Here is a 64609-nt window from a genome sequence, read left to right as displayed (position 1 = left end):
AATTTAATAAATTCTGGATTTATACTTTCATGAAATCGAATCTGAAACCTCTTTATGGAGTGAATGCACTATCAATTGCGCTACTCGATGCCTGCTAGCTTCTCTCTTTAATTGAAATGGGTTGCTATACAACGACATTTCCTAAAAAAAAAGAAAAAAAATAGTTGAATATTTGGACCTATCCTAAGGTAGATTGGTGAAACCAAGGAGGCATTAAATTAGTAGGGTCAGCATTGCGATATAGTCCAATGCATTTTTCTGAAAACGATGAGGGACCGGAGATTGAATGGGTCTGGAGAGAGAAACTGAAACTTAGCTCTATCTCTATCTCTCATATAGATAGACTCACATGGCATAGATGCCTAGATGGTGGACTGGAACCATATGACCAAAATAACGTTTTCTCTTCTTCTTTTTGAGGTCAAAAAAATAAAAAACGTAACGTTACTTCTACTCTATTCATTATAAAAATAAAATTTAATGGGCCTTAAAAGTAATAAAAAGATGGTGATCCCACAGTCATGAAGTCCCCATTATCAATTTATTTAGTCAAACAATACATACATATTCTGTCCTTTTCTTATGACTAAATTACCCTTACTAATCTATTTTGAAATCTTTTGACTAATCTTTACCTAATTGTACTTTGTACCACTAGTCCCACTACCATTTGATCATCTCCAGACCCATAATCATTTATGAATCCAAACTTTTAATCTCATGTTCTTTCATGTGGGGTGTTTGATTCTTGTATAGAGTTGGTCGTACAAAAGTTCTTTATTTGTATGTGATTGTATAATTTTTTACCTTACGCTCGTCAATTAAATTTAACTAATCATTCTTATTCTGAAGATTCGTTGATTTGTTGGGGGCTTCTAGAGAGTGGGAAGGGTTTTAGACTTTCACAAATTCTTGTATAGAGTTCATCAGAATACCAACGAACTTTAACTAACATTTGTACATGACTGTATAAATTTTCACAAAACGTACGTTAATTAAGTTTAACTACCTATTCTTTTCATCGATTGATCCGTTGGACATTTGGAAAGTTATATGGGTTTTAGATGTCCACAGACTTGTCGAACTCTTACCAATGATTCAGATGTCTTGCATTACAATTTTGTATGGAATAATAGCCAATTTACTTTCAGTAAATAACAAATACGAATCTTTTTATGACTGACAATTTATCTGTCTAAGCAACAATGTAGGGCTCAAAATGGCATATTCAGTGTTCCCATTAGTTTAAGAGAGAGAGGGTCACATGATCCCACACAATATGCTACATAGAACTAACAGAAATTATTTTAAAAAATTCATGCTTAATTAAACTAATCATGAGCAAAGTTTAAGAAATATTCTTTGATTAATTAATTGAATTCTACTTTACTTTTAATTACCCGAGGTAAAAAAGAAGATGTCATCATCCAAAGAAATTTCAAATGTCGATGAATTTTTAAATAAAGAAGATTGTCGTTCACTTAAGGATCACGCCTGTAATAGTCTCCTTCTTAGGTCGTTATCCGGGTTTTCGGATATCTGTCTCGAAATAATTTACCCGAACAATCTAAACCGACTCTTTATCCTTCCTTCTCTTACTTTCATACTATAAATTCCGTGCAAAAAGATATCCAATTTAAAATGAATATCGAAAAAGTTTTATTATTAAATGGTAAAGGGTATACAATTAACGGTAAACTTAAGCTAATATATTCTTTTAAGAAACGTCAAATACAAACTAGCGATGTGTTTGTACATACAATTTTGTTATGTGAGGAGACTAAATTTGGACCTCAACAAGTTTAATGATCGAATTCATTGTGAGAGATCTGTAAATATAGATAGGACATATAGACTCTGGTTCAGTAGTTAACTTATCATATTTGTATTACAAATCAAAGTACAATCGTCGTTTCATGACAAGCTATGATTTAGCTGTAAGTATGATTAACTTATCATATTTGTATAGTACCACCATGTACTTGACTATTAACCCATCCATAACTTCATCCTCACTAACCAAAGTAACTTACCAAGTTCAATATAAAATAAAGTTACATGCATAAAGATAAAATGAAAATAAAATAAAATAAAGATTTAAGCTCGAAATTGCAAAAAAGATTAGCTATTGAATTTTAGCCAAAAACTTGAAAATAAACAAAACATCACAGTCTGATTACTACCATTAAACCTACAAATTTAACCAAAAAGAAGAAAAATAAAAAGGAATACAACTAGATGAAATTAAAGAGTAAAATTGAATGAAATTATCTATAAAGAAATTTCATTAACTAATACCTAAAGGTTCAAACTAATTTCACCTAATTCATGATTAATTATAACTTGGCTCCTTAATTAATTACCAAAAATCATTAGATTAGCTGCCTAAAATCTGGTCCAACTTGATGATGAATTAAATATTCATCACAATTCGAATCATCAAACATCGGAGTTTGATGAATATATTGTTGCTGGTGATGGTGATGAAGATGATGAAGATGAACCGAACTCTGCATTTCTTTCTGTCTTCGAAGTTCTAGAACTTTCCTATGAGAATTAGAATGTTGGGCAAGAACAAAAGTTGGACTAGCAGCGGGTCGATATTCGGGTACTAACCGGCCCGATTTATACCTTACACCACAAGCATTACACAATGTTTTTGGGCCCATGGGCCCAGTTCTCCATTGTGGTGTTTTATCAGTTGCACAATGAAGACATTTCCGACCATCACTCTGGTGATCGGAAATTACTAATTCTTTCTTCTTCGGCAGAGTTTTGCCGGCAAATTTCGAATGTGTCTCGGATTCCGATGACGATGATGTCGTCGTAGTTGTTGTTGTAGTCGGAGATAAAACGACAAGACGAGATGACCAATTACATGGAGCTGCTCTGTTTCTTTTGCTTCTAGCTTTACCGGGAACAGAAATTTCCGGTAGAAATGTTGAATTCTTTTCCGATTGTTGAAATTGAAATTCTCTGTTTTCTGGGTCTTGATCTTTGTTTGTTCTTGCTTGCATTCCTGAAATCAATTGAAGTTTTTGCAAATCTTCGGTTGAAAATGATTCTTCCACGATATTCGATAGCCATTCTAATTCAGCTATATCCTCATTCTGTTCATCGAAGAAAAAAAAACAATCAAATTAGAGTAAAATACCAAAATTGAAATCAAATTTGACATAATTTTGATTCAATTAGTGAACTTACCGGAACAAAAAGGTCATTAGAGAATTGGGTTTCGGGGAATTTGCGTAAATCGTTCGAAAAATTATTAGGATCGTAGTTGGAAAATGAAGAGTTACAACTATCGTGAATAATGGAAGAATCGGTGGAATTTCCGGTGAGATCATCTAAATTTCCATCACAGGTGGTGAGTACTGGATCGTCGTTAGCGAAATTGAAGAAATCTTCAACAATGAAATCGTTGGTGTGTCTATTTTCCGGTGTGCATTGTTGAATTCCGGTGGGGTAGTAAGTTCCATGGAAGTATTCTGGTGCTTCCATTTGAATTTTGTGTTAAATTGAAACAGAGAGATAAAACAGAGCAAGGGAGAGAGTTACAAAGAGAAAGTGGAGAGTTTAGAGAGAGGGAGAGAGAGAAAAGGGTTTATGTGTTCTTGAAGGTGATAGGTGGATAGCTCCTAAAATGGATGATTTTTGTAAGTAAATAAATAAATAAATAAATAAATAAATAAATAATAATAATAAAAAGTGAAAAAAAGAAAGAAAAAAAAAGGAGAGAGAGATAGCATCTTATCTGCCATGAAAAATTAATAAATTACTGTGTTAAAGTAATTAAAAATAGCAATTATTTATGATATAATACTTTATAGCCCTTTTCTTCTTGATAATTTGTGTTCTTGCCATTACTCTAAACTAAGACAAAATAACCAAAATACCCTTTAAAAAAGTTGTTTAGCACCACAAAAAAGTCAAAAGTCCATAAACATTACTAGGAACCCACTCTCTTTTATGAGAATTTGATGGTTTCCAAGTTACCATGAATTGACATGCTCCACAATGTGATGTCTAGGGTTCACAATAATGTGTTTGTTTTCTATATTTCCAAGGAGACTCCACACCAAAATACTCCAATACTTGCTAATTGCTAGGTTTAAATTTACTATATAATCTAGGTTTTGTATGTTTCAAATACGATTATAAAAGATAAGGGCAGTCTAGTCATTTTCATTAGATTTAAATGTGTCCAAACCCACTTTCCAAAAGTCAAATTTATTTGACCATTGAACAGACAAACGTTACGTTAAGGGCAAATGTAGTTAATAACTTAAAAACCTTGGACTTGACAGTCTTTCTCACAATAGGAGAAGGCTAGAATAGAGTTAAAAGATAGAAGGGTATAAAAGTAATTGGACACAATTATATTTATTAAAAAATGAAAAAAAGGAGAGAGAAATAATAGTTCAAAATTATAAATTCAACTCCATGGGAAGCGATCTAGCAGATTTGTCGCTGTGATTCCTTCATTACTGTCCAAGTTTACAACCCGGATTCCTCTGCTTTTTTCTTCCTCGAGAATTGTGCTTTTTTTTATTTCTATTTTTTTATTTTAATTTCCGATTCTACCCCTGTAATTTAGTTAATTAATTCTGTAACCACGTTTAATAACGAATATTACAGCTCTAACTAGTTAAATCCAATGGGTAATCGTTTGTTCGGTCAGAAGTCTCGTTAATTATGTTTCTACGTTGGATCATTCGTGTTTTCTCTTGTCCAATCATCGCCATTGGCTAGAGCACTCAGACACTTCTGTGACTGACCTCCAAGACATGTTGTCTAATACTGATATCATAAATGTATATGACTGTTGTTACTAAGATTAAGAATAACGATTACATAACTTGTAAAGAAGAAAGTACAAACGTCTGTTTTTATCTAATTTGATATCCGACTCCACATAATCTGTTACATTATGTTTTTGTTTTAACTTTTTTAGTCAATTAGTATGGGACAGGCATATGATGAACTTATATCAAGCTAATTCCTCTCATTTCTACATATCACATAGAGCAAGGTTGTGAAAACGAAGTTTCAAAACCGAAATGTAAGAGTACGATTTGAAATTCCTTTATATTGAATTACTGTCAAATATGTTTGTCAAACATTTGGATTTGTGAGATAATCTCACAAAGATTAATGAAAGATCAAGAGATGAATTTATAAGGGTTGAGAGTGCAACTGTCGTCGAAGTTTATCTTAAATTGTCATGCTAAATGTCAACACTACTAAACAAAACAAAATGCTGTTAATTTTCTCTATGTTATTCAAAGTTGTGAACTAATTATTTACTGTTAAATGGTCTCTAACTCATGCAAAATTTTGAAGTTCTCATAACTCTAAGAAAACAATTAAAAAAATTTACTTCTGAAAAGTAGGATTTTGTTCCACCACTGTTTTGGCCCATTTTTGACTATGGAGATATGTGATCGAACAAAATAAAAAAAAAATGTTATTTCTCATCTAAATTTTGTGTAATCACATAATCTAACTAAGAATTTATCTTCTTCATAAAAAAAAAACTAAGAATTTATCTAATAGTGTCAGGCCTCAATGACCCTTTTAGAATGGAGTAGTTGGAACTCGAAAGGAAGAAGGGTAAAAACTGGATAAAGAGAGGATAAGAGAAAGGTGAAAAAGAGAGAGAGAGATGGTACTAGGGTTTGTTTGTTGCTTGTCATGGAGGGTTTTGTTTTTTCTTTTTCTTTTTTTACTTATTATTCTTTTTAAATATTTAATAATATAAAATAAGGTGTAGAAATTAAAAAGAAGGTGGGACAGGGGGAGAGGGGAAGTGGGGTCCAATAAAAACACGTGATGGGAGGTGGTGGGAGGATGTCAGCAACCATGTGAGAGAGTGGCTTCGCCTTCTTCCCTCTCGTGTTAAAGCCAAAACCCACGGTTGTCATGCCACGTGCTCATTATGAATCCCACACACCCTCTCTCTCTCTCCCTCCCTTTCTTAGGTTGCTTCCTCCGCACGTGCTTCTCCTTAAACGTGTCTGCACGTGCTCCCCGACTAGGAAACGTCATATCGCACACGTATACTTGTCACGTGACAAGTCACTTGATTGTATTTCTTATAAGATTGTGGGATACGACACGAGTGTGTATGGGTCGCATAACTTAAGTTTTAAGGCTACCAAACCAAAATCCCTGAGTGGGGATTGGATATTAAATTTTAGACGGAAAGTTTTAAGGACGCCTCCCTCTGTTATAAGCGACTCCTTTCGAAGAAAATTCGGAGTGCTGAGTGAAAGAGGCGTCTTTAACATTTATGGGAGACGCCTTTAAAGATACTTACTTCCCTTGTTATAATGGCGCTAAATTGTTCATGATTGGTCTAATTGGCCCAAACAATTAAAAATGAAGAGAAGTCCAACACTTATTAGGCATGAGTTGGATGATTCAACAAAACACACAGACACTCTGTTGGAGGGTCAAGTCAAGGATTGCCGAACTAATCGAGCTTGAAAACAAAGAAGAGAGGTATAAAAACATTGTAAGGACAAATTGAGTTTCCAATTTGACTTATTCTATTTGTCGAATTTATAATTTAAATTCAATACGAATAGATTAACCTCCATCAGGAAAAATATAACTTTTTGTTCATCGTCCGACCAACAGAGCTATTTAATATTCACTCCATGTATGAGAGTGTTGGATGTTTTAAGGCATTATAACATAGAGTCTTTGGTGTTGGTTTGGGCTTTGCTCCGATGTAAATTCAACAAAGGAAGTTATAAGGGGGCCTATTTTTTGTTAAATGCACCCCAAACACCATCGACCTCGATCTAGTTAGGTTGAGCCCAACACCCATTTGCGAATCGGCTCAAGCACATTTCACGTGGTCCCTTTGGACGAAGCTCTTGCTCATACCTAAGTTGCATCTGATGGTGCTGACGACAATCGTTGTTTGATGGTGGTGGAAGATGAGAGTGGCAGAAACAGGATCGTGGCAAGGGCAACCATTCACCTTATCTTCGACTTTTTATCACGGTCTTTACTAGTAATGCATGTGAGCTTAGTAATGTATGTGGCCCGGGATTCACCTGAGAGACGGGCCGGGCATAGCGTGATTCTTCAAATATAAATTTGGGTTTATATCTGTATGGGCTTTGTATTAGTGCACCGGGTACATAATGGGCCAGCCCAAAGCCGGCCCGTAATATCCCCTGTTGAATCTAAAAGTCTGAAGAATAGGGCGGAAGCAACACTGAAAAATTACTGAAGAAGAAGATCAAAATGGGGAAGAAGAACGAACCTCAATCTTGGCTACAATGGCTGAATCTAATAATTTCAGAACCCTATTATCTCTATCACATCCTCATTTTCTTTTCTTACTTGATCATTCGAAGCTCTGCAACCCAAATCTTCTCCCCTGATTTCTCTTTTCTCCTTCTCCGCCGGGTAAATTTCTCTCCTCTATTATCAATTCACTGAAATTTCATACATTTTTGAAGTTTTTGATCTTACCCATTTTCTGATTTTCATTTATTAAGTTGATTTCATTAATGGGTAGGTAATATTTTGCAGGAAATTCAATCAATTTGTGCTCTTTCAGTGTTGCTAACTGTTAAGGTATTAAGAAATTTTTGTCTTTTTAAATAATATCAATGAATCAAGTCTACCAAGTTTACAGTAGTAATTCTCAAATTATATGTTGATTGATTGTTGTTTTAACAGCTAGTAAAAGAGGAAAGTTGGGAAGGATTTTTTGCTGATGCTTTGTTTTTCTCAAAGGTTTGATGGTTTTAGACATTTTATATATATCTTGTATATGTGAGAATAGACCACATGGAAAAAAGATAATCTTTTTAACCAAAATGATATAATATGTTGGGTTGATGTAGTTAATGCACTGAAACTATATGTGGTATCAGAGCTAGGTCTACACGTGATGGTCCGAGGGTCAAACGAGGTCACACGTACTCCAAGTTTCCATAAAAAGACACGTTTAGGCTCATAGAATGCCAATCTGAATGGGCGTGTGAGAATAGTCCCACATGGTGAAAGGATCTCGATACCGATAGTATTAGGGTCTCTCAGCTCATCGCCAAGTGGTTGTTGAGTTGGATGCCCACAACCTACAAACTTAATACAATTTCACCCCAACTCAAGACACTTCTCATCTTAAGTGGGTTCTTTTGGCAGGGTTTCCTTATTGTAGTTGCTTTAATCATAGACCGTCAGGTGGCTGTTTGCTATATGGTGGTTTTCTTTGGTAAGCATTTATCTTCATATGTTTTGGTTTCAAATTCCAATTACTAATTAAGAAAAAGCAATTTTCCTTTAGCCTATGTTATCTAATGGCTCAAAACTGGTGTATTTGATATTTTTGCCGCAGTGCCCTACCTTTCTGATTGAGTCTAGTGTTTGGTCATTTAGATTGATGTGTTCTCTAATATACTATAATATTGTTTATTATTTGATTCTGTTTGGCTCAATATCTGTTATGAATGACTCGTTATTAATGTGGGAGCTCTATCTTTTCCCCTTGACAACCTTTAGGTTAGCTTCAAACAGTCGATCTTCACTACATAGTTTATAGGTTGTCTTAGTTTCCAATCATAGGAGAAACCATTACAAATCTATGGGTAGAATCAAGTACCTATATTGGAGAAGGCTAAAGTGGAAGTAGGTGTATATATCAACTTCTGAGAATGATTTACCGAGGTCTCATGCCGCCCTAGTTAGTCTAAATTTGGGTCTACCATTTTCTTCTGTTTTGAGCCTCCGGCAAGATTATCTCACATGCAAGAAATCTAGATTGTTGTTCGACACAACAAATTTTTAGAATATTGAGATTGGTAAATTGATTTTTTAACATTTGATAGTTTTTCTACTTTTCATTGATATAGCTCTTATTTCAATTACCGTTTGTTTTTCTTCTTGCAGTTGTGTACATTTTGACTCAGCAACCACCTTACAATGAACAAGGTATTATTCGATAAAATATGCTCTTTTATATATCTTTCATATTCATGTTTAAATTTCTTCACTTTTATATCCTCTCATGTTATTTTAATTATAATTAGCTGAAATTGGAGCTAACATCTTTGTGAAGGAGCAAAAGTAGAAAATTAAGAAAATAGATTATAACCAAACTGTATTTGACGGAATTTCTGGGTGTCTGATCCACAATTTTATTTATACATATTGTGTCTCATGGGGCGAACATCATTTCATTGATCGACATTTCAGGTAATTCAAGTAAATTGACACCATTGCAATTGGAAGTCTTATTGACCGAGGGAGGCACTTCAAGATTCTGGTTGGTTAGTCGCAATTACTTTACCATAATTTCACTTAGTTTCCCAAAACAATCTCGTAATCCGACTGTCTTTCCTTATTTAGTTCGGAATTTTTGAATCAAATCACACATTATAAACTCAATCAGACCCTATTGTCCTATTCAGTACCAGAAGTTGATTCAGTTCACAATTTTTGAATCAAATCACACATTATAAACTCAATCAGACCCTTATTTAGAACTGTGGTATTTTGAAATGACAGGTTGAATTCCGAGCTTTGCATTCATCCAATTGTATAAGGACAAGTAGTTTCCTTCCCGATCTCTCAATAACGTAAGTTTTTATTGCATTCTTTAGCATAAATTGAAGGTTAACCTTTGTGTCCAAAATTTGGTTAGAGTTCCAAGAGACTTCTATTTAGAAATGTTCCATAGATGGTCTCTAATAAGTGTAAAGGTTTAAAGTGGTGGTGGATGGATCTCTAAATTATTCTTTTGCCACCCAAACACCCTCCTCCTCCGTCGCTCTTCTTCCTAGAAGCTTCATCAATGGAACTTCAGCAAATGACAATGTCAGGGGACCTTCAAGAGTTCATTGATGGAGGTAAGTGGAATAGGAGTAAGGGATGGTTAAGGGGGAGGAGAAGATGCCCCAAAAGCTCTCTCTCCTTACTCAAAAGCCTCTTCACTTAGTAGCCCTCGTCCTCCATGCCTGCGTTTTTTATTTTATTTTAAGCATAATAATCTCAATTTCAACGCAGGTATTCGAACAAAAATCTATCTTTTGGAATAGTCGATCTCGGGCTCTTCCCTAATGCTGCAGATAAATTCGGAATATTGATGGGGGGTAATGATTTTGCTTGTAATTGTAGCTATTTCTTCTACGTTTTATGTTTCCTTTACCTGATTTTAAGATATAATTTATTTCAGGTAACATGGGCCAATTGCCAGCATACGTATTATATGAAAATGGAGTGGAGGTGAAACGTTTTCCTAAGATGGAACTCGAATTAAAAGTTTCTCGTCAACCTATCACAAAGGTATTCCTTATTGAGCACTCAAAATTTTAACTTGTTATTGCCATTTTTGTTCTTATCTTGATCAAATATAGGATTTCTGTGACCCGATTACTTAAAAACCAGAGGAAAACAATGGGTAATTGGTTCGGTCAGTATGACCTATACCCATGGTGAAAATCACGATGTGATAACTTCACGTCTTCACCATGAAAGAAGAATAACTTTTGCAACTCCCAAGAGCTTTCTCCTGAACCCTAACCCATTATTGCCTCTCCATCTAACTTGAAAGTTACACTTGCACACTTCCCCTACCACTGAAACCCTCTTTTACTACTATAAGCAACGAAGCTAAACAGAAGAGAAGTGGTTCTTGCAAACCCCGAATCAGTTACAATTTTGACGTGAAACGGAAGTTCAAATCGTTTCGAAGCCTTCAGACATGGTTATAACATAACACCTTGTTTATTATTGGTTATTTGGCTACTTGTCTTGGATGGCTTTGGTGCCAAAAACGGTCAGGTAGAGAAGCTTGGAGTGGTTTAAGGCAGGCCGATTGTAACGCCCCAAGCTTTAGCAGTTGCCGATATTGTCCCCGCTTTAACCACCCAGGCCCAAGCCCACACGGGTACGGGGTTTTGTCCTTGGCGAAGGCACCACAAGCCTACCCAAAAGGCCTCGGTACTTACTAAGCTTGAGCTTACACATATAGCCCAGTCTCTGGACACTCTTGTGAGCAATGTGGGACTATTACAATCTCCCACCCTCAGCGAAGAGTCGTCCTCGGCTCTGATACCACTTAGTAACGCCCCAAGCCTTAGCAGTTGCCGATATTGTCCCCGCTTTAACCACCCAGGCCCAAGCCCACACGGGTACGGGGTTTTGTCCTTGGCGAAGGCACCACAAGCCTACCCAAAAGGCCTCGGTACTTACTAAGCTTGAGCTTACACATATAGCCCAGTCTCTGGACACTCTTGTGAGCAATGTGGGACTATTACACCGATACCAAGAAAACAACCTTGTATAACGTGGAACTAGGCTAATCGGTGCGGGTGGTGCCTAAATGACAATATGGCTCGTATTGAGCTGCCATTACGCAAGTTTTCCGCTTTAGATATCTAGATCCAAGTCCTTGGTTACAAGGTTTTGTTTCTGGCAAAGCCTCCACGAGCCCCCCCAAAAGGCCTCAATACTTACCAAGCTTGAGCGTACACTTATAGCCTAGACTTTGGATTGTCTCCTAAGAGATGTGGGACTATTACTGAGCAACATCCTATATTCTGTGATATCAAGATGAAAGTCACGTAATTTAACAACGTTATATCCGCTTCTTAACAATGGGTATATTTGTGATTGCAGAAACTTCTTTGCCGATATTTTGAGCTTGATCGACATCTTATCGAATACGTACACAATTAAATAGATAAAATAGATTGTTTAGAGAGAGATGTTTCTTGTTGTAAACTTGAGTGTTCTCCTTGTGTTGTATCACAATTTTGAGATTTTCATAGATGGTGTGCCATCATTTTGTATTTACTTCTTGAGAATGGAGAAACCCTTTCAAGATTTTACCCCAAGTTGGATTGAAATGAGGAAAACAAGTAAACAACAATATAACAATCTTATTAATGATGTTATGAATATAAATGACACTCAGAAAAAGTGGGTGACCCTCACACTCAAATAGTAAACGACCTGATTTCGCCCAAGTATAGTAGAGAGAGGTGAAATCAGATAGTACTCGAATTTTGATTTGATTTCGGTCTACTTTTTCCAACAGACTATCACCAATGTATTGGACAATGAAGAAAAACCACTATAACAATTAAAAAAAATTAAAATATGACTTAAAATTATAAACCTCAAAAGTGGAAGCAAAAGGAGCATAGAGTGGTATAAACATCAATAATCAACTCCTTGGTGTACTTAATTCAATCTCAATCATCCCACTAATATTATATACATTTTTAACTTTCTTTTCCTTTTCTCCCTCTCTCTCTCTCTCTTCTTGATGGCCTTTAAATTGCTCCTCCCCTCTCATTCCCCTTGAGTCCAATCATATCTTTCATACTCTCTCTCTCTCTCTCTCTCTCTAAACTTGTATACAAACTCTCTCTTTCTACAAACATAACAAACGAATGGAGCCAAACAATACAAGGGTAGTAGTAGCCAAAAGACTATGGAACATAGTACGTATTTTCTTCTTCATGATAAGAAAGGGTATCTCTAAGAACAACAAATACATACTTCACATCCACCACTTGATGACTAAACGTGGCAAAATCGCAGGAAAAGCCATAGGAAACTTGATGTTCCATCACTACAACAACAATACTCACAACAACCATCACTCACGTGATCCTCACGTGTCATTCACCATTCCAAGAGAATATGAGTTCAGTTGTGGTAATAGTCCAGCTTACTTTCCCTCCTTCCAAGTCACCAACAAACGGAAAAGTAACTGTCACCAGCGTACCGACGAATTAGCGACGGTTAATGCCGTTACAAAACTGTTAGAAATGTTAAATAATGAAGTAACGGTGGAAAGTGTGACGAGTTCACCTATACTACCTGGATTTGGACGGAGTCCTATGGTTAGACAATTAAGGATAACGGATTCACCGTTTCCGTTAAAAGACGTAAGTGAAATTAGTCACGTCGATGAAGATGCTGAGGAATTTATTGAGAGGTTTTATGAGCAACTCCGATTGCAAAATAAAAGTTAGTAAATCTTTTACGGACTATGAGATGCCAGAATTAGTTAGTAATTCGTGTGTGAATTTTCATTGGAATTCCAAATGAGTTAAAAATGGGAAGATCACATTCTTGTTGTGTACAAATCATGTCAGATACGTATACACATAGCCCCATCGATAACAAAAAAATATGGTTGCTCGTAATGAAATGTGGGTCAGAATCCCCTAGTTATTTCCCGGCTAAAATGTATCGTGTTCCTACAAGATTGTTTTATGATCATTTTCAGAGGAAATTAAATATGCATATATGAGTTTACTTCCGTCTTTCATGTTAAATTTTTTATGCTTTTGCACTTAATTGTTGATATTTACAATAAATCGTAAAGTGTTAATCAACTAATATATTATTTGTTGATTAGCTTTTTAAGTTTGGTGATTATTTCCACGCATAATAAGTTCACTGAAGACAATATAAATAATCCTTTGTTGGATGGAAATTTGTGAGAGAATGTTGTAAGATCGAGAACAGAATTAAGTTATAATCCATAATCTTACATCACTTTTAATCTCGTTGTGCTATCTTGCGCTAAGTGATAATACTGTGGACTTGCCGAATGAAAAGAAATAAAAGTGAGAAAAACAAAATATTTGTAAAATAACCTCCAGAATTTACTTATTGTAATAAAATTCCTTCAATAGAATTTTGTTTGTGAAAATGATTTACGTAATATCAGAAGTACAGTATAACTATAGATACTACTATATACAACTCTAATTTTACTAAAGACAACTATTAGACAAAAATAACTAAATGAAACTAATTAAAATAGATTCCTAAATTGCTAACGAACACCTAAAACAAAAATCAACTACAACCGAACTTCTCTTTCATGCTATACACAACTCCATTTTACTCAAAAAAAATATTAGACAAAATTAACTAAATAAAACTAATTAAATGTTGTCCTAAATTGCTAAATCAACACCACAAGCAAAAAATTAAGTATAATAAAAATTTTTCTCTAAAAATCTTGGGGTTCAAAGTTCTATTACCATAATTAACAATACTACTGAATATTCTCTCTCTAACACATGTACTAAAATTCTATAACATATTTCTAACGTCTATCTTCACTGTTTAATTAATAGTTTATTCTTTGAGTTTACTTATGTATTTTTTTTCTTCACATATTAAGAGAATGTATGTTTTCTCAAAAGTAAAAGAGAGATACTCCCCTTTTCACATAGTTGTGTCTAATCCAACAAGTTTTTCAATGATTTTCTTATAATAGTTTTTGTGCAATGTTAAGATTTCATAGAAAAAAAGAAGTGCGTTAGAGTCAAATTAGTGAATCATTTAAAAAAAATTTATGAAATACCGTGTGTTAGAGTCATATTAGTAATCATTTTTAAAAAGAAATTATAAAATAGATTGTATTAGAGTTAAATTAGTAATCCTTTTTAAAAATGAATTATAAAATAGATTGTATTAGAGTCAAATTAGTAATCTTTTTTAAAAAGAAATTATATCTATTTTACATTTATTTTTCGGGATCAATTTGGAGTAATGTTTTTTTGGTTGAGATTCTCAATATAATATTTGCTAGTTAACACCAATAAAACAAATGTTATTCTTCTTTTAATAATTTAACAAAAGAAAAGATTGTGTCTAGTAAATAATTTTCTAAAGTTAAAACGTAGTTGTATTTAACAATTTAAGATTCAACAAAATATTCATTTAATAAAACCAATAAACTAATTATTGGTGTTGTTTAGCAATTTAATAAAAAAAAAGTTGTGTCTAGCAAATAATTTTGTAGAACAATTATGCAATTTCGTTTAACATTTGTCATAACTCTAATGTCTTTTGTTAAAGTAAGTTCTTATTAAACCCTAGTGAGAAGGATAAACATCAATCCTAAAACCATCTAGATTTCTTTTCCCCTTTTTTGTTAGTTGATTTGCTTTTACAATTTGACAATTCCATGTAAGATTTGGGTTTATTTGATTTTTCCATGATTCCATGACCAAATCCTTTTGTCTTCTTGTAAGTAATTAATTCCTTACAAGATCCTCTAAATTATCACTCTCTATCAAACTTTAATTTGACTTCAAAATATATTTGCAAACAAATTAAGATATAGTTTTTCAAGGTGCATGATTGATTGAATAGAGCTAGAAGTTGTTGATTTTTCTTATCACGAGTTCACGACCCATTATATAAATATATAGTGTTGGTTAGCTGGTCGTACAATTACCCTGAAAACGAATGAATGAATCATTTTACAATACATGACTAATAAATTCATCATATTCTATATCATTTACACGCCTCGGGTTGTTTATCTTAATTTATTCTTTTTGTGTGATTTTCTATTTAATCAACATACATACTATTAATAATCAAAACTTGCTAAATTTTATAAATAAGAATATCTAAAATTAATTAATTATTAAGAAATTAACTCATAGAAACTAGGGGTGAGCAGAAACCGAACCAATTGGCCGAACCAAACCAAGTCGAACCATACCGACCGATTTTTAAGCCGAACCGATCACCGTTCGACTCGGTTCGGCCGAAAAACCGAACAACCCTAATTCGGCTTGGTTTGGCCTCGACTTGAGTTTCTAGAAACCGCCCAAACCGAACCGACCGAACCCTAAGAAAAAATGAAATAATAATTTTGTAAAGTTAGAAAGTGCTAAACTAAAAAGTAAAAAAATTAGAAAACCCCTAATCGAATCTTCCATACTACTATCTGTCCTCCTCCCTAGTTGTTGTTGTCGGCTTCATCAACCACCTATTCAACTTGATTGAAAAGTTTTAAAGGTAAGTCTTCACTGATTTTCTATTTACCACAACCTATTCTTAGTTAATAACTTACAATTATAGATTTTCTATTCGTACTTCTATTTATTTATTTATTTTTGTAATCGTGAAAAAGTACGATGAATTTTTAATTTTTATTTTCAGCATATGTAATGGTGGAAAAGTATGATGAGTTCTTAATTTTTATTTTCGGTGTATGCAATGAAATGAATGACATTAGTTTATAATTTTCTCTAAATTGTGATCGGTTAAACCGATCAATCGAACTCAACCGAGCCGAACCAAACCGAGTCGAACCATGTCGGCCGGCCGAATGTTCGGCTCGACTTCGGCCGCCGATTTAGTCAAACCGTCACTTATTGGTTCGGCTTCGGCTCGAGCCAAAACCGAAAAAAACCGACCGTTGCTCACCCCTAATAGAAACTAGAGAAGAAATTACATTAGTTTGTATGCCCTTCATTTTTTTTTCTTTAAAAACACCAAATATAAGAAAATAAATAGATCAAGTATAACCTTTCTTTCTGTTGTTGCAAGATCAAGTATAACTTATCTTAACAAAAAAAAAAAGATCAAGTATAACTTAGGGTGAGACTTTTGGTCCTCCCCATTCTATTGTTTAAGTAAAAAAGGTGAGTAGAGACAAAAGGGTAAGTGAAATTTGATGTAAAATAAAGAATTGGAGATTTGTAAAGATTTCAAACTTGGCCAAATTAGCTTGTTGTCCTCCTTTGGACCTAATTTATTTTTAAATTAACTTTTTAAGATTTGGAAACACAAGTAACCTCATTAATAACTAGGGTTATGGTTACATTGTACTTAGTTAACTTAAAACTAAGGGTGCGACGATACCAATACTAATCCACCGAATCTCTTCTATAACTCAACCACGTGTTGTTTGAGAAGAAAATATATTAGACTCATAATATTTTAGTAGAATGAATAACTTCTAAGTCCAAAATAATTATAAGAAGAAAACAAAATCAAATATAAACAAAAAATTTAAACTAGAGCAGACCAAAATATCTACGAAAGATCGTTGTTGGATAACATGTCTCCCAACCGATCCCTTCCTAACGAGTTGATACGGATATGTCACTTCATAAATAGGTTAAAATGGGATATAAATATCATATACAATTTAACTTGATCGGTCCGGAAACAAGATGTGGTACTAAATTGTTCAGATATTTGAACCAACAAACATACATATTCTGATCAATGGACAACAGTATATCTCAAAATAGTCCACTTTAAAATAGCCATTTCTTGATGAAATGTGGGTTTTGTTTGCTTACCTCCATGCATGCCATGAAAATCCACCATAATATGTAATTTTACAATAGATATAGTCATATAGCATAAAAAAAGTAGTGTTAACCATTTATTTTATTATTATTATTATTATTATTACTATTATTATTATTATTGGATATTTTGTTTTCTTTTTGTTATTTATTTTGGACATGTGGGGTATTTCTTGGTATTGAAAATTGTTTATATTACTTTGTTTTGTGCCTCTAGTTTTTAAATTTCTTGATATTAAATTCTTTTGAAAACATAATTTGATTATTCTACACTAATGCACATTAAATAATAGCAACAAAAGAACAAATAATATACACAATTATGTTAATGATATATGTACATCGACATGACACCAATGTTCTCGACTTTCTCATATATATTATGTCTTTTATCTTGAATATGTTCAAATTTGGTCTAACCGAAAAGAACACATTCAGTATCTTAATGAAATCGGTCGTCCTTATTGATCGTATCTACATATTTTTTGACAACAATAAACAAACGGTTGTACCAATTTAAATTTACTATTATCTTTGGACTCGAGACAATACAAAATTGGTAAAATTGTTGTTTGTAATTTAATAAGTTCTCTTGACCACTATGTCCTCCAAAATATGAATCAACTAATGAGAAATCTTCCCATAAGACATCAATGTTACTAAAGCAGACATCAATGTTACTAAAGCTAAATTTTGACGCCTTAACACAACTTTTTGCTCGAATTTGTGATGAAAACAGATACTTTGAGGAGTGATATTGATGATTGAACATGATACATCAATAAATTGTGTGGCTTACCGTTTTAACACGTGGCAAAGAAGTGATTTGCTTTTATATCCACTAAGGATAAAGTCGATATAATGCTATTTCATGATTTAGACTAGCTTAAAACTATACAAATACTTTTATGTAATTAAATGTACTAAAGTTGTAAAACTAAACTAATAGTTTTGAGTATAAAATCTAACTTCTTGGTTTGTGCCACCAACTTTACATTAAACGTTAAAAATACTTTAGGGTTTATGGCAAACAACTTTGATTAAGGATGGTCCATTATTTGAATGCTCTTTCTTTGGGTCTTAAAAGTGAGGGTCCTTTCTTTGGTAGGTACGTATGATTACAAACCAGTACTTACACCCCCAATTATTACATATTGCACCCACCAATGCAAACTAAATAAATAATGTCTCTATAGTACATTATATAATTAAACCTCCAAATTTTACACTGTATTATCATCTTTTTAGTATCGGCGCAGCAGTAACAAGATGTTATGCAACAAATTATTTATCGGTAATTAGTCTGTCTGGGGAGATAAGGAGATACAACTCCTTAGATTTGCCTTTGGAGTTGAGAGAGATTGTTGATACAGATAGACTAAGAGTAATTAGGTTCTGAGGGAGTTTTCTGTAATTGTGTTTTGATGTTTTCTGAGAGTCGGGCCTTTTAGTCGTTGATCAATACAAAAAGAAAAACGTTATGCCACGCGATAATTATCCAATACTTATATTTGCATTATTCTACTATCTTATACTAATATTTTTCTTTTTTATTTTCATGAACTTTATGTAGAATTTTTGTTGTGATATATATTGTTGGAAATGAAGGGTAAGACTCACTTTGATTTAAAAATTTCTTTTTCTTAAATGTTTTCTTTTCCTAGCTTAAATTTTGTTTTGTTTTCTTTTTAGGGACTATCTTTTTTCCATTTGGATAAGGGTTAGGCATAAAACACTAAATATAAGAAAAAGAGGAAAATATCAAATTTATAACATAGTTGGGATTTAGGACAAAATAATATATATATTATTATATCATACTCTTCTATTTAGATTCCTTCATAATTAAGAAAGGTTGTTTGGTTCCATTCATGTAAAAGACTATTGTTTTTGAGATGAAAGCTTACTTTAATTGAGTGGTAAAATATGGGGTATTTCTACAAGCGAAACCAAAATTTAAAATCTAAAAAATTGTATCAATGGGAAAATGAACGGAGAACTTCATCTATATAGGCACCGTTTTTTTTGTAAGGCCTAAAAGCGAGTGACGAGAACAGTTTGGAAAGCTAAAGGCCCAAGTCTCTAAGCAGGGTGAGGTTTCGATTTTAGTACTTTGGTGGGGCCTTTAAAGTTTCAAAATGATTTGCACTTGGAAGTGTTATGGAACCCAGAATTTTCTTAACTTGGCCCACACATGGATAGCGACACAACCCAAATTCAGACTTTTACAAGCTCATACACATTAACTTGTGCCACCGCCTGGGAGAAGATGGCGACAATGGCGAGAGGCGTGCCATCGAGGCATCCACTGAGAGGATTTTGTTAGGAAAAATAACCTAATTAACTTGTTCAGGAATATGAAGATAAACGATGTGAAAGTAAAAGCAGAGACACCAAGATTATTTAACGTGGCAAAAAACCCCTCCACACTAGAAGGTAAAAAACCACGGGACCTAGTCCAGAAATCTTCCACTATAATTAAATAATGGGTTACACAACTCTTCAAGATGTATAGAAACACTCTTGGACAACTCTTCACCAAACCTATGGTGGATAAACTGAACAAAGAAACAAAGAAATAAAATCTCTTACTCCTTAGGATTTGAACAAATCCTAGATTACTAAAGGTTGAAGAAGATAACCACAAACTAAATTGCTTCACAACACTACAAAACAGACGACCTTTAGTTACGAACAGAAGTCGTAGCTGTTACCTGATATTCCGTAGCAAAAGATCTCTTGCTACGACCTTTTTCTCGTAACTAATATTGCCGTCACAAAAGGTTTTAGCTACGAACTATTTGCTACGACGTAATCCGTAACTACTAATTTGAACCTTTTGCTATGGATTTCGGCGTAACTAAATGTTCAAAAATATTTGACCGTTGACTGTCTATTTGTTACGGAATTGTTCATAGCAAAAAGTCTTGTATTTCAAAGAAGATCTACTATTGAATGTCCATCAACTACGGAAGCATCTGTAGCAAAAAAAAAAAATGATTGTGTTTAGATCGTAGCACCTGTTCACATTAATTAATCATAACCCTGTTCAACCTGAATCTATTCATATAAAACATACAATAACATGTCAATCATCTGCTTCATTCAATCATTCATTAAAAATCCTTCATACAAACGTCAAAGCAAAATATACACCAACTAAATTTACCAAAATATGAACGTCATATATTGATTAACAATCCAAACTAACTAACTTCAACCTATCTAAAAGTTCAACGTACTATGTATTAACAAAAAGAATCTCGTACGAGGGTTCACTTCTCCAGCTTTTCCTGTAACAAGAGATAATATTTTATTAAAATTTAATGAGAAACAATGGTAATTCGATAAAATCAAGAATGTAATCATATTTTTCAATCAAATGTAACATTCACGATTCGAAAATGCTAACAAACAATGTGCAGAACTATTTATAGAGCCTTGAGTTTGATAGCTTAACCATTCCTTACAAGATTCAATGAAAATCTAAATGTAAGCAACCTAACAATAAGTAAATAAATGTGTAAAGTTAAATGGGTAGATACCAAAAACATCCCTTATGAAAGTATACAAGTGCATAATTTTTAAGGGATATATTCATCTTCAGTTACTACGTTAAAACCCAAAATTCACGTGTTTATAACTTTCTGGACTGTAGCAAAATATTAGGCATTTTACGAACTTTAGGAAGATTTTTTAGAGCCTAATGTTTCCTTAAATGACTCCCTACTATTATAGATTCTATAAAACTACTGCGCCGTTATCAACCATATCCATTTTTTTTTTAAAAGTTGATTGAATTAAGAAGGGGGAAAAGAATTTCCAAGCAGAAGGGAAGAAAAAAAAAGGGGGGGGGGGTACATCTCACCCAAAGATAATCCCCCAATTCGACACAAAATCAACCATATACATTGGTTCACATAATATATAGTTTAGTACTGAATCGTACAGAAAAATTAAAATTTGTAAGAAAGTAAACTAGATGACTTACCAACTCATAGTCTCGTAACTTTCTGATATAGTAGTATCATCCTCATCACTGTGCAGAGTTACACGATGAAGTGCCCTACAGATAATTAAAGTAGTCACTATTTCTTGATAATTAAAAATGCTTGGAAACAAAATTTTCATAATAATAGCTGAAAGAACAAAGTAGGCACTTCTAATAGTAATTGCAAATGTGAGTAACTACAATTCTAATTAAAAGACTGCTAAATCAGTTTGCTAAATGCATTTGGAAACATATATACCTGACTAGATAGTCAATATAGCTCCTCTTTCATCTGATTCATAGTTGTGTGAAGTTCTCGGGCAAAGTACACCCATCTGGTAAAGACTCTCGTAGTAACTAAAGCATTATGTTAAAAGTCTTATTACTCCACCCACCTAGGCATTTGAAATGACAAATTTATATAATTTCACACTACCTACTTTGCAAACTTGAGGATAGGAATACCTTCGGAAGATGAAACTGTAACTTAATGCAGTAGCTCCAATGAGAAAAGAAGCGGCGAAAAATGAGAAAGCATAGTGTTGGTTGACGCTTCCACAAATGCACAACATAAATCATTAGTGAAGTTAAGCAATAACTATAAATGGAAGAGTAACAAATGAAAATGAAACAAAAGAACAAGAAATGGAAGAGTCATTCAGCATGCACAATGCACATCATCAATGAACTTAGATTTTGTTATAGTTAAAACTTGGATGCAAGGAAAATAATAATAGATGGAGGGCTACATAAAAGAAAATTGTTAATTCGGACATCAAAAACAAACAAGAAAAATAATAATAGTAAACTATAGGTCTCTTTCAATTTCCAATCTCACATATGTATCGTACCCTTTATGCATATGAATTAGGCTTTCCACTTCAAGTTATACCAAATCTTGTTTTAGATGACTTTCATTATTCTTCCCGTTTGATTTGAAAAAACATATCATGAATATATCCTCTTAGCTAACTAGGTAATTTGGAGGGTTGATCAAACTAATTAGTATGTGAATTTCTTGGTTTAGATAGTTAAGTAGTTAAATTCCTATCTCACAAACACAAGTAACTAAACGTGACAAAACTATATCATTTCTCTTATAGTCTACCAAAACTAACAAGAAAGTACCCTAGACTTGAAATCAAGGAAGCAACCATCGACTTGAAATCCTGAAAAGTACCCTAAATCTTAGCAGGCCTTGGCAAATTACAAAATAAAATGAGTAACAAGTAATCATGGGCAACATAGCAAACAAAGGCTATATCACTTTATCAGTCTCCCCGATGATAATCCATGAGAATATGACATTGAATCATAAAGTTGGATGCAATATTGAGTATAATTGGAGAATAACCATGTCAAGCAGTCAAGGTAGTATATCTAAACCTCCACTAGTTCAGTTCAATTAGCTTTCAATATTTTCTATTTCTCAAATAACTTAATATAACTAGGTACCACTCTAAAATAAAACAAACATAAAAATAACTTAGTGACTCTAGAGTAACTTAATATTACTAGTTATTGTTTAGGATGGTTTAAAAATTTTGAAACAGCCAACCCCACTTTAGTTCTTTATGTAACCCTTGTGACTCTCAAGTATGGAAAATGGGATTCCATCTTACTGTACTCATGGTGCTACGAGAGATAAAAAAGAGAGCTCACTAAAATACCCTCGCATAGCTAATAGCTTGTTGAACCTTCGGAGAGAGCCATAGAGATCAATCACCTCATACAATTAGTAAGAAAAGTTGAACAATCTCGATTGTCTATAAAATTTTCATATGAAGACCAAAAAGGTATAGGGTTGACTACAATAGAATACAAGAGATGAAGAGAGTACAAACATTGATTTAGAAGCATTAGAATCAGTACAATAAGTCATAATGTTAAAAATTGACTTGTTAATGTATTCCACTCACTAGCAAGGCAAAAGAACCCTAAAATCAAACACTAATCGCAACCTCATAACCCACAAACAGGATAACAGAAATTGAAAGATTAAATAAAAAATAAAAATAAAGATTCGAGAAACAAACCTCAAAAATTGATCTAAGTTAACCCTAAACCCAATCAATCGAACTCTATCTCTCTCTCGAAATCTCTCCTCTCTTTTTCTCTCTCTCCCCCGAACTCCCTCTCTCTCTAGAACGGTCTCGTTATGATTTGGGATTAGGGCACCCCAAAATTTTTGAACTCTTCTACGAAAAGCACCTAACATTTTGGCTATTTTTACCATAGGCACCTTAAAATTTTGGCGCAAATTTTCGCGCGCAACTTAACCTTGATCTGCTACTATTTATGAACCCAATAACTACGGACAAGTCGTAGCAGCTGCCCCTCAATTGCTATGAGAAATAAACCGTAGCAAAAACACATTTTTCATTTTTCCAACCATTTGTGCGTATGACTCAGTTGCTACGGATTTATGCGTAGCAAGTGTAGGATAATTCTGTAGCTATTGACAGGTATTTGCTACGACTACAAAATAATCATAGCAAATGCTGAGTAATGGCTACGGATCAGGGAGTCCGTAACAAAAAAGGCGTAGCTAAAGGTCATCCATTTTGTAGTGCAAGATTAATAATCTTCTTTTCTTCAAACCAATATTCTGCTCTTTCAATCTCTCTTGAAAGAACCACTTCAGAAATCTCTCTTTCTCTGACTTCTCTTTGTTCTGGAAGTTGTTGTGTATAATCTCTTCCCTTTCATTCCCTATTTATAATAATAAATAAGGAGGTTTACCAGAAGAAATAGGAATTCCTTTTTAGGCTTGAAAAAATAGAAACTTCTATTTTTTCCCCAAACAAGGAATAAGGGAAATCCTATTCCAACTAGGAGTCCTTTAATTATAAGGAGGGACCCCAACAAACTCCCCCTCCCGACTTATGAAGAGGGACCTACCATCCCCAAACCTGCAACACTGCTACATAGCTCATGTTTGCCTTTGGGTAATGGTTTTGTCATCATATCTGAACCATTGTCGTCAGTATGGATTTTCTCGATCTTCAACACCTTTTCTTCAAGAACATCTTGGATCCACTGGTATCTCACATTTATATGCTTGGACTTGGAATGGAAACTAGAATTCTTACTGAGGTGGATGGCACTTTGACTGTCGCAATGAATAACATAATTATTCTGTTTCATACCAAGTTCTTCTAACAGCCTTTTCATCCATAACATCTCCTTGCAACATTCTGTAATGGCAATATATTCTGCCTCTGTAGTAGATAAAGCTACACACTTTTGTAATTTAGATTGCCATGACACTGCTCCCCCTGAAAATGTAAATAAGTAGCCTGATGTGGACCTTTTAGAGTCTACATCTCCTGCCATGTCTGCATCTGTGTAACCGACTAATACTGGCTTATCATTACCAAAACATATACGAGCTTTAGACGTACCTCTAAGATACTTCAGAATCCACTTCACTGCTAACCAATGCTCTTTGCCTGGATTAGCAAGAAATCTGCTTACTACTCCAACTGCAAATGCAATGTCCGGTCTTGTACACACCATTGCATACATCAAGCTTCCTACAGCTGAAGCATAAGGAATTTTCTCCATTTCTTCTTTCTCACTTCTAGTTGATGGACACTGATCACGAGTCAACTTGAAGTGACTGGCTAATGGACAACTCACTGGTTTTGTCTTGTCCATATTGAACCTTTCTGGAACCTTCTCAATGTATCTTTCTTGTGATAGCCAAAGTTTTCCAGCTTTCCTATCACGAGAGATATGCATGCCAAGAATTTGTTTTGCTGGACCCAAGTCTTTCATATCGAAATACTTGTTTAGTTCCTTCTTTAACCTGCTAATTTTATTAGCATCCTGACCAACAATCAACATATCATCAACATAAAGTAGAAGTATAATCAAATCTCCATCAGGAAATTTATGAACGAAAACACAATGATCTGAAGCCGTCCTGTGATACCCTTGATCCTTCATGAATGATTCAAACTTTTTGTACCACTGTCTTGGTGCTTGTTTCAACCCATATAAACTCTTCTCTAACTTACAAACCAAGTGTTCCTTACCTTTAACTTCAAACCCTGTTGGTTGTTCCATATACACATCTTCCTCCAAGTCACCATGAAGGAAAGCGGTCTTGACATCTAGTTGTTCAATTTCTAGGTTCATACTTGCAGCCAATCCCAATACTAACCGTATAGAGGACATTTTCACCACAGGAGAGAAAATCTCATCAAAATCAATACCCTTCTTCTGCCCAAATCCTTTCACCACTAGGCGTGCCTTATACCGTGGTTGTGAATTTCTTTCTTCGGTTTTGATTTTGAAAACCCACTTATTTTTAAGAATTTTCTTATTCTTAGGTTTTTCAACCAACTTAAAAGTGTTGTTCTTATGCAATGATTCAATCTCATCTTGCATAGCTTTCAACCACTCCTTCTTGTGTTCATCATCTATGGCTTCTTCATAACACTGTGGTTCTCCACTATCTGTAACCATCACATACTCGTGTGGAGGATACTTGGTAGATGGTGCTCTATCTCTAGTCGATCTTCTCAATTCAGCTGGTGGTTCATGTTGAACTTCCATTTCCTGCTCAATATCATCACCCATAGGAACATCTTCATGAGCTTCATCTTCATGATTTTGTTCTTCACCTGCATTATCCTGCATAACCTTAGAAGAGATATGTGGATCTAGATCAATGAGATCATTACTATGATTCTCATGCTTCTCAACTTTCCCAAAGTCCTCAATAGTTTGATTTTCAAGAAAGACCACATCTCTACTTCTAATAATCTTCTTATCGACTGGATCCCATAACCTGTATCCGAACTTCTCATCTGCATACCCTAAAAAGATGCATTGCTTGGCTTTATCATCAAGCTTTGCTCTTTGATCTTTAGGTATATGCACAAAAGCCCTGCAACCAAACACCCTTAAGTGTTCATAACTGACTTCTTTCCCAGCCCACACTCTCTCAGCTACATCTCCATCTAATGGTGCTGAAGGTGATAAATTAATCAGATAACATGCAGTACGCATTGCTTCACCCCAGAAGCTTTTAGGCAGCTTTGCTTCTGAGAGCATACATCTGATCCTCTCCACAATCGTGCGGTTCATGCGTTCTGCTACACCATTTTGTTGTGGAGTTCTGGGAACTGTCTGTTCATGTCGAATACCATGGGTTTTGCAATACTCTTCAAACGACCCGATGTATTCTCCTCCATTGTCAGTGCGAATGCACTTCAATGATTTTCCTGTCTCCCGTTTTACCATGTTGTGGAAATTCTTGAAAACTGCAAGTACCTGATCTTTGGTCTTTATGGCATATGCCCAAACTTTCCTGGAAGCATCATCTATAAAAGTAACAAAATACAAAGCACCACCAAGTGTTTTGACCTTTAAAGGCCCACAAACGTCAGAATAAACGAGCTCCAAAACACTGGATTTTCTTTCAGATGCATTCCTTTGAAAGGATACTCTATGTTGCTTTCCTACTAAACAATGAGAACAAGTGTTTAAATTTATACCTTTTACGTTCGGTAAGTCTTGTCGTTTAGCAAGGATTTGAAGTCCTTTCTCGCTCATGTGCCCGAGTCTTCTATGCCAAAGATCAGTGGAAGAATCTTTTTCAACTGCATTCAATTCTCCTTTACACAGTTTTACTTGAGTCCTGTATAAAGTACAACACTTCTTCCCTCTTGCTATCACCATTGACCCTTTTGTGAGCTTCCACTTTCCATCACCAAAGTGACTGTGGTACCCTTCATCATCTAATACTCCGGTAGAGATTAGGTTATATCGAAGATCTGGTATATGCCTCACATTCTTAAGAATCAATGTACTCCCTGTGCTCGTCTCAATTTTCACTTCTCCAATTCCTACGATTTTTGAGAAACCTAAGTTTCCCATCCTGACTTTGCCAAGGTCACCAGTTCTGTAAGAGTTAAAGAAATCCTTACATGGAATAGCATGATACGAAGCACCTGAGTCAACCAACCATGTTGTTTCTGGTTCTGACTCAGTCATACTTAAGCAAGTGTCTCCACAACCTGAGAGTAAGATAATGTCATCACCTGAGGCAACTGCCGCAACATTATCTTGTTTTTCATCATCCTTTTTATTTTCCTTCTTTGGTTTCTTGCAATCACTCTTGTAATGACCCATTTTTCCACAACCAAAACATCTAACTTCTTTCTTTGGTTTTGATCTCCCCCTTGACTTATCACGGTTATGAGGTTTTCTACTTTTACCTCTCCCCCGTCTTTCTGTAACAAGTGCCTCTGAATGAGACTCGTCTGACGACGATTTCCTTCTTGTTTCTTCATTCAACAAACTACCTGTTACGTGATTCATACGCATTATGCCATCAGGAGCAGAATTGCTAAGAGACACCACCAATGTCTCCCAACTATCTGGTAAAGAATTTAGAAGAAGTAAGGCCTGCAACTCATCATCCAAAACTAACTTCATTGCAGAAAGCTGGTTTACTAGACTTTTCATCTCATTCAAGTGTTGAGCAATTGAGGTTCCTTCTTTATATTGTAATTTTCCTAGCTTTCTAAACAAGTAAGCCTTTTTGGCAGCTGTCTTCTGATCATACAATTCTTCTAATTTCCTCCATAGACTATAAGCGGAAGTCTCCGTTGATACATGATGAAAAACACTGGGTTCTACCCATTGTCGAATAAATCCAACAACCTTACGATCTAATACCTTCCAGTCTTCTTCATCTATCTTCATCGGTTTTGTACCGTGATTTTCAATGGGTGCAGCTAGGTCTTTGCAGTATAACAAATCTTCCATTTTTGCTTTCCACATCAAATAGTTTTCTCCATCTAAACTAATCATACGATTAGTATTCACTTCCATATTTCTGAACAATAAATCCAACCTTAGCTCTGGTACCACTTGTTAAGAAAAGAAACTCTAATTAACTTGTTCAGGAATATGAAGATAAACGATGTGAAAGTAAAAGCAGAGACACCAAGATTATTTAACGTGGCAAAAAACCCCTCCACACTAGAAGGTAAAAAACCACGGGACCTAGTCCAGAAATCTTCCACTATAATTAAATAATGGGTTACACAACTCTTCAAGATGTATAGAAACACTCTTGGACAACTCTTCACCAAACCTATGGTGGATAAACTGAACAAAGAAACAAAGAAATAAAATCTCTTACTCCTTAGGATTTGAACAAATCCTAGATTACTAAAGGTTGAAGAAGATAACCACAAACTAAATTGCTTCACAAGATTAATAATCTTCTTTTCTTCAAACCAATATTCTGCTCTTTCAATCTCTCTTGAAAGAACCACTTCAGAAATCTCTCTTTCTCTGACTTCTCTTTGTTCTGGAAGTTGTTGTGTATAATCTCTTCCCTTTCATTCCCTATTTATAATAATAAATAAGGAGGTTTACCAGAAGAAATAGGAATTCCTTTTTAGGCTTGAAAAAATAGAAACTTCTATTTTTTCCCCAAACAAGGAATAAGGGAAATCCTATTCCAACTAGGAGTCCTTTAATTATAAGGAGGGACCCCAACAGATTTGTCTGTTGGCTGGCGAAACAGAAACCAATTCATCTTCTTTTTTATCCTAGGTGGCTTTAACAATTAACTTGGTCAAATTACATGGACCAAAGTCGAGTATGATGATGTGATGTGTTGGCATCATACACATTTTTGTGTGCCTATATAACTTTCTTTTCATTTCACTAGCTGGAGCCTGGGCTTGGCAAATTGTTGGCTATAAGAGATATGAGCTTAGAACCAAGCCCCAAAGTAAGCAAGCCCCTGATTGTTTTTTTACCATGGACACCAAGATCATTACAAGGTACTGATAAATCACGAAACAATGACTTGATTTTAAAATATCCTCAGCCTCTAAAAGCCACATATCAATACTTAAAGGCCATCCTTCCTTAACAAAAAAAAAAATACTTAAAGGCCATCCTACCTCTAATGTACCTTCAGTTCATTTATATCAAAATTCAACAAATCTTGAATTTCCACTTCCAGCTGATCGAATTTGTAATCTCTAAATTGCGGAGCGAGTGCCCAATTAATACACCAAGAAGCCGTAGGTGCCCAATATTTTATTTGTTTTTGTTCCATCTTTTAGTTGTGGCAGTTTTTTTCTTTCTAATCATTCCCTTTACATGACCATTTTATTATTTTTCTTTTGGCTAACCCCATTTTTTCTGCATTCTGTTTTGTGGCATTCTTTTAGAAATGGAGCAACTAAATTTGGTGAAATGAAATATGCTTACCTAAAGAAATCCTAAAAGGTAAATTAGTTAGGACAGCTACAAGGCTATAAGGTTTTGAATTAATTAAGTTAAAAAAGATTCTCCTAACATGTGTCACTAGGTAGGTTTTAAGTCATAAATTTTGTGTGAATGATTCTAAATCTCTATATTTTTCAAATACAAATAGATATAATTTTGAGCTATCATGTGTCATCAAGAAAATTCTGAGTTCTCTAGAAGTCTTCAACCGTCTTCAGATGATCGTTCTCTCCGGCGAAGGGTCCTCCCTTCGTCGGGATTTTCCTCTTTTGTTTTGCTTTTTTCCTTTCAGTTTTAATTATTTCTTCTATTTTCTTAGATTTATGATTAGTTGTCTTTTGATTAGATCTCTCTCTCTCTTCATCTTCTTCTTTCTCTCTCTAATTGCAGACTCTCTGTGAATCACTAAATCTAGGGTTTTTTATGTTTTGATATACATATTGGTCTGGTTTAGTGATGTAGAAACGCAGCGGAATTAAAGAAGACGAATAAACTTAACAAGAACGATAAAATAAAGATGAAATAACTCGAAAATACTAAACTTTATTAAACTTGAAAGGGGTTTTCTCTTCAATCTGTGAATAATGGACTAACTAGATGTCCTTTTATAGGATTCTGGACTTTCCTAGATAGACTTGAATTAGACTTTCCTAGATAATTAAAATACTGCAACTGCCTAAATAACTAGACTCAAATCTGGACCTTTCCAATTATTGGAAATACTAAAATAACATAATTTCCTAAACCTAAATTCTCTAATAATCATACTAAAATTAGGACTTCCTAAAACTACTCTCTATGGCCGGTTGGCCCATGACCGGGTTCGGTCATGGAAAAAGTCTCCACGCCGGGTGCCCCTGCATCATTTAGTTTCTTGAAGAAATCTGGTTTTCTTCTTTGTTTTTTTGCCCTTCAATGGAAATGGTATTGGAAGATGTTCAATCCTATATCACGTGGTTGCAGTGGTGGTGGTGGTGCAATAGGGGTTACGGCAGGATCTAGTGGTGGTTTTCGTGAGGGTGGGTTGGTGGTGGTGTAGGTTATGCGGTGGTGTCTGGAGATGATGATAATGATGGTGGTGGTGTTGGTGAGATGGTGGTGTGGTGGTGGTGGGGGTTCAGTGGTGGTGTTTTGTTGAAGACAATATGAATGTGATGATGGAGAAGTGGTGGCGTCGATGTTGATGATGAAGCGACTGGTTTTCTTTGGTGGCGGCGGTGTTCCGGTGATGGTGGCGGTTTTGTCGGTGAAAAAAGGCGGTTTTCCGGCGGCATTGAAGGTTTACCGGCGATGGTGATTTTAGTTTTTTTCAGTTATTTTTGTCGGATCTTTAGGATCCTTTTGTCAGATCTTTAGGGTCTCTTTTCTCGGATCTTTAGGATCCCAATAGTGTCTGTGTCTAGTCCAATTTCTTCCCCTTCAGGAGGCATTTGCATTTATAGGTATGTAAATAGCATGACGTATCCAGAAGAGAGAAATAACAATTATCATCCTTGTAATTTTATCACTTATTAATGGATATGTATCCCTTGGATTCAAAAAAAAAAAAAAGGAAATTCTGAGTTCAAATACTTCAAATTCTGGGCCGACGTTCAGAGAGAAGAAATTGATTGAATTTATTTACTTTGTACATATTCTGATAGTTTCACATCGTTCACGATAGTGTCTAAAGTTTAAGTTATAGGTAAACGCTCAAACTTAATAAGCCTTGTGGCTTTTTGGAATGACTCGTAGATCCTTCACCAATAACAAAACTTCGTACCCGTGTGAGGTGGTAAAAGCAAAGACAACATCGTAAACACATTTATTTTTTGCAAGCGCTTTGAGGAAATCAAAATAGTTTCGGGATACAGATTTTTGAGTGAAAACAATTTTTTTTTCTTCCAAACACTTATTATTTTCAGCTTCTCCCATCTTCTCCTTCTCACACTTACACCATGAACTCCGACGACCTTCATCATAAATTCCGGCGAGACTCTACAACACTTCTTCTTCTTTCTCACTTGTCCATTTCTTCTCTCTCTCTCTCCTCTCTCTTCCCTCTCCCCTCTTTCCTCTCTCTGCTCTCTCTCTCATCTCTCTCTATATCTCCGGCGAAGGGGAGGAACCCCTTCGTTGGAACCCTAGTTTCCAGACGAAACCGATCTGGTTTCGTCTGGAAACCAGAAATCCGACGAAGGGGTTCCTCCCCTTCGCCGATTTAGAGAGGGACAAAAGATAGCAAGAAGAAAGAGAGAAAGAGAGAGAAGGGAGAGAGAGAGAGAGACAAGAGAGAGATAAGAGAAAGAAAGAAGAGATAAAAAGTTGCGGCCGCTGTCGAGCTTCCGGCAGACGCCGTTTTGTCGGCGACGGTTAGGCTGTGTTTGGTTTCTGTTTTTTTAAATTTTCACTATTTTCCCCAGAAATTATTTTGATTTCCCCAAAACGCTAGCCTTATTTTTTTATAAGAATATTGGCACTAAAAAAAGTTGTATTCTACACATTTGGGATATGCTCCAAACCCCTAATGAACATATAGTGGTGGTAGAGTATAAGTTTTACGTACCTCTAATAAAAAATCAGTTAGATATCAATTCGATACGATTGTTTAACTATAGAAATGATTTCGAACTTAATTGATTGTTATCAAAAGTTAAACATGAAACAAATATTGTGGTCTTAAAATTTTAATATCTAGCTAGATAATGTGGGATAATGCCAACTCTTTAAATTCTTGATCAATCCTATAGTACTATTTTTTCTCTAACAGAGTTTTACCATACGCCACAAATCCTATCCCATATTCCCATTTCTGCTAGTTCATGACCATCATTTATTTCAAAGACTGAGACAACCACTCCTCTTCTTAATTCTAGAGAGAGAAGGAGAGAGAGAGAGAGGCATTATTTTTTAAAGAAGAGAATCCTGTAAAATACTTTCTTCTTTAGCCAAACACAACACCAATCAATTAAGACATGTATTTTCTTGTGAAATGAAAATTTGGGTAAGTGGAATTGAACGAATTAAAATGAGTTTTTGATGGTCAAGAATGGAGGAAGAATTGGTGGGGATCAAAAAGGAAATGACAAGTGGAAATGGAGTCTTAAATTGGGTTTGCTTTGGAGAAATCAAAAGATAATAAACAATAGGATTTTCTAACATGTCTAATATATAGAGTCATAAATTTCTTCCATTTTTTCACCACATGTCCAACTCATGTTACCAATCAGGTAAATTTTAATACTTTCTCCGTCCCAAATTAAGAGTCTCATTTTAAAAACGTAACCTTTTTTTCACAACTTTTACTTTTTCATTTTTACCCACATTAATTTTTAACATGTTTTTTGGAATTCAAAAGAATTAGTACTATATATAAGATTAGTTTCCATAAACACAAATTATTTTCATCTCTTTCTAAAAGATTACCAAAATACAAATTGTTTTAATTAAGTAATAAATACATTATATATTGTCAACACGGGTATAATTGGAAAATCTATGGATTTTATATGATAAAAGATGAATGAGACTCTTAATATGGGACAGACGAAAAAGGAATACGGGACTCTTAAATTGGGACAGAGGGAGTATTTATTACTAGTTAAAAGTAGAAAAAGATTTTCGTATAAATAAAAAACATATGGAAATTTTAAAGATGCTCCCCGTTTCTCTAAATACATATTTGGAGGGGAGCTTGTGAAGGAAGGAGACGCCTATAATACGTACCGGATCGCCTTTAAAACTTCCCTAAAGAATAAAAAGTTTGGAAAAAGTGTTTTTTTTGTCATTAAATAAGATTTATCTAATAACCGAGTTTGTATGATAAAACACATATTCACATCATCTAGATTTTGTATAAAAAAAAGTGAACACATAAACATGTGGTTTAAAAAAGTGCAAGATCATTATGTCATTGACACCTCAAGGAGAAAGTAGGAAGGAAGAGATCTTTAAGATTTAGTATCCTACACTATAAATGAGGAGTGAGGAGAGTGAAAATATGCATTTGTAGTTTTACCTAAGAGGGTATATCATAGTAGTTAGTGTGGTTAAAGTAGGAGGAAAAAGAAGAGGAAGAAGGGGTTTGGAGTTGTGAAGTTTTGATGATGATGAGTAAACAAACCAGACATGATTTCATTGAGAGTATTTTCAAGATTGTAGAAGAAGATAATGAAAAACTCTTGACAAAATTGAGACAAAGGATTGATAGGTATGTTTTCATCTCTCTCTCTCAAACTTTATTGGTAATATCTTTGGTCAAAATCCCTTATTATATGGGTATAGTTGGGATTCAAGTACTTTTTTTTGTTGAAAGGGATTCAAGTACTTGGGATTTAGACTCTTTCTTGTACCCAAGATGTTGGATTTCTTAGTCTTGTTTTCTATGTTTTGGTTTTGTATTTTAATTGTTTTTTTTGTCATGTATAGTGATATTTTAATTTGTTGTTACATGCAATATCCAATAGGAACACTTAAAAAGATTACCCCCTTTATTCATTTTTTTTTTATCTTATATGATTTTTTAATTGATTGATTAATTATTATTATCATTATTTTTTTTAGTATAAGTAAATATTATCGTGGTAAAATATAAAAATACTTTTGTAGTTGATAAATTTAAGGAAAACAAGCAAGAAACATTCATTAGGATTTCAGTTTTTCTGATAAAAATATCTACTACATATAACGAAATTAATTGTTGTTTATTTTGTCGAGTTAATATAATTTGATTGATTTTTACATGTAGGGTTGGAATTGAACTTCCAAGAGTGGAAGTTAAGTTTGAGAATTTAACAATTGAAGCAGATTGCTATGTTGGGAAGAGATCTCTTCCTACCCTTTTCAACACTTCAAGAAATATTGCAGAATCAATTCCACAACTTCTAGGTCTAAGAGTTTCTAAGAGAACAAGTCTCACCATCCTCAAAGATGCTTCTGGTGAAATCAAACCTTCTAGGTAATTTCTTGAAGGGTTTTTTTTTGTTGTTGTTGAGAATTCGACTACGATATAAGTTAGTCGTTACAAGGTAATGATGCATCATGAAGATGTAATAAGCACGATAACCGCCTAATTTAAACCAAGAACTAAAGAGGTCTAAAGCCCAACAACAAAGAGGCCTAAAAGCCGACAAGAAAGAGGCCTAAAACCCGACAAATTATTACATTATTTGTAGCGTAAATTACATAGGATGAATCTTGATGGCAAACTGCTTCCACCGAAACTTGATCCTACGACTTCATGGACTTAAGAGGGGTGTCCAACTGTTACACCAAAAGGTGGTGAACACAATATAATGGTTTTATAACTGCCCACATAAGGATTAACATTTACTAAGGTTAGTTTTTTTTATTTTTGTATTGGTAAGCGGAATAAGAGCCCGACCTGATACAATAGAAGCAAAACAGAGAAGAAATTAAAACCTAAGTATCGTATATACAATATATTAGCCCCGCCCTTTTCTCATTCTCACTGTTCCCCTCGAATCCATATTAATAATATTTGATAATTCAACCGGCAAATTACTGGTTTCAACAATAGTCGCTTGATCTCCTAGGAACATTTTGGACAAATAGTCAGCTGCCCGGTTTGCCTCTCGAAATATATGCTTAACCTTCACAATACGAAATCTGTTGCGAAGTCTCTTTACTCGAGCTCAGTCTTCTTGCTTTCCATGGTGGTTGTGTGGTCCGTTTAGTCATTAGATTCATGATGTTGGTTGAGTCAATGTTGACATCAATATCCTGGATGCTGAACGAAGAGCCATCTTTAAACCTAGTTCCTATTTGCCCCTCACATTTTGACCTATTCACCTTTTTAGCCTGTATTGTTTTACCAATTTTTTTTGATACTTTATCTAGTTACGTTACTCTTTTCTTCTTCTTTTCTTCCTATTAAAGAAGTTGAATCGAAAAGAAGGCGAGGGAAAGCAAATGGAAAGAGAGAAAAATAGGGTTGTTGAGTAGTCGACTATCTTCGTTACCAAGTATCTCTTCCTATTTCCCTTCTTTCGAAAGCGAAAGTTAAACAAATAAACAGGAAGTGAGGAATCTGTAAGTTGGGGCCAAAAGGTGAGGTAGTCAACATGAGGGCCGAAAACTGAGTTAGTCGTAATAAGGTAGCTAATAATGAATTAACCCTTGCCCTCGGGCGGGAGCGGTATATTGAATTTGCCCCTTTTTTAATGGTCATTGAACTTACCCACTCTAAATAACGGATAAGGTTTCTCAATTAACAACAATGACAAATTTACCCTACTCCCAAAAACCATCTTCTTCTTCTTCATTAGGTTTTCATCCTTGAATCTTTTTTTTTTCTTTAGACTTCCCTAAATCTCTCTCTTGCTCAACCGGCAAGAAAAAGAAGAACACAAGGCTTGAAAACTTAAGGGTAGAATTGTCGTTATGCACACACGCCCTTTTAACGGCCTCTTGAAGGAATATCATTTGGAGGGCTAAATTCAATTACCATTTAAAAAATGAATCTTCAATGTACCATTTCCGCTTGGGTAAGTTTGTCTTTTGACATTACATTGAGTAAATCGTAAATCACATCAAATGACTTGGATACACTGGAAATGCCTAATATGCTCAAAACTGTCATAAATCAATATGATTTTTAGTACCAACCATAAACCGTCACACAAACATTTTAAATTTTTAGTACGATACTTAACCGAAAAATGTAAAACTACTCATAATTTGGATTTGTTTTTATGTGATATTTTGACAGGATGACACTTCTATTAGGTCCTCCATCCTCAGGAAAAACCACATTATTGTTGGCATTGGCAGGAAGGCTAGATTCTAATTTAAAGGTTAAACAATTTTAAATTCATCAACTCGCTGATCGGTGAATTTATATTTCAACTATATATAGTGTGTCTGATTTATTTTTCCGGTTACACAGGTGAAGGGAAAAGTTAGGTATAATGGGTATGAGCTTAATGACTTTGTACCACAGAAGACATCGTCTTATGTTAGTCAAAATGATATTCATACACCAGAGATGACCGTTCGAGAAACTTTAGATTTTTCTGCAAAATGTCAAGGAATCGGGTCAAGAAAAGGTACATTTTATTACTCAAGGTCACTAATATGAGAATGTATGAATACGGTAAGTGGAAGATAATAAGAATATAAAACTTGGGTTGGTATGAATACGGTAAGTGGAAGATAATAAGAATATAAAACTTGGGTTGATAAAGTTTTCAAATTTAATAATACCTTTTTCTCGAAAATCTTGTAGACATAGTGACTAAACTTGAAAGGATGGAGAAGGACGTTGGAATAGTTCCCGATGAAGATATCGATATTTTCATGAAGGTATTATCTTTCTACTTTTAATGGCGCTTACAAGTCGATATGAATTGCTTTCGTTTAGGTCATTAACGCGTGTACTCTTACTCCTTTTACATTTTCTCTTTTACACGTTTATCTTACTTCCACATTTTTATATGTACAAAAATGTTCGAAAAGCCAATAACAACTAACCTTTGTGTTGATTCATTTTCTTTATTTTAGGGTGTTGCAATTGAAGGATATGAAAGCAATCTCCAATGTGATTATATCTTGAAAGTAAGTGTGGACTAATCGACTCTTTTGGTATTTGTTAATCTTATCAATCTAATGAAATTAATGGATTACTTATAATATAGAGTATGACATATTAAATGGGACATAAAACAGATACTTGGGCTTGATATATGTAAAGACACAATTGTTGGAGATGGGATGCAAAGAGGAATATCAGGTGGCCAAAAGAAGCGAGTAACGACAGGTTCTCTTTTATCTTGATTGTGATACACCTTCTAAAACACTCTATGGACCTCACTCGACCGTGACATTGCATTATATATGACACTAAGTAAAGAAAGTGACTAAAAAATTGTTTGTAGGCTGCAGGCCGACGACCCCTTCTATAAACAGGCTCGGCTCAGGTTGGGCCGACATATTTAGTGCACAGGCCTGCTGCCCCGAAAAAACTGCTTTGAAACAGTCCATACAACTTTTCCTCTACTTTTGTTCGATGTGACAGGGGAGATACTAGTTGGACCATCGAGGACATTGTTCATGGATGAGATATCGACGGGTTTAGATAGCTCCACAACATATCAGATAGTGAAGTGTTTACAACAAACTGCTCACCTCGCCGAGGCAACTATTTTGATGTGTCTACTCCAACCTGACCCCGAGACGTTTGATCTCTTTGACGATATCATTCTTTTGTCCGACGGTCAGGTCATCTATCATGGCCCACGAGATCGTATTCTCGAATTCTTTGAGATGTGTGGGTTTTGTTGTCCGGAGAAAAAGGGAACCGCTGAATTCTTACAAGAGGTAATTCTTATGCTGTTCCTCAATTTTGCTTTTGTTGTATATAAAAAATTTCTCTGCAGGGTCGGTAGGCGCCCCAAAATTTTGCCATAGGTTCGCCTCTCTCTTAGCACTCCCTGTGGGCCTCGGACTGAGTAGTCCGAGACCCACGGATAGGGCAATCTGAGGGCACGCAGACTGCCCCTAGTCCGGGCTGTTCAAGGTCAGTTGCATTACGCCCAACCGAGTGCCCTTGGACTACCCGTCCGATGGTGTTAATAGAGAGGGTAGGCCTATGGCAATTCTGAGGGTGCAAACAGATCTACTCAGTTTCTATAGGTACTCCAATTTGGCTATGGATACGACAAGCGTATTTGGCATCACTTGGATGCCCACACGAGCCTAAGTCAGAGGCGCTCCACAATATGCCTATAGTAAAACAAGGAGTGCCTATAGATTTTTTTTCTCGTATACGTACAACTGGTTTGTCATGTGGTCAGATAATGTGGTTCGAGTCCATATAGCATTTTTGATATATAGTAATGTATGTAAACATGTCATGGTGGCAGGTTACGTCGAGGAAGGAGCAAGAGCAGTACTGGGCGGACAGGAGCAAACCATATCGTTACATATCAGCAACCGAATTTGCAAACAAATTCAAAGAATTTCATGTTGGATTAAACCCAAGTGTGGATCCTCTAGTCTCTGGTAACACGAACTATAGCGATAAAGAAGCTCTTGTTTTCACCAAGAATACAGTCCCAACAATTCAACTTCTTAAGGCCAATCTTGCTAAAGAATGGCTCCTCATGAAAAGAGACTCTTTAACATACATTTCAAGAATTGCTCAAACCATTTTCATGGCGACCGTTTCTGCAACTCTTTTCCTTAGAACTACAATGCATACCAATAACGAGGACGATGGAAGTGTTTATGTTGGTGCACTTCTCTTTGCTATGAATAACAACATGTTCACTGGATTTTCCGATCTTCCTCTAACCGTCGTTAGACTTCCTGTCTTTTATAAGCAAAGAGACCTTCTCTTCTACCCGGTTTGGACTTTTACCCTTCCAAATTTTCTAGTTCGGGTTCCTATTTCCATCATTGAGTCCTTAATATGGGTGGCTATTTCATATTATCCTGTTGGATTCGCTCCACAAGCCGACAGGTAAAGCTAACCGTTTGTTTGAACTTTCAAATGAACTAAAACAACTCGAGGAAGGTTATGGACTAATTGGCCTAATTGATTTTTACTTCTTTTGGTTCTTTCTTTTGAAGGTTTTTCAAGCAATTTTTGGTGATTTTCTTGATACAACAAATGGCTTCGGGCTTATTTAAGTTGATAGCAAGTGTTGCTAGGACTATGGTCATTGCAAACACTGGTGGATCTCTCGCTATCCTTATAATGTACGTGTTAGGTGGTTTCGTCCTCCCTAAACGTAAGATCTCTCACTCTCAACATGTTCTTTTACTCATCGTCAAAAACATATTTCGACTTGTTTTCTTTATATTATAAACAGATCTTATTTCCAAATGGTGGATATGGGGTTATTGGACTTCTCCATTGACATACTCTGTCAATGCTTTAACCTTAAATGAGATGCTTGCTCCAAGATGGATGAACAAATTGGTATGTTCCATTTACCATTAAGTCCTAAACTCAATGTATATTTTTAAACATTCGAAACAAAATTAGTTTTTCTTAACAAGATATCAATTCGGTTTACAGGCGTCTGATAATGTAACTAGATTGGGGGTTGCGGTACTTGAGAGAGCGGGTATCTTCCCTTACGATTATTGGTTTTGGATTTGCGCAGCCGCCGTTTTGGGTTTCGCAATCATCTTCAACGTTTTCTTCACCATTGCACTCAAATACCTTAACCGTAAGCGCTTAATTCCTCGTTTATTCGTATTAAGAGCTTAAATAATTTTCGATTATTATCTTCCTATGAGTTGAGAGTTTGTACTAAAAACAGCTATAGGGAAGCATCAAGTGGTTATATCGGACGAAATAGTGAATGAGATTGAAGAAAACCAACATGAAACAATCACAAATGGTAATGGCCTTAGTCCATCTTTGGTTGCACTCAAGAAAGGAATGGTTCTTCCATTTGTGCCTCTAGCCGTGTCCTTTAAAGACATAAATTACTATGTTGATATGCCGAAGGTAAAAATGTCTCTTATACCCTCATTGTCTTTAAGAGTTTGATTCTATTCAGATTTGATATTTTCTTTTTGAGATGTATAATCAAGATTTTGTGTCGAATTAAATAGGAATTAAGGACGAAAGGCGAGACAGGAGAAAGATTACAGTTACTAAGAGAAGTAACAGGAGCTTTTAGGCCAGGGGTCTTAACTGCATTAATGGGTGTAAGTGGAGCAGGGAAAACAACACTTTTAGATGTTCTTGCTGGGAGAAAGACAGGGGGATTCGTAGAAGGTGATATTCGGATTTCGGGGTTCCCTAAGAATCAAGAAACGTTTGCCCGAATTTCAGGTTACTGTGAACAAAATGACATCCATTCTTCTCAAGTAACTGTTCACGAATCACTCATATATTCGGCTTTTCTCCGTTTACCCAAGGAAGTTAGCCGAGATGAAAAGATGGTAAGTCACTTAAAAATACTAATTCGACGTGATAATTGTTGTTTACTTTACCCTTTTTTCTAAATTTGAGCTCTTGTTTTGTGTTGTTAGATCTTTGTGGAAGAAGTAATGGAGTTAGTAGAGCTTAAGAATCTGAAAGATGCAATAGTGGGAGAGGCAGGGGTTACAGGTCTATCGACCGAACAGAGAAAGAGGTTAACTATCGCTGTCGAGTTAGTCGCTAATCCTTCGATAATTTTCATGGATGAACCAACATCTGGACTTGATGCAAGGGCTGCTTCCATTGTCATGAGGACAGTAAGAAACACTGTCAACACGGGTCGGACAGTCGTTTGCACCATTCATCAACCTAGCATCGAAATATTTGAATCCTTTGACGAGGTTAGTCCGTATGTCCCTCTCTCACACAGGCACACACATATATACGTTCTCTATCTTCTCTGATGCATTTTGTATGTGTCGCAGCTGCTACTTATGAAAATAGGCGGACGAGTTATCTATTCGGGGCCATTGGGTAGGGATTTTCGTAAAATTATCGAACACTTTGAGGTATTGAAGTCACTCGATTTATTTAATGTTAGTAGGAGGAGTACCATTATCTTACTAATAGTATCATCTCTTTCTGCGTATTTTAGGCAATTCCTGGTGTGGTAAAAATCAAAGATAGATACAACCCGGCAACGTGGATGCTTGAAACAAGCTCAACTTCAACTGAAGTTAGACTTGGAATTGATTTTGCAGAATATTACAAAATGTCACCTTCCTATGAGTAAGTTGTAATGTTCCTTTCGGAGTAATTAGTGATGTTTTGCTGAGTTCTTGGCTAACTTAAAAAATGTGGGACTTTAACTAGACGAAACAAGGCGCTCGTGGAGGAGCTAGAAACCCCGTCTCAGGAAGCAAAAGATCTCTACTTCCCTACAAAATACTCTCAATCATATTGGGAACAATTTAACTCTTGCCTTTGGAAACAATGGTGGATGTATTGGAGATACCCGGATTATAATTGCGCGAGATTCTTCTTCACCTTGGTTTCGGCTCTCTTACTCGGGACGATGTTCTGGATGATCGGGACCAAAATGTTAGTATCGTTCCCAACTCAAGATTGAACATTTTCATTTTATGGGTAAGCGAATAAATTAATAAACATCTAATTTAAACACTAATTTTTTGGTATAATGTGTCTCTCAGGAATAATGCGATTGAACTAACAACAATCATCGGAGCCATGTTTACCGCAGTAATTTTCATTGGCATTAACAATTGCTCAAGCATCCAACCAATTATTGCGGCAGAAAGACCAGTTTTTTATAGGGAAAGAGCCGCTGGGATGTACTCTGCCTTACCTTATGCACTCGCGCAGGTACAAATATTTCACATATATACATACACACACACACACACACACACACACACATATATATATAGAAAGAGAAAGAGGGAGAGAGAGAGAGAGAGATGAAAGGCGAGGCGTCACCTTGAGGCGTATGCCTTAATGCGTGAAAGGCGTATGCATTTCTCACGATTGTACGCCTCAAGGCATATGCCCCAATGGTGTACCTCTTACGTCTTGAGGCGTACCATTATGAGGTGTATGCCCCAATGGGAGCTAAGATGTATATACCTTACCGGGTTCTTGAAATGCGTCCGCGCGCATTGAGACATACACATCTAGAGAATTTTAAACCATTGGTTCACAGAACAAACAGACTTAAGTTAATGAAAATGAGTTTAGGCTAAAATTGCTTTATCTTGATTGTATTTGTGTGGCTATACAGGTTATTATTGAAGTACCCTATGCTTTAATCCAAACTATAATTTATACACTTATTGTGTATGGGATGATTGGGTTTGAATGGAAAGTAGCCAAGTTCTTTTGGTTCTTCTTCATCTCATTCTTCACTCTACTCTACTTCACTTACTATGGAATGATGACTATTTCTGCCTCTCCAAACAATCAAATCGCTGCTATCTTTGCATCTACTTTCTATGGATTCTTTAATGTCTTTTCCGGCTTCTACATCCCACGACCTGTAAGTATTGTTATTCTTAATCGTATACGTTGATAGTGTTGGCGTTATGTTAGACTTGATTGTTTTTGGAATTGTTAAAAATGCAGAGAATACCCAAGTGGTGGATTTGGTACTATTGGATGTGCCCTGTAGCATGGACAGTTTATGGGTTGATAGTAACTCAATATGGTGACTTAGAAGATATGATCCAAGTACCCGGAATGGAGAATCAAATGATAAAAATTTATGTAAGAAATCACTTTGGGTATGATTATAATTTCATTGGTGTTGTTGCCGGAGTTTTGGTTGGTTTCACCGTCTTCTTTGCATCGATGTTTGCGTTTTGTCTCTCATTTCTCAATTTTCAAAAGAAGTAGTGTTGGGTTTTCCCCAACAAGTAGATCTATAGAGCGAGAGCTAGAGAGATAGAGATGAAGGTTTCTCCATGTTAAACAATCTAAATATGAAAGGAAGGACAACCGTCTCTCTTCTGTTTGTAATGGTTTTGATTAAATTTATTAAGATAAGAGGATTTTGGGAGTTATAATATTTTGATATGAAAAATTTTGATGGCTTAGAAATGTGATATAACATGGATGCTTGAAACAAGCTCAACTTGAACTGAAGTTAGACTTGGAATCGATTTTGCTGAATACTACAAATGTCACCTTCGTATGAGTAAGTTGTAATATTCTTTCAGAGTCAATAGTGATCTTTTGTTGAGTTGTTGGCTAACTTAAACAATGTGGGGCTATAACTAGACGAAACAAGGCGCTCGTGGAGGAGCTAAATACTCTCAATCATATTGGGAGCAATTAAACTCTTGCCTTTGAAAACAATGGTGATGTATTGGAGATACCCAGATTATAATTATGTGAGATTCTTCTTCACCTTGGTTGCGGCTCTCTTACTTGGGACGATGTTTTGGACGATAAGAACCAAAATGTTAGTATTGATTCTCGACTCAAGATTGAACATTTTCATTTTATAGGTGAGCAAATAATCGTTGGACTCGAACACTAATTTTTCGGTGAAATGTGTCTTTCAGGAATAACTCTGACTGAATTAACGACAATCATTAGAGCCATGCTTACTGCAATAATTTTCATTGACATTAACAATTGCTCAAGCGTCCGACCGATTATGGCTGCAGAAAGACCAGTTTTTGTATAGAGAAAGAGTCGCCCCAATATATTATAACACATATTTTAACCGAGGTGTGTGTTATATGTTATATAACATATAACACATATCTCCACCCAATCGCAGTATTGATTAGTGGGACTATGTAAATGGATAACATATAACTTAAGTACGAAAAGATTGTACTACCATAACATATAACACATATCTCGGTTGAGATATGTGTTATATGTTATATGTGGCGAGATATGTGTTATAGCACATATCTTAACCGAGATATGTATAACATATGAATGGATAACACATAACTTAATCATATAACACATAACTTAATCATATAACACATATCTTAATCGAGATATGTGTAACATATAAATGGATAACATATAACATAAGTAGGGAAAGATATTACTACCATCCTACATGTGAAGCTATCAATGTCCTTATTGAGGGAGGTATCATCATTTTTATTTGTTAAAAATGCAGAGAATACCTAAGTGGTGGATTGGGTACTATTGGATGTGCCATGTTGCATGGATAGTTGATGGGTTGATAGTAACTCAATATGGGGACTTAGAAGATATGATCCAGGTGCCTGGAATGGAGAATCACATGATAAAAGTTTATATAAAAAATCACTTTGGGTGTGATTATAATTTCATGGGTGTTGTTGCTGGAGTTTTGGTTGGTTTCACAGTCTTCTTCGCTTCGATGTTTGCATTTTGTCTCTCAGTTCTCAAGTTTCAACAGAAGTAGATCTATAAATATATAACACATATCTCCACCTAAATGGATAACATATAACATATAACATACTTGTTACCATTTTATTGTACCTTACTTAACCGAAAATTTAGAATCATTCATAATCTGACTTCAGTTTTCTATAATATTTTGATAGGACGACACTTCTATTAGGTCCTCCATCTTCAGGAAAGACTACAATATTGTTGGCATTGCCGGGAAGCTAGGCTACATTCTAACTTCAAGGTTAAACCATTTTAAATTCATCAACTCGGTGACTCGGTGAGTTTATGTTTCAACTATATATATAATGTGTCTGATTCATTTTTCTGGTTATATAGGTGAAGGGAAAAATTACATGTAATTGGTATGAGCTTAACGGCTTTGTACCACAGAAGACATCGTCTTATTTTAGTCAAAACGATATTCATACACCAGAAATGACCGTTCGAGAAACTTTAGATTTTTCTGCAAAATGCCAAGGAATCGGGTCAAGAGAAGGTTCATTTTATTACCCAAAGTCGCTAATACGAGAAAGGATGAATAACATAAGTGAAAGATAATAAGAATATAAAACTTAGGTCAATAAAGTTTTCAAGTTTAATGATACATTTTTCTCGAATTTCTTATAGACCAGGTGACTAAACTTGAGAGGATGGAGAAGGACGCTAGAATAGTTCCCGTTGCAGATAACGATCTTTTCATAAAGGTATTATGTTTCTACTTTTAACAGGACTTACAAATCGATATGAATTGCTTTATATACGCCATCAACATGTGTTTTCCCACTTCTTTTGCGTTTTTTTTTCTTTTACACGCTATTAATTATTACTTAGAGCATGACATATTGAATGTGACATAAAACAGTACATGGGCTTGATATATGCAAAGACAAGATTGTCGAGATGGGATGCAAAGAGGAATATCAGGTGGCCAGAAGAAGCGAGTAACGACAGGATTTGTCTATCTTTATTGTATACACCTTCTAAAACATTCTATGGACCTCATTCTACCGTGGCTTTACATTACATAGACCTGCGACTTCACCCGTTTATAGATAGGGTCGGGCTCGACTCAAGCTAGGTCGACATACTTAGCGCACGAGCCTGCTGCCACGAAGACACTGCTTCGAAACAACCCATACACCTTTTCCTCTACTTTCGATGTGACAGGGGAGATACTAGTTGGACCGACAAGGACATTTTTTCATGGATGAGATATCGAGGGGTTTAGGTAGCTCCACAACATATCAGATAGTAAAGTGTTTACAACAAACTCCTCACTTGGCCGAGGCGACTATATTGATGTGTCTACTCCAACCTGATCCTAAGACGTTTGATCTCTTTGACGATGGCATTCTTTTATCTGACAGTCAGATCATCTATCATGGCCCACGAGATTGTATTCTCGAATTCTTCGAGATGTATGGATTTTGCTGTCCGGAGAAAAAGGGAACCACCAAATTCTTACAAGAGGTAAATTCTTACGTCGTTCTTTGACATATGGTTAAGATGTGTGTTAGATGTTATATGTGGCGGGGCATGGGTTATAACATATAACACATATCGGTTGAGATATGTGTTATGTTATATAGCACAATTGATTAGTGGGACTATCTAAATGGATAACATATAACATAAGTACAAAAAGGTTGTAATACCATCCTACATGTGAAGCTATCAATATCTTAATTAATTCTAACTTAAATACCTTAACGGTGAGCGCCTAATTCCTCGTTTATTTGAATTAAGAGCTTAAACAATTTCCAACTATTATCTTCCTATAAGTTGAGAGTTTGTATTAAAAATAGCTATAAGAAACCATCAAGCGGTTATATCGGACGAACTAGTGAATGAGGTTGAAGAAAACCAACATGAAACAACTACAAATGGTAGTGGCCTTAGTTCATCTTTGGTTGCATCAAAGAAAGGAATGATCCTTTTATTTGTGCCTCTAGCCATGTCCTTTAAAGATATAAATTACTATGTCAACATGTCGAAGGTAAAAATGTGTCTTATACCCTTGTTGTCGATAAGAGTTTGATTCTATTCAGATTTGACATTTTCTTTTTGAGATGTATAATAAAGATTTTGTGTCAAATTAAATAGGAATTAAGGACGAAAGGCGAGACAGGAGAAAGATTACAGTTACTAAGAGAAGTAATAGGAGCTTTTAGAGTTTTAGGCCAGGGGTCCTAACTGCATTAATGGGTGTAAGTGGAGCAGGGAAAACAACACTTTTAGATGTTCTTGCTGGGAGAAAGACAGGGGGATTCGTAGAAGGTAATATTCGGATTTCTGGGTTCCCTAAGAATCAAGAAACGTTTTCCCGAATTTCAGGTTACTGTGAACAAAATGACATCCATTCTTCTCAAGTAACTGTTCACGAATCACTCATATATTCGGCTTTTCTCCGTTTACCTAAGGAAGTTAGCCGAGATGAAAAGATGGTAAGTCACTTAAAAAGACTAATTCGACGTGATAATTGTTTTTTCTTTTAGCCTTTTTTCTAAATTTGAGCTCTTGTTTTGTGTTGTTAGATCTTTGTGGAAGAAGTAATGGAGTTAGTAGAGCTTAAGAATCTGAAAGATGCAATAGTGGGAGAGGCAGGGGTTACAGGTCTATCGATCGAGCAAAGAAAGAGGTTAACTATCGATGTCGAGTTAGTCGCTATTCCTTCGATAATTTTCATGGATGAACCAACATCTGGACTTGACGCAAGGGCTGCTTCCATTGTCATGAGGACAGTAAGAAACACTGTCAACACGGGTCGGACAGTCGTTTGCACCATTCATTAACCTAGCATCGAAATATTTGAATCCTTTGACGAGGTTAGTCCGTATGTCCCTCTCTCACACAGGCACACACATATATACGTTCTCTATCTTCTCTGATGCATTTTATATGTGTCGCAGCTGCTACTTATGAAAATAGGCGGACGAGTTATCTATTCGGGGCCATTGGGTAGGGATTTTCGTAGAATTATCGAACACTTTGAGGTATTGAAGTCACTCGATTTATTTAATGTTAGTAGGAGGAGTACCATTATCTTACTAATAGTATCATCTCTTTCTGCGTATTTTAGGCGATTCCTGGTGTGGTAAAAATAAAAGATAGATACAACCCGGCAATGTGGATGCTTGAAACAAGCTCAACTTCAACTGAAGTTAGACTTGGAATCGATTTTGCTGAATACTACAAATGTCACCTTCGTATGAGTAAGTTGTAATGTTCTTTGAGAGTCAATAGTGATGTTTTGTTGAATTTTTGGCTAACTTAAACAATGTGGGGCTATAACTAGACGAAACAAGGCGCTCGTGGAGGAGCTAAATACTCTCAATCATATTGGGAGCAATTAAACTCTTGCCTTAGAAAACAATGGTTGATGTATTGGAGATCCCCAGATTATAATTATGTGAGATTCTTCTTCACCTTGGTTGCGACTCTCTTACTTGGGACGATGTTTTTGACGATAAGAACCAAAATGTTAGTATTGGTTCTCGACTCAAGATTGAACATTTTCATTTTATAGGTGAGCAAATAATCGTTGGATTCGAACACTAATTTTCCGGTGAACTGTGTCTTTCAGGAATAACTCTGACTGAACTAACGACAATCATTAGAGCCATGTTTACTGCAATAATTTTCATTGGCATTAACAATTGCTCAAGCGTCCAACCGATTATGGCTGCAGAAAGACCAGTTTTTGTATAGAGAAAGAGTCTCCCCAATATATTATAACACATATTTTAACCGAGGTGTGTGTTATATGTTATATAACATATAACACATATCTCCACCCAATCGCAGTATTGATTAGTGGGACTATGTAAATGGATAACATATAACTTAAGTACGAAAAGATTGTACTACCATAACATATAACAACACATATCTCGGTTGAGATATGTGTTATATGTTATATGTGGCGAGATATGTGTTATAGCACATATCTTAACCGAGATATGTATAACATATAAATAGATAACATATAACTTAATCATATAACCGAGATATGTGTTATATGTGGCGAGATATGTGTTATAACACATAACTTAATCATGTAACACATATCTTAACCGAGATATGTATAACATATAAATGGATAACATATAACATAAGTAGGGAAAGATATTACTACCATCCTACATGTGAAGCTATCAATGCCTTATTGAGGGAGGTTTCATCATTTTTATTTGTTAAAAAGGCAGAGAATACCCAAGAGGTGGATTGGGTACTATTGGATGTGCTATGTTGCATGGATAGTTGATGGGTTGATAGTAACTCAATATGGGGACTTAGAATATATGATCCAGGTGCCTGGAATGGAGAATCAAATGATAAAAGTTTATATAAAAAATCACTTTGGGTGTGATTATAATTTCATGGGTGTTGTTGCTGGAGTTTTGGTTGGTTTCACAGTCTTCTTCGCTTCGATGTTTGCATTTTGTCTCTCAGTTCTCAATTTTCAACAGAAGTAGATCTATAAATATATAACACATATCTCCACCTAAATGGATAACATATAACATATAACATACTTGTTACCATTTTATTGTACCTTACTTAACCGAAAATTTAGAATCATTCATAATCTGACTTCAGTTTTCTATAATATTTTTATAGGACGACACTTCTATTAGGTCCTCCATCTTCAGGAAAGACTACAATATTGTTGGCATTGCCTGGAAGCTAGGCTACATTCTAACTTCAAGGTTAAACCATTTTAAATTCATCAACTCGGTGACTCGGTGAGTTTATGTTTCAAATATATATATAATGTGTCTAATTTATTTTTCTGGTATATATAGGTGAAGGGAAAAATTACGTGTAATTGGTAAGAGCTTAACGGCTTTGTACCACAGAAGACATCGTCTTATTTTAGTCAAAACGATATTCATACACCAGAAATGACCGTTCGAGAAACTTTAGATTTTTCTGCAAAATGCCAAGGAATCGGGTCAAGAGAAGGTTCATTTTATTACCCAAAGTCGCTAATACGAGAAAGGATGAATAACATAAGTGAAAGATAATAAGAATATAAAACTTAGGTCGGTAAAGTTTTCAAGTTTAATGATACATTTTTCTCGAATTTCTTATAGACCAGGTGACTAAACTTGAGAGGATGGAGAAGGACGCTGGAATAGTTCCCGATGCAGATAACGATCTTTTCATAAAGGTATTATGTTTCTACTTTTAACAGGACTTACAAATCGATATGAATTGCTTTATATACGCCATCAACATGTGTTTTCCCACTTCTTTTGCGTTTTTTTTTTCTTTTACACGCTATTAATTATTACTTAGAGTATGACATATTGAATGTGACATAAAACAGTACTTGGGCTTGATATATGCAAAGACAAGATTGTCGAGATGGGATGCAAAGAGGAATATCAGGTGGCCAGAAGAAGCGATTAACGACAGGTTTTCTCTATCTTTATTGTTATACACCTTCTAAAACATTCTATGGACCTCATTCTACCGTGGCTTTACATTACATAGACCTGCGACTTCACTTTATAGATAGGGTCGGGCTCGACTCAAGCTAGGTTGACATATTTAGCGCACGAGCCTGCTGCCGCGAAGACACTGCTTCGAAACAACCCATACACCTTTTCCTCTACTTTTCGATGTGATAGGGGAGATACTAGTTGGACCGACAAGGACATTTTTTCATGGGATGAGATATCGAGGGGTTTAGGTAGCTCCACAACATATCAGATAGTAAAGTGTTTACAACAAACTGCTCACTTGGCCGAGGCGACTATATTGATGTGTCTACTCCTACCTGATCCTAAGACGTTTGATCTCTTTGACGATGGCATTCTTTTGTCTGACAGTCAGATCATCTATCATGGCCCACGAGATTGTATTCTCGAATTCTTCGAGATGTGTGGATTTTGCTGTCCGGAGAAAAAGGGAACCACCAAATTCTTACAAGAGGTAAATTCTTACGTCTTTCTTTGACATATGGTTAAGATGTGTGTTAGATGTTATATGTGGCGGGGCATGGGTTATAACATATAACACATATCGATCGGTTGAGATATGTATTATATGTTATATAGCACAATTGATTAGTGGGGCTATCTAAATGGATAACATATAACATAAGTACGAAAAGGTTGTACTACCATCCTACATGTGAAGCTATCAATATCTTAATTAATTCCAACTTAAATACCTTAACGGTGAGCGCCTAATTCCTCGTTTATTTGAATTAAGAGCTTAAACAATTTCCAACTATTATCTTTCTATAAGTTGAGAGTTTGTATTAAAAACAGCTATAAGGAACCATCAAGCTGTTATATCGGACGAACTAGTGAATGAGGTTGAAGAAAACCAACATGAAACAACTACAAATGGTAGTGGCCTTAGTCCCTTTGGTTGCATCAAAGAAAGGAATGATCCTTTTATTTGTGCCTCTAACCATGTCCTTTGAAGATATAAATTACTATGTCAACATGTCGAAGGTAAAAATGTGTCTTATACCCTTGTTGTCGGTAAGAGTTTGATTCTATTCAGATTTGATATTTTCTTTTTGAGATGTATAATAAATATTTTGTGTCAAATTAAATAGGAATTAAGGACGAAAGGCGAGACAGGAGAAAGATTACAGTTACTAAGAGAAGTAATAGGAGCTTTTAGAGTTTTAGGCCAGGGCTCCTAACTGCATTAATGGGTGTAAGTGGAGCAGGGAAAACAACACTTTTAGATGTTCTTGCTCGGAGAAAGACAGGGGGATTCGTAGAAGGTGATATTCGGATTTCTAGGTTCCCTAAGAATCAAGAAACATTTGCCCGAATTTCAGGTTACTGTTCACGAATCAGTCATATATTCTCCGTTTCTCCGTTTACCCGAGGAAGTTAGCCGAGACGAAAAGATGGTGAGTCACATTAAAAGACTAATTCGACATGCTAATCGTCGTTTCTTTTACCCTTTTTTAGTTGAGTTTGAACTTATATTTTGTGTTGTTAGATTTTTGTCAAAGAAGTTACAGAGTTAGTTACGTAGAGCTTAAAAATCTAAAAGATGTAGTAGTGGGAGAGGCAGGGGTTACATGTTTATCGACCGAGCAAAGAAAGAGGTTAACTATAGTTGTTGAGTTAGTTGCTATTCCTTCAATTATTTTCATGGATGAGTGGGACTATCTGCCGGGAGATGCTACAATTACTTAGAGGATGACATGCTGATTCATTTTCACTAAAAGACAAACTCTTTCAAAATTTGACTATGATTTGGACTGTTGTTTATCCGGATGAATCAACTTGTCTTCCTCTAAATAAGAAATTCTAAATAACTTTAGCATTTTCTTATCTTAATGGATAACATATAACACATGTTGTATAACATATAACACAAAACACATAACACATAACTACCCGACCGCAACATTATTTGTGGGACAATTTAAATGGATGACATATACTAACATAAGAACAAAAAGATTGTGATACCATATTACATGTGAAGCTATGGGGGTTCGAAATTTTCCTTCTCGAATTTTGCACTATTAGAAGCAAAACTTCCCTAGATTCATGTGTGTTGTTTCACAATATCTTAACCAATTCCAACTTAAAAGACTATTTCACTAAATGATGTTATATGATGTTTCAACAAAAAAAGAAAATGATGTTATATGATTATTTCAATTATCAGGATGATATTAGAATCGTAGTAAATTAGAGTTCAATCGCTTTTTGATTTACTCTGTAAAATTTATTTACTTTTCTATATCAAATCTCAATAACTTGAATTTAACAATTGACCTGTATCCAATTCTAGCAGACCATTTGACCTAATATTTTTCTTAATCTGAACACTGACGTGGTATGGCACATTGTTCTCTGACCAAATATCGGGCCAAGTAGTATTTTTGTTGGGTTTACACCCTCACCACTAATTACTAATTGAGTTTACCCCCTCCAGTAATTGGTAATTGAGCTTACCCCCTTAAATTTAGAAATTTTGTAAAAATACTAAGGACATGTTTGACATGTGATAATAAAATCATAAATTAAATAATTTACAAACAAAATAAATCTTTACTAATCATATTTTCGATTAAATCAAACAATAAAGTAAGGTGGATTAACTATTAAGAATCATATTGATGAATAATTGTTCTTGGTAGTCACAATTATTTCACATACATCAAATATAATCTTTGTGTTTTTGTCAAAAACAGTAAATCGAAGGGGTAAGCTCAATTATCCTTATTGGGGGATAAACTCAATAACCAATTAGGGATGAGAGCCTTTCATCAAGAAAAAAAAATTAGGGATGAGAGCTAACCTCAAAAAACCATATTTTTGTTTGATTTTTTAAAAATGTTTTACACACCAAGACTGTGTTTGTATTTTCTTCTAGATTATTCTCCAAAATTGAAGTTCTTTTGAATCCAACGGCTGTTATACTTCCTAAACTTCAGGACTAAAAAAATGACCAAATTCTCTTTAAAACCTAATCTCACTCTTCTCTCTAAATTCTCACTCATTACTAGTATTTCACTCTTCAGGCTTATCCAGTCAACCCCTTAAACCCTTTCCTAGATCTTCAACACTTCTTCTCAGGTAACTAATTTCTCTCTTATTCCCTATAGATTTGATATGAATCTTGTTAAAGGGTTTATGGGGTTTTAGTTAATTTGCTAGGGTTTAGATTTTCAATGTTTCAATTAAAGGTTCCTCCTTTTTGGCTAAATGGGTATCTTTGATTGAATGTTTAATGTGAAGTTCAGTAATGGGTATCTTTGTTAGGGTTTAAGGTCTTAAATTTGGTTTGGAGATGAGGGTAGTGAAAATTTTATAGAAAGCTTGTAGCTTGAGTAACTAATGTTAGCTGCTTGAATCCATTAGAGCCCTAGTTATGTTATTTCAAAATGTCTTTTCACAGTTGAAGTTGGTTTTAGGTTTATGAGTTGTGTAGTAATGAAATGCTTGGGTAGATGTTTTGGTTTCTTGATAACTAAAAATAGGTTGAAGTTGTTGAGTGGTTTGTGGGCTAATGTACCTTGATAACTAAAAATGGGTTGAAGTCGTAGAGTATCGAGAATGCTAGACAATTTCGGTTTGTAACGACGCGAAGTTGGGGTGGGTTTGTGGGTTTATGTACTATTTGGTTAGCTAGGATGAGCAATTTTTCGATTTCTTTTTCTCTTTGTTTTGTTGGATCTGTTATTGGTTGGGATTTATGGATGTGTTCGTGACGAATATCAATCATGTTTATCAGGCTTTTCGAAGTAAATGGCGTCGATGTCTTCTGTTAGTTCATTGGCTGCTCCTAACAGCCGCGTTATGGACAAGAAGCTATCTAGTTCTTCAAGCTCATTTTCTTCAATATCATCAATGCCTTTTGTGGGAAGGAGCCAAAATGTGGTCTTACAGAGAAGATCTTCGTCAAAGATTAGGGCAGCAAAGGAGTTGCATTTTAACAAGGACGGATCTGCTATTAGGAAGCTGCAAGTGAGTTCGTGTTGGTGTTTGCTTTCTGCTATCATTTCTTCGTTTCTTCATATATTTGTTGACTAATCGTCTATTCCTATATCTTCCTCCATCACAGATTGGTGTAAACAAGCTTGCGGATCTAGTTGGGGTTACTCTGGGCCCAAAGGGTAGAAATGTTGTTTTAGAGAGCAAATATGGCTCCCCCAAAATTGTAAATGATGGAGTCACTGTCGCCAAAGAGGTATTTACCTCTTATATGGGCTTCTAAAGATATAATTTACGGTTATAGATTTGATGACTTACAAATTCATATTCTTTTTTATCTTTATTACTCGATAATCATTTTTATCTCTCCAAGTGTTTTTTAGGAATATGGTTTTAGTGAGTTTCCGAGTTTTCACCATGTTAGTGACTGGTAATAAGTATAATTTAATAGGTTGAGTTGGAAGATCCTGTTGAAAACATTGGTGCTAAGTTGGTGAGACAAGCTGCTGCAAAAACAAACGACTTAGCTGGAGATGGAACAACAACATCTGTCGTTCTTGCCCAAGGTCTGATTGCCGAAGGTGTTAAGGTTTGTAATACAATCTTCTCGTCTAATCTAATCTTAAGAAGTTAAAGACACTTAGATCACTTTCTGAAAAGACGGTACATATAGGTGGTAGCAGCTGGTGCAAATCCTGTTCAAATTACACGGGGTATTGAGAAGACAACAAAAGCCTTGGTAGCGGAGCTAAAACTAATGTCCAAAGAGGCAAGTTAGAATCGTCTCCTTCGTGTTTTATACCTTTCAGTGTTAAGTTTGATGCTAATTCTCTCTTATTCTATTGGTATACGATCCAGTCTACTATCTTGAGATATACTAAGCTTAGATTCTAAACTTTATGTATCAGGTTGTCAACTTCTTTTGAAGTTTTCACAAGGTGAATAAACGGTATCCATGTTTTTTTTTTCAGGTTGAGGATAGTGAACTTGCAGATGTTGCTGCCGTTAGTGCAGGAAACAACTACGAAATCGGAAACATGATAGCTGAAGCCATGAGTAGAGTTGGAAGGAAAGGTGTTGTAACACTTGAAGAAGGAAAGAGCTCTGAGAACAGCCTCTATGTGGTTGAAGGAATGCAATTTGATCGTGGTTACATTTCACCGTACTTTGTCACAGACAGCGAGAAAATGGAAGTTGTATATGAGAACTGCAAGGTAAGTGGCTATTCCACGAGTAATCAAAGTTCTAATTCTGTCAGAATTTTTCTGATCTGTGATTTTTAAGCTTTCTGATATCTGATGGAGAGTCTTGTTTATGCAGTTGCTTCTTGTTGACAAGAAGATCACAAATGCAAGAGATCTCATAGGTGTTTTGGAAGAGGCAATTAAAGGGGTATATCCTATCTTGATCATTGCCGAAGACATTGAACAGGAAGCTTTAGCAACCCTTGTTGTAAACAAGCTAAGGGGTGTATTGAAGATTGCTGCACTTAAAGCTCCTGGATTTGGAGATCGCAAGAGCCAGTACCTTGACGACATTGCTATTCTGACTGGAGGTATTCATCTTAAAAATGATATTAGGTTTTCTTTTGCCATGTGATCAACGTCATCTTACTGAGCTTCGAAAGTTCCATCGAGTTACTAAGTTTTTCGTTTTGTCTCTCTAGCAACTGTAATCAGAGAAGAGGTAGGATTATCTCTAGACAAAGCTGAAAAGGAAGTCCTCGGCCATGCTGCCAAGGTCGTGCTCACAAAGGAAACGACTACAATTGTGGGTGATGGAAGCACTCAAGAGGCAGTAGATAAGCGAGTTTCTCAAATCCGAAACCTCATTGAGGTCTCTGAATTAGTGTTTTTTCAATTTTATTTAATTCGTCGTTCGTTGTCGAATTTCCTTGAAATGTAACCGACTCGTGCTCGCGTTACACAGGCAGCAGAGCAAGACTACGAGAGAGAAAAGCTAAATGAAAGAGTTGCAAAACTCTCTGGTGGTGTTGCTGTCATTCAGGTAATCAGTAGTACAATTCTGAGCCTCCGACCATTTATTGCCCTAGTTTTTGAGACTTTTTTTTTTCTTTCTGCTTCTAATATGTCATACCAACTTATGTAGGTTGGTGCACAAACTGAGACAGAGCTAAAAGAAAAGAAGTTGAGAGTTGAAGATGCTCTTAACGCGACAAAGGTATTTTTTTATCGACACTAATGACTTACAAGAATTCTAACACTCCCGAACACGGGCTAGTCTGTCTTTTCGAAAATCGGAAATGGGACTAACTTTTTTCACGATTGTGATAAATCTTAGGCTGCTGTAGAGGAAGGAATAGTTGTTGGGGGTGGATGCACTCTATTAAGATTAGCTTCAAAGGTAGATGCGATAAAGGAAACCCTCGACAATGATGAACAAAAGGTAACAAATTCATGATTGTTCGGTGTGATTTTTGACCTGTTAGACGTTGTACGAAACCCATCTCTGGCTTCTTATCTTTCTCGCTAACTAACAGAACTAATGATGGATACCTTGTTAGGTTGGGGCTGATATCGTGAAAAGGGCTCTAGGCTATCCTCTGAAGCTAATTGCTAAGAATGCCGGTGACAATGGAAGTGTAGTCATGGAGAAGGTAACAAGACAGTAATTATCCACATCGCTGTAAAGAAAATGTATGAACGCCTTCACTCGTGCTGACTAGTGCTTCTAAATCTTCCTTTCAGGTGCTCTCCAACGACAATTTTAGGTTTGGTTATAATGCAGCAACTGGAAAGTACGAGGATCTGATGGCAGCCGGTATAATCGATCCTACCAAGGTAAGTTCGCCGTGAAGTAGTGAACTCTATCAACTTCTCACCTAGGATGATAGGTTCATAACCTATTCTCTTAGCTAAACCAGTACCGACCTTTTCTTTAGATAAACGGCAGTGGTTTAGGATTATAAACCTCCACGATCACTGGTCGGGCTCTGCTCTCCGTAGCAGAGAGATACACATGTTACCACTTAACCAACCATACTGAATTACTGAGCTTCATAATCACTTCCAACTTTTACTCCCCCGATCTTTTTTTTCATAATGGAAGTACGAATAATTGTGTTTTTGTCGAAACTTTAGGTGGTAAGATGTTGCTTGGAGCATGCGGCTTCTGTTGCCAGGACCTTCCTCACCTCAGACGTTGTGGTGACTGACATTAAAGAGCCCGAGGTCGTAGTTGCTGGAAACCCAATGGACAACTCAGGTTGGAACTTACTTACCTATCACCATTTACCGTCTATGTTGTATACTTTTATTCAATCGACAGTTCAGAGTGCCTGATACCTAAACAATTATTGTCTTAATGTATGAAACAGGATACGGATACTAAGACCTGTATGCATATGGGCGAGAGATTTTCGTCGAATAATAGAAGCTGGTAAGGGAGACTGAGTTTTCAATGGGGTTTTATCAAGTTTTGCTAGAAGAATTAGGCATGTATTTGATTGACTTCAAAAACATAAAAAAAAAGAAATTGAATCTTTGAGTAAATGATGGAAAATTGGTCAAAATTGTGTTAGTCTCAATACTTTTTTTTTTTTCTTTCTGTTGAAAGCTCAAAACTTGACCTATTATCTCCTTCCACAAAAATCAATGAAAAGAACAAATCAAATGGTTGATCTTGTCATTACAATGGTACTTGGGCTCAAGTGGGGTACATGATCCAGGCTCACTATAATTGCTCAAATTCATAAAGATCATAGCCTTTTCAAATTCCACTTGAGCATCCAAATCTGGGTCATAGCAAAATCGTCATTCTTAGTTGTGAAGATGTGTTGTTAGGTGCTCCATTTTCCCAGTGAGGTCGGTCTATGAAGACCCGTTGATCGGTGCTATATTTTTCCTTTGAGGTCGAACGGCTTAGACTGCCAAAGAAAAACACTATGGTGTTTCAAGTTTTTTTTTTTTTTTTGATGAGAGATGGTGTTTCAAGTTAGGCGATCTAATTTGATATTTTCACCCAATTGCTCAAATTTGTAAGATATCATAACCTTTCTAAGATAGAAATGGTCCCTATCCCTATTCCTATTCAAAGTTCATCCTTTTGTCACTTTGTTTGTTCTTTGGGTATTTGTGGTTAATATGGCCCTCCGTCACTACCTTTGGTAGTAAAAGTTTAGGTTTGATTGATGACATTTCACTTTAGAATATATTTTTAATGGAAAGTAATTTTATTGTTTGTTCATTTTCCTTTCAATGATTCATCTTTCAAAGATAAACCTCAATAGAACTAAAGTAGGTACCTTTTTTGATGAAAAGCTAAAGTAGGTACCTAGACCTATCATTTGCACAAACAAATTAGAGTTAATTCCTATATGGCCCCCTACTTTGTGACCAGCTTCTTTTATGGCCCCCTTTTTTTCGTAAATTCAAATATGACCCCCTATTTTCATGGAAATGTCCTAACTACCCTTCCTTTAAATCTTTTTTCAAAATAAAATCAAAAAAACAAACATAATTCCACCTCACTTCCCTCTCCACCACTTATCTCTCTCCACCTCACCTCTCTTTCCAAATCATCTTTCTCTCTCTCTCTCTCCACCTCACTCTATCTTCTCCGATGAAGGTCGCCGGCCGGAAATTTTTCCGGCCGGCGACCTTCAACCTAAAAAAAAAAAAAAATTTTTTTTTTAACTCTCTCATCTCCCTCTCTCTCTAAAAACTCCGGCGAAGGGGGTTTCCCTTCGCCGGAGGATCTGTTCGTGAACAGAGCTGTTCACGAACAGAGAGAGAGGGAGATACTCCGGCGAAGGGAAACCCCCTTCGCCGGAGTTTTTAGAGAGAGAGGGAGATGAGAGAGTAAAAAAAAAAAAATTTTTTTTTTTTTAGGTTGAAGGTCGCCGGCCGGAAAATTTTCCGGCCGGCGACCTTCATCGGAGAAGATAGAGTGAGGTGGAGAGAGAGAGGTGAGGTGGAGAGAGAAAAAGGTGAGTTGGAGAGAGAGAAAGATGATTTGGAAAGAGAGGTGAGGTGGAGAGAGATAAGTGGTGGAGAGGGAAGTGAGGTGGAATTATGTTTGTTTTTTTTATTTTATTTTGAAAAAAGATTTAAAGGAAGGGTAGTTAGGACATTTCCATGAAAATAGGGGGCCATATTTGAATTTACGAAAAAAAAGGGGCCATAAAGGAAGCTGGTCACAAAGTAGGGGGCCATATAGGAATTAACTCAACAAATTATGAAGATGTTGGTATCATAGCTCAAAAACTTAAGGAAAACGTTATATTTTGTAGAAGAGTTTCGACAATGAGAAGTTTTAAAGGCGCCTTTCAATAGTGCCCTCTTGGTTATTGGCGTCTCCCTTTTTTCATGAAATGGTTAGAAACACTCCTGAATTTTTGAACTTAAAATCTGTAGAGTCGAGCTGATTTGGTTATAAAATTGACTTTAAGTCCCCTGGTTCTAAAGGGGGCGAGAACTATTGAATACTACTCAAGTTAGTAGATTCAAGTCGGATTTTGTTACAAATTTCAGCTCAAATCCATCAAGTTCAACTTCAATTTTAACTCTAGAACGTCAGCATTGAGTTTGTTAGACCTTAAAATCGAATATTGTAACAAAATTAGGTTTCAACCCACAGATTTCGACTCACGAAATTACAGTTGAATTCAGTAGATCTTGAAATAAATTTTGAAACAAAGATTCAGTTCCACTAATTTGAAGGCGTCAGTAATCAAATGAAGTTGAACTAAATTTACCAAGTCAAAAGGTGATAAGGGCTCCAATAAGGGTTATAAAGGCTCCAATAAAACTTACATCAGACCCTTTTGAAACTTTCCTTCAAATGTACGAAAATTAAGTGGCCTACACCCAACTGTTTTCGACTGTCTAGATAAAAATGATTTGTCCTCGCTGTCAAAAAGCGTCTTTTTTGTGTGAGGAGAGGGAGTTCTTTTCCTTTTTCTAAATTTTTACTTTTATCGCTCGCTCACTAGCTTTGTCTGGCCTAACGACTTAACAACAAATTATAAAGTTGGTCATGGCTACCTGGTTGGTCATTGGTCTGCCTTGGGCCACCCTAGGTAGGCCAACCGATTTGGTTCGACTCAATAGTTGACACTTTTACCCTCTAAGACAAATACTATATTTTAAATAAGTACTTTCGGGTCCCATTAATAATTCTTTGTTGATTTTCCGTACAATTAGTGAGTGTCACACCAAGTGGAAAAAATTGCAATTTTGTGGGACTTATGAAGTACACGTGTCACTAGGATAGTGATCGACAAGTAACATCGAGAATCCATTAAGAAAGAAATATCTAGTAAAAAGGGGGACCATTTAGTAGTGGACAAAACCATCTCTATCGGTTAAAAGAAAAAGAAAATCATCATTACTCTCTTCTTTTTGTGTTCTTACAAAACCATTAAATACCTGAGGCGCCATGTACGTGTCCCGGTGATGTACCTCTTCCGAATGAATTTTGACTGGTTGACGTATCAGACATAGATCTAGAAATAATTTACTGGTCTAAATTCTGTCGGGATATATGCAAGATATAGTGTCAGTTTTCTATATAATTTCGTAATTTTACAAGTCTCTAGCTTGGGGAATTTATCTCAAATATTGATAGGGAGTAGGTTTCAGTTAGAGTCGATCACAGTGTGAATAGTAGCGTTCACTACAAAAATATGGAGTAACGACGATGTGGGAAATAGTCGATCACAAGACAATTTATTTGTGTTACTTGTAACCGCGATGTGGGAAAAGGCCGTTATAACTGGTCTATTTGTAACGACTTTAACGAAGCCGTTACTAGTAGCCCGTTACAAATACTCTGTATTTTTGTAGTGGTTTCATCTCCAATTGGTTAATCAATTTCACGCTCTAAATGAGCGTACTAATCGGACCCAACGACTTCACCGTTCAGACCATGGTTAGTAGGCTGGATAGTCTGAGCTTAGTCAGTGCACGACTTGACATTTTGACAGGGTAGATTTAGAATTCCTCAACCATCGAGTATACTCGACCTGTGTGTAACCCGAGCTTAACCTGTGGCCCAACATTTAGTTTATTTACATTGTCCAAGATGCTCTAATAGGTGTAAATTAAATAAAGGCATGTTCTATTTAGAATTGGTTTATGTAGTTTTCAAGTTTTATAATTGTACTAAAAACCAACTTCAATGGGGTTTTTCGAGTGATAGGGGAGGTGCAGCTGCTGTGTGCAGAAATGAAGAAGGTCAGTTCGTTATGGTTTTGATGAGGAGATTCAAATCTTCTTCGGCAATAGAGATCGAAGCTATTGTAACTCGGTTGGCAGTACAACTTGCTCTATCTATGTCAGAATACGAGTACATACTAGAAGGAGATGCATTGGCAATCATAAAAGCTTGCTCGAAGGATAGGGAGGTTATCCCATGAAAGATTAAACCAATTGTTATGGAGATTGTCGACGGCGTTGCAAGGTTACAGAACACTACGTTTAATTTTTGCTATCGTGAGACAAATAAGGTAGTTCATATCACAGCAAAATCTGTTTATGATAATGTTTTAATTCAAAGTACGAAAATGTATCGGATTTCAAGTTCTATTGTAAGTCAGTTGGAGACAGATTGTTGTAACATGAATTTAAGTTTCAGAAGTTAATAAATTGAGGTATTAACCTCCTTTCATAAAAAAAAAAACCTCCATAATTGTAATTTTTACGTTTGATTACGAACTTATTCAAATCCCCTTGATGTGTCAATCTATATTTTATGTGATGAATTTTCATAATCGTCTTATATCTATTTTATCTTCTGATGTAATTTAATATAATGGCCTTAAAGAAAAATCATTGCATCACTTAAATATATTGCATTATTCTGCTACTGGTAAATCCCAACCATTTTTAGAGAATACTTCTAAATAATTGAACTTCAACGACAATTATCTTTTTTATTGATTTTTTTAATTCCAACCATTATTTGTCAAAATTGTATATGTTCACTAATTAGACTTCGACACTTACTCGACTTCTTTAAACTTCCCAAAACTTAAAAATACATATTTTTGTCAAAGTTATGATCTTTTCATGTATATGAACAAAACTTGTGCATCATACAAGAAAAAAGAAAACAAAACAACTTATCTTATTGTAGAATCTGCAATATTTAATTTGGTTGACACTCCGACAATGATACGCACCAAATCATTTCTTAGATAGTGATAATTGAAAGTTTATTGGCAAGCTATTTTTTTAATGTTATTGACGTTTATAAATATTTTGTATTATTGATATGTCCCAATAAGCAGTTGGCCAAGTAAACGCCAATGAAAACTAATATTCATAGTCTTGATATTATTTGTCAGTATTCTTTTTATTATCTTTTTCTCTCTATTTGTCATTGCAATTTGCCTGTATACAAATAACTTGTAAATATTGCTATATATATGGATTATGGGTTTCCCAATTAAATAAATTAATAGGTAAACCAAGTAATCTTATATAGAAGGCTCAAGTGGGACATATGTTTAATTCTTTGGTGTTTTGTGTTGATTATCTCTCCTTTCCCTTTGCAGGTTATGATTTGTACACGTATAAAGAATAATTGTTTAATCTTAACAAATTCATAAATTATTTTACGATTTGATCAGGTCTACAAAAATATTTTCTAATTATCGAGTCTCAACCAATCTTAACATCACATTTGTCATTGTCATTGTCATTGTCCTTGTCCTTGTCAATCAACATTATTTAGGGTATGCTTCCTCATGGGAAATAAAAAGTGTTATTAGGGTTTATTTAATTAAGAGAGAGGTTAGCCAATGAAACAAGTAATTCGTACATCAATTTCTTCACTTCCACCTTTTCCATCAAATGGCCATAACTTTATCTTTATGGAAACAAGCAAGGAGAAACACATTTCAACCAAAAAAAAAGACTTAAGAAGAAACACTAACCCCCCTACACAAAATCATGTATTGACAATATAAACTCTTTTAAATAGTTTATACATGTAGTAGGTATATTATTTCATGTTTGTGGATAATTATATGTGGGTATCTTAATTTATTTCCACATACAACAAAGATGATATAAAACTAATGTAAATAATAATTTTTGTTTATGATATTTTGAATATTTTCATCATTACAATTCTTTTTTCTTCGAACGTGCTAACAACTAAAATATGTAAGACTCTTGAGAGGAACTCGACAGTAAAACTAAATATTTTTGAATAGTTGAAGATGTTTAATACATGAAATTATTTTTCAAAAAAGATAATTTTCGTAACGAGAAAAATATTATTAAGTTGCGATAATTAGGGTCTTGAATTATCTTCACATGAGCCCCAAAAAGTGAGATTTGAACCATCAAGTTCATTATGGCAATTAAAGCCAATTCAACGAACCAACTATTGATGCATCACAAGAATCTAAACAGAATTATAAGGCCTCATTTTATATAATTATTTTTAGGTTTCATATACTAGTGCAATTTATTTCTTATTACATTAATACCTCACCTTTTTGTATTTTCATATGAATTTTAATTATGTAAGAAATATTTTATTTTAATACTACCTTTTTAGGCTTTTTGTTTTCTTTAATTTTTCTAATCTTCCTAGAGACTTCTAACACTCAAGTTGCATGGTTTAAAACAAAGTTCACCTTCGAATATATCATTAAAATATTCATTATTTAAATCAATTAATCAAAAGTACAATAATTCTGAACCGAATCTCTTTAGAAAGAAATCCTTGTGTGACAAAGTAGTATGATCCTGTCCTATTGAGGAAGGTCTAAATGTCTTATTATGAAAATTATATGGTTAACAAAAAGTATATAATCATGATCACAAAGATACAAATGCCAAAAAATTAGTAAAAAAGATAAAAGATTCTCATGATTATTAACACTAAGTGGGTCACTCGTTCATTATTTAGTATTTCTTTTGAACAAATGTGTTAAGATATGAACCATTCATTTGTAATCAAATATCTCAATTTCTCCTTCGTTTCTCCTTTTTTTGGTTTAGTAGGTGAGTTGGTTTTCCTTTTAATTAATGTTTGCAATTTGAAGGGATATCTAATCTATAATAAACTTTGAATGGAGGAATGATGAAGAGAAAAACATACAAAAATTTCTTATTAATACATGAAGGCATATCTGATATAATTTCTTATTAATACACGGTGGAAAGAGTTAGTTAACTATAATCATGGTTAACAATTGAGATTAAAACTAGCAATTTATGGGCTTAGAGTCCAAAAAATGACCCTTAAACACACTTTTAATCCTTTCTGATCCTCAAATGGGTTTATAAACCAAAATATTAACATTAATGGAAATCTAGTCTATTTGTATCCATCTATAGACAAAACACAAATCCCTAGATTTCATATTAAATCATAATACCTAAACTAACCTTCTATATAAATAAAAAATCGATTTCCTTCAAAATCCCAAAATATCAGTTTTCCATTTTTATCTCTCACATTCTCTCTCAAATCACGATCCTATTAACAGAAGTTATTATTTTTATTCTTCTTCATAACGGAAACCATTATTTTTCTCTCTCTAAAATTGAAACCTCTATTCAACCTCCATTTTTGAGTCTCGAAATCTGCTTCATCTCATTAAACCAGTTGAAACCTCCATCGTTTACTTCGATTTCCATCATCAAAGACTCAGTTGCTACCATTGCAACCTTCAAAAGCTTCTTCTGAGGTTAAAGTAACAAGTTTAATATTTCTTTTTAATGTTTTTCATCATTATCTTTAAAGATATTTATGATTTTCATTATAATCCATTTCATCTTTGTATCATCTTTTCGAATATTCATCATTATTCATGATTTTCTCTCTTTAAGATCTTCATAACCGATTTATGGTATTAATGCTAAATTGTTGTTTACTAATTCATTATCTTCAATTATGTTATGGTTGTCTCCATTTATTAATTTATTTTTCATTAGATTTAGGTTACAGATGTTGATTTTTAGAACACTCCTTTATATCAGATCCGGTAACCGTACCATTTCTGAACCAGAGAAGATGCCGTACG

At 35.1% G+C, this 64609-nt stretch overlaps 5 protein-coding genes, 2 long non-coding RNA genes and 1 pseudogene across 7 annotated transcripts; 6 read left to right on the top strand and 2 right to left on the bottom strand.

Annotated features, from left to right (window-relative positions):
- Window positions 1-2109: 2109 nt before the first annotated feature.
- Window positions 2110-3649, bottom strand: LOC147540583 (GATA transcription factor 12-like). The gene is made up of 2 exons (XM_086641543.1): window positions 3205-3649; window positions 2110-3110 (listed from the first exon to the last, which is right to left on the bottom strand). Exons 1-2 carry the CDS (start codon window positions 3499-3501, stop codon window positions 2373-2375), a joined length of 1035 nt encoding a protein of 344 aa, XP_086497669.1. The 5' UTR covers window positions 3502-3649; the 3' UTR covers window positions 2110-2372.
- Window positions 3650-7193: 3544 nt separating this feature from the next.
- LOC147540582 (Thioredoxin superfamily protein) lies at window positions 7194-11896 on the top strand. The gene is made up of 10 exons (XM_086643339.1): window positions 7194-7425; window positions 7552-7596; window positions 7702-7758; window positions 8170-8239; window positions 8914-8955; window positions 9220-9293; window positions 9532-9602; window positions 10030-10115; window positions 10199-10308; window positions 11644-11896. Exons 1-10 carry the CDS (start codon window positions 7261-7263, stop codon window positions 11701-11703), a joined length of 780 nt encoding a protein of 259 aa, XP_086499465.1. The 5' UTR covers window positions 7194-7260; the 3' UTR covers window positions 11704-11896.
- A 386-nt stretch (window positions 11897-12282) lies between these two features.
- On the top strand, window positions 12283-13300 carry LOC147540581 (uncharacterized). Its single transcript, XM_086642530.1, has one exon. The coding sequence runs from the start codon at window positions 12423-12425 to the stop codon at window positions 13008-13010; it is 588 nt and encodes a 195-aa protein (XP_086498656.1). The 5' UTR covers window positions 12283-12422; the 3' UTR covers window positions 13011-13300.
- A 6958-nt stretch (window positions 13301-20258) lies between these two features.
- LOC147540580 (uncharacterized) lies at window positions 20259-21491 on the bottom strand. Its single transcript, XR_015224911.1, has 3 exons — window positions 21365-21491; window positions 21106-21180; window positions 20259-20407 (listed from the first exon to the last, which is right to left on the bottom strand). It is a non-coding gene; the product is annotated as an uncharacterized LOC147540580 (long non-coding RNA).
- A 7851-nt stretch (window positions 21492-29342) lies between these two features.
- LOC147540579 (uncharacterized) lies at window positions 29343-30892 on the top strand. The gene is made up of 2 exons (XR_015224909.1): window positions 29343-29826; window positions 30244-30892. It is a non-coding gene; the product is annotated as an uncharacterized LOC147540579 (long non-coding RNA).
- A 2117-nt stretch (window positions 30893-33009) lies between these two features.
- On the top strand, window positions 33010-42828 carry LOC147540578 (ABC transporter G family member 42-like). The gene is made up of 21 exons (XM_086639135.1): window positions 33010-33562; window positions 34100-34309; window positions 36083-36167; window positions 36260-36419; window positions 36599-36675; window positions 36874-36927; window positions 37039-37129; window positions 37388-37689; window positions 38235-38833; window positions 38944-39104; window positions 39186-39295; window positions 39395-39548; window positions 39642-39832; window positions 39940-40272; window positions 40363-40653; window positions 40738-40821; window positions 40908-41041; window positions 41126-41353; window positions 41464-41635; window positions 42051-42305; window positions 42392-42828. Exons 1-21 carry the CDS (start codon window positions 33456-33458, stop codon window positions 42659-42661), a joined length of 4068 nt encoding a protein of 1355 aa, XP_086495261.1. The 5' UTR covers window positions 33010-33455; the 3' UTR covers window positions 42662-42828.
- A 1079-nt stretch (window positions 42829-43907) lies between these two features.
- LOC147540577 (ABC transporter G family member 35-like) lies at window positions 43908-50615 on the top strand (annotated as a pseudogene).
- Window positions 50616-52367: 1752 nt separating this feature from the next.
- Window positions 52368-57136, top strand: LOC147540576 (ruBisCO large subunit-binding protein subunit beta, chloroplastic-like). Its single transcript, XM_086639134.1, has 15 exons — window positions 52368-52746; window positions 53405-53637; window positions 53735-53860; window positions 54056-54193; window positions 54278-54373; window positions 54576-54818; window positions 54925-55159; window positions 55271-55440; window positions 55534-55611; window positions 55714-55785; window positions 55906-56010; window positions 56129-56221; window positions 56313-56405; window positions 56706-56829; window positions 56942-57136. The coding sequence occupies exons 2-15, from the start codon at window positions 53419-53421 to the stop codon at window positions 56953-56955; spliced, it is 1806 nt and encodes a 601-aa protein (XP_086495260.1). The 5' UTR covers window positions 52368-52746; window positions 53405-53418; the 3' UTR covers window positions 56956-57136.
- Window positions 57137-64609: the final 7473 nt, after the last annotated feature.

Source organism: Eschscholzia californica, unplaced genomic scaffold, assembly GCF_041429995.1.
Source record: "Eschscholzia californica isolate CP2 unplaced genomic scaffold, dmEscCali1.0.p SCAF_5, whole genome shotgun sequence".
NCBI lineage: Eukaryota > Viridiplantae > Streptophyta > Magnoliopsida > Ranunculales > Papaveraceae > Eschscholzia > Eschscholzia californica.
Note: the sequence above shows the minus strand (reverse complement) of the source record. Positions and strands in the feature narration are given on the sequence as shown.

What these genes read in the sequence shown, in the direction of transcription:
- LOC147540583 (XM_086641543.1), bottom strand. Translation starts at nt 3,501, where the DNA reads ATGGAAGCACCAGAATACTTCCATGGAACTTACTACCCCACCGGAATT. An exon ending in CTAATGACCTTTTTGTTCCG is followed by an intron (nt 3,111 to 3,204) that starts GTAAGTTCACTA and finishes TTCGATGAACAG; the next exon opens with AATGAGGATATAGCTGAATT.
- LOC147540582 (XM_086643339.1), top strand. Translation starts at nt 7,261, where the DNA reads ATGGGGAAGAAGAACGAACCTCAATCTTGGCTACAATGGCTGAATCTA. An exon ending in GCACTTCAAGATTCTGGTTG is followed by an intron (nt 9,294 to 9,531) that starts GTTAGTCGCAAT and finishes TTGAAATGACAG; the next exon opens with GTTGAATTCCGAGCTTTGCA. An exon ending in CTTCCCGATCTCTCAATAAC is followed by an intron (nt 9,603 to 10,029) that starts GTAAGTTTTTAT and finishes ATTTCAACGCAG; the next exon opens with GTATTCGAACAAAAATCTAT.
- LOC147540581 (XM_086642530.1), top strand. Translation starts at nt 12,423, where the DNA reads ATGGAGCCAAACAATACAAGGGTAGTAGTAGCCAAAAGACTATGGAAC.
- LOC147540578 (XM_086639135.1), top strand. Translation starts at nt 33,456, where the DNA reads ATGATGATGAGTAAACAAACCAGACATGATTTCATTGAGAGTATTTTC. An exon ending in GGCTAGATTCTAATTTAAAG is followed by an intron (nt 36,168 to 36,259) that starts GTTAAACAATTT and finishes CCGGTTACACAG; the next exon opens with GTGAAGGGAAAAGTTAGGTA. An exon ending in TATTTGAATCCTTTGACGAG is followed by an intron (nt 40,654 to 40,737) that starts GTTAGTCCGTAT and finishes TATGTGTCGCAG; the next exon opens with CTGCTACTTATGAAAATAGG.
- LOC147540576 (XM_086639134.1), top strand. Translation starts at nt 53,419, where the DNA reads ATGGCGTCGATGTCTTCTGTTAGTTCATTGGCTGCTCCTAACAGCCGC. An exon ending in TAAAACTAATGTCCAAAGAG is followed by an intron (nt 54,374 to 54,575) that starts GCAAGTTAGAAT and finishes TTTTTTTTTCAG; the next exon opens with GTTGAGGATAGTGAACTTGC. An exon ending in TTGTATATGAGAACTGCAAG is followed by an intron (nt 54,819 to 54,924) that starts GTAAGTGGCTAT and finishes TTGTTTATGCAG; the next exon opens with TTGCTTCTTGTTGACAAGAA.